Source organism: Apodemus sylvaticus, chromosome 8, assembly GCF_947179515.1.
Source record: "Apodemus sylvaticus chromosome 8, mApoSyl1.1, whole genome shotgun sequence".
In the NCBI taxonomy this organism is placed as follows: Eukaryota; Metazoa; Chordata; class Mammalia; order Rodentia; family Muridae; genus Apodemus; species Apodemus sylvaticus.
In genome coordinates, this window is record NC_067479.1 from 49219034 (window position 1) to 49291122 (window position 72089).

General features: G+C 40.8%; 1 protein-coding gene across 1 annotated transcript; it reads left to right on the plus strand.

Moving 5' to 3' along the window:
- Positions 1–17028: 17028 nt before the first annotated feature.
- On the plus strand, positions 17029–33459 carry Fam216b (family with sequence similarity 216 member B). Its single transcript, XM_052190254.1, is given in 6 exon segments — positions 17029–17127; positions 18796–18916; positions 21025–21192; positions 21195–21229; positions 32496–32675; positions 33253–33459. Coding segments are annotated over 6 exon segments (810 nt in total).
- The last annotated feature ends 38630 nt before the right edge of the window (positions 33460–72089 follow it).

Consider the following 72089-nt stretch of genomic DNA (forward strand, 5'->3'; position numbering starts at 1 on the left):
GTCACTACCCACAGGTTGAAAACTACTGTTTCAGTAGGTATGTCCTGATGACTTGGCGCAAGGCCATTACAGGCATGGTCTTCAAGGGATTTGTTGGGATTGTGACAACTTCCTTTTTCCTTATTTGATTCCTAGCTGGCATGAAGTGAACAATGAACTTCCTCTGTGACATATCCCCAGCATAGCAGACTCTCTAATCACAGGTCCAAAGCAACAGAGCCAAAAACAACCCTCTGAGGCCTTGAGCCAAAGTACACTTTTTTCTCTTGTGAGTTAGCTTGGTTGTGGTGGTGGTGGAAACATAACACTTAACTAGCACATTCACCAATTCCAGAGTCTCTTTGGGTGTGTGATCAATGTGATTTCACACCGATGACTCAGACAGCATTTCCTGTGGATCTAGAAAAAGATCTGAATGGTTAGTGTATTCCCCCAGGGTCTTCCCTGGGGCCCTACTGATGGACACAAAGCTTCTGTCCCTTTAGGATGCTTCTATTTCTTTCTATTTCTCTCTCGTCACATGGGGGTCAAGGAAATATAAAAGTGACACTCTTATATCACAGGAAACAAAGCAATCACTATTTTAGAATGCTCATTTTAGAACTAAAATTAGGAAGGACCACAGATACTGGAGTAAGGTTGCCTGGGTTCACATCTCAGTTCTACCACTGTGAAACTGTAGATCAAGGTATACCACAGAATAGCACAGGCTAGGCATCCTCCACAACATTTATTTCTCATAGTTCTAGAAGCCAAAACAGCACAAGTTCAACGTACTAGCAAGCCAAATTCCAGGTAAGGACTTTTCCTTCTTACAAAAGCCAGCTTCCTTCTTACTAAGTCCTCATTTATTGCGGGGGGGGGGGGGGGGGGTACAGATTTGTCCCTATTTATTTATTTATTTATTTATGTAAGGGCCTTGATCCCAAAATGGCCCTACCCATATGATTTGATGTAAATCTATCATTAGAGTTGGGATTTCACCTCATGACTTTGAGGAGAGCATAAACATTAATTCTACAAGATGTAGTGTGTTTAAATTCCTTTATTTGTTACAGGCACATGAAGATATTGCTATCATGTACCTCATAGTATTGTCAGGAGGCTTCAATGAGCTCCTTCACATAAAGTGCCCAGAATGATGTGTGGTGAATCATAGACATGAATGAGTGACCAGATTCATAGTGGGTAACAACATTTTGGATGCTGAATTGCATGATGATAGATGAACAATGTCTGAAGAGGTCTGTGGAACAGTAGGGCATAATACCTGATACATATTATTTATACATTATGATCTCTATAAATCTGAGAATAATAGATGTATAGGGTCAGTGTCTCAATACAAGTCTTAAATATTCGGCATAACATTTATATCAAGTGGTCTATTTTTCTTAAGACTTCTTAAAATGGGGAATGTTCCTTCCTGAGTTTGTTCATTCCTTCAGCAAACTTTAGCTCTATATCTTCTACTTATTAATATTAATTTTTAAGTACATAAAGAGTAAGCCTAGTGCTTCTAAGATGTATTAAACCTTTTTAATATTTTTCAGCATTTTGCCCATGTGAAACCTCTTAGACTGATGCTCTTTCACTAAATTGATAGTTCTCGCACAAATGACTGCTCACTCTGTGATTGACAGTTCTATTTTAGCTCCACAGTGCAGTGTAATCTGTTCTGTGGGCAAGCACAACACTTCAGATAAAGCATACTAAGGTAATCCCAGTCTCTCCCTTCTTTTACAAACTATACTTCTGGTACAATCTATGTGCACCAAAATTCCTTCCTGTAGCAGCCTCACTAGCTCATTTTGAATTTCCTTCCTGTGTGTCTAAATCCTGAAATACTGTGTTGCCTTTTTATAGTTATCCATTAATTCATTAAATTCTACTCCATTACATACAGTCATTGTTATAACCAGTCAAGGCCTCTTTCTGTCTTAATTCTGTCACCTACTATATTTTCCACCCCATCTAGATAGCTGTCATATAAAAAATGTAATAAACGTGTCTGTGATGTCTTCATTTGGGTCTTTGTCAAAACTGGAGAAGACCTGGGCATGTCACCAAAGCCTATTCACATTGATCTGTTAGTTATTCAGAAACTTTTTTGTGTAAAATTTAAGCAAGGTTTAGGGATAATTACAGAAGGGAGGATGAAAGATTTTAAAAGTTAGAGAACCAGGAAGTTTGCTGTGAGGTTGTGCTTTCCAGACATGTCAGAGAAACTGCACTCATGATATCTTATCAACATGGCAGCCTAAATATGACCTAAGCAAGGATAACACCAAAAAACATGCTGACATGGAAGGCAAAGATATAAGGAGGCCTAAACCCTAGACAAAGACCTACAGGAAACTAAGGAATACTGGGAGCAGGAGAAACAGTCTTCCCCAGGGAAGAGCACACCAATTGGTTATCCAAAACCAAGGGGTCAGCTCTGAAAATATCTATACAAGTAGCATTATTTAAACTTTGCATTTCCTGTTAAAGGTTTTCCAAGTTGTGTTGATAATCCAGTGTCATCTACGTGACAGTATTTTAATCCAATTTGCTTCTTTGAAAATCGAATATGCTTGGAGGGTTTTTCCATGGCTCCAGACTTCACTCCATAAAACACTGTGGATTTGTATATGCCTGGATGGGTTTAGGGCAGGCATCTCTTTTCAAAATCATAGCTGAGAGTTATTACAGAACCGATACCTTCCTTTATTCAATGAAGCTCCATTGCAGGTATGAACAGAACATGTCCCAAGGACACAGAGAATCAGCATGCATGAAACCCGCCAGTGGACAATGGCCAGGCAGGAGGGATAATTTTCTATTACAGGAAAATTTGTGTTACTGGAATTCCATTTTAGCTTCAGAAACCAAAGGGAGAAATTACAAACTTCAGGCAACTGTGGATTTTAGTCCTGATACTGTAATTGAAGACCTGTGGGACTGAGTTTGTTTGTAGAGAAGCATTACTAGTGCATGATGAAAAAATGCTTTAAAAAAAAAATCTTATGAGGCACTCGGGGAGCTGGGGACCTGGTTCAGTGGTAAAAATATTTGGCATGTAAGGCTTCAGACCAGAATTTGGACCCCTAGAAACCCACTGAAGTGCCAGGTAGGTGTGGTGGGCCACCTGTGATACCCATCTTAGAAATAAGTAGAGGATCCAAAACTCAAGCTAGTTAGCAAGACTGACCTTCACTGTGAGGTCTGGGTTTGGCTGGGACATGCGTGAGATAGAAAAGCAATGGAGAATGATTGTTTATTAGCCTTAGACCTCTGCATGGACACTCCTCCTATGTGTGTATACACACACACACACACACACACACACACACACATAACATACATACATACATGCCAACGTGGACACACTACTTACAGATGAAAAATGAAAACAGAAAAAAAAAGTCATATGGACTGGGTAAATGACTTGGTGGGTAAAGTGCTTGCTAAGAAAGTACGAGAAATTCAGTTACATTTCAGAATCCACATTAAATAAAAGCCCAGCATGGTGTTGTAATCCCAGTGCTTGGGAACCAGGGGCAAGATCCCAGATAGTCTAATTTGCTTGGCTAGGTATGGGCCAGTGACAGAATATTTGAAATCGAAACCAAACTAAACCAAACCAAACCAAACCAAAACAAACCAAAACAAAACAAAACAAAACAAAGCAAAACAAAACAAAACAAAACAAAATGGATACCTTGACGGGAAAATCATCCCATGCTATCCTTTTACCCCCTGCACTATCTCTCTCTGTGTCTTTGTTTCTCTGTCTTTCTCTCTCTCTGTCTCTCTGTCTCTCTCTCTCTCTCTTTCTCTCTCTCTCTGTCTCTCTCTCTCACACACACACATACACACACATGCACACACACATGTACATGCACACACTTGTACATATGAACATGCATATACACACAGATACTTTCTATTTTTATTTAATATAATCAGTTGAGGTCAGACTCTTACTATGTAGCTCAGGCTGGTCTCAAATTTTAGATCCTTCCTTCTACCACAGCTTTCCAAGTTCTGGGGTTACAGGTGAGTGCAACCACACTTGTCTTTCCTTAGTATTTTGAAAGGTAGCCTGGTTTTGAATTTAAAGTTGGCTAAGGGATAAATGTAATCTGGCTTTCTCTGATAATTTTTATTACCTCTTCCTTTGAGTATAGACACAAATTTAAACTTTCTCAATTTTTTTCCAGTTGTATTCTTCTGTAAATCATTTGTCCCTAAACATTGGAATCTATTTTCCCCAAACTCTTTAGTGTGTATCTGGCCATATGTGGTTTTGTTTGGCTGATAATCACTGTTTCTCTTTCTAAAAATCATTATTGCAGCCAAAAAGGAGATTACTAACGCCTATTTAATCTTCTTACTTGGAAGGCCTGTGGCATCAATATATACAAGAGCTTCGGTCTTGGGTCTTGGAAAGCTAGGAGTTCTGTGAAGAAGACCAAGGGGGAAAACAGCAGAGGAATAATGTGTTGTGAAGGACATTGCCTTTGTGAAAGGAACCTCAGACAGGACACCCAGGGGTGGGGCACAGTGTGGGGTAGAAGCTCCTTCGTCATCTCTGTTATGGTGTGTTGTGGTCCTGAATCCATGCATGGCCGAGGGGGGATGTCTGTGTCTGCTCACCATCTTCATGGAGACATCTGTAGCTGAAGGCATCCTGAATAGAAAAAAAGGGGAGCCAGATATAAGCAGATAATTTCCTGATAAGAAGTATCCTCATGGTTGGTCCAGATGGCAATTATGTCTCTGATATGCTACCACACTCTGTCCTGTTCTAGCTGGTTGCTCCAGCAATTAAAATTTAACTTCATTTCGGATTGCAATTCTTCTTCCTTAATTAGTATTTCCCATGAGGCCTCATTTGCCCTCCTAGTCCATAGGAATGCTTGATTGCCATTGTTCTAAGAAATTCGATAGGGGTATTACCAATATCTTAATCCTGTGAATTATTGCTTTACCAGTGCTTTAAGCATGCGAAGGGATACATCTGATAAAACAAAAGTCCGAAATGACCTAAATTTACTTACAAAGGAGCAGAGAATGGAAGGAAGGAGAGATGAATGTGGCTAAGGAGTAATAAGCAACAGGTCAGACTACACAGTCACTTACCATCCCAGCACTCCAGGGCCTGAGGCAAGACCATCATGAGTTGCCTCATCTGAGGGAGGTAGGATATGTAGCATTCAGCAAAGAAACTTCCTCCAGGCCATTTAAAGCAAGAGTGGACACAATCATGCCCTATGCACTCTCTTCGATGTCTTCTGTCTATCCTTGTCTATTGTCTGTCTCTAACAAATGACTTTATGTCTACTGAGCAGTACATAAAACATAGTGTGGGAAAAGAAGGGATTTCTTTCTACAGACATTTTAAATGGAGTTTTACAGAAGAAAAAGTTGCTTTGTTGACCCATACTGACTCAGGTCAGCACTCAAAACTGCACACAGGTGTTATTAACTTATATTCTTTTTATTAGATATATTCTTTATTTACATTTCAAATGATTTCCCCTTTCCTGGTTCCCTCCTCCCCAAAAGTCCCATAAGCTCTCTTCTTTCCTCTTGTTCCCCAATCAACCCCCTCCTGCTTCCCTGTCCTGGTATTCCCCTACACTACTGCATTGAGCCTTTCCTGGACCAGAGGCCTCTCCTTCCTTCTTCTTGGACTTCATTTGATATTTGACTAAGGATGTTGAACATTTCTTTAGGTGCTTCTCAAGCCATTGAGATATTCCTCAGGTGAAAATTCTTTGTTTAGCTCTGTACCCCATTTTTTTTTTTTTTTTTTTTTTTTTTTTTTTTTTTTTTTTTTTTTTAGGATTTGAAGACAGATTATTTTATTTTATTTTTTTGTGTGTTTATTTTTTATTCGATATATTTTTTATTTACATTTCAAATGATTTCCCCTTTTCTAGCCCCCCCCCACTCCCAGAAAGTCCCATAAGCTCCTTTCTCTCCCCCTGTCCTCCCACCCACCCCTTCCCACTTCCCCATTCTGGTTTTGCTGAATACTGCTTCACTGAGTCTTTCCAGAACAAGGGGCTACTTGTTCTGTACCCCATTTTTAATAGGGTTATTTGGCTCTCTGGAGTCTAACTTCTAGAGTTCTTTGTATATATTGGATATTAGCCCTCTGTTGGATGCAGAGTTGGTAAAGATCTTTTCCCAATTTGTTGGGTGTCATTTTGTCCGACTGACAGTGTCTTTTGCCTTAGAGAAACTTTGTAATTTTATGAGGTCCCATTTGTCAATTCTTGATCTTAGAGCATAAGCTATTGGTATTCTGTTCAGAAACTTTTCCCCTGTGCCCATGTGTTCAAGGCTCTTCCCAAGTTTATTTTCTATCAGTTTCAGTGTGTCTGGTTTTATGTGGAGATTCTTGATCCACTTGGACTTGAGCTTAGTACAAGAAGATAAGAATGGATAGATTTGCATTCTTCTGCATGCTGACCTCCAGTGAACCAGCACCAATTGTTGAAAAGGCTATCTTTTTTCCACTGGATGGTTTTAAGAAATTTGGGAAATAACACCCTTCACAATAGCCACAAACAATATAAAGTATCTTGGTATGATTCTAACCAAACAAGTGAAAGATCTGTACAACAAGAACTTCAAGTCTTTGAAAAAGAAATTGAAGACCTCAGAAGATGGAAAAATCTTCCATGCTCATGGATTGGCAGGATTAATATAGAAAAAATGGCCATCTTGCCAAAAGTAATATACAGATTCAGTGCAATCCCCATCAAAATCCCAACTCAATTCTTCATAGAGTTAGAAAGAGCAATTCTCAAATTCATCTAGAATAACAAAAAACCCCAGGATAGCTAAAACTGTTCTCAACAGTAAAAGAACTTCTGGGGGAATCAGTATCCCGGACCTCAAGGAATACTGCAGAGCAATAATGTTAAAAACTGCATGGTATTTGTACAGTGACAGGCAGGTAGATCAATGGAATGGAATTGAAGACTCAGAAATGAACTCACACACCTATGGTCACTAGATCTTTGACAAAGGAGTTGCGTTGTTTTCTTAAAGATGGGATAAATTTAAAGAAGCTGAGTACAAAGTAGGGAAATAGATTGAATACAAAGTTTTAGACGGTCCCAACGTCTGTTATTAGTTTAGTTACAAGGTCCAGCAAAAAATTTAGTTTCTGAAGGCAGGAGGTATTGGTAGAAAAATTAATTACCACAAAGGAGGCCCTGTCTCCAGAATAAAAGCAAAGGAAGCAAAGCTAAGGTAGCCATCCAAACAACAAACCTTAACCCAAATCCTATCTTGAGATCCTGGGAGACACTCGCTGTGCACAGCTCCCAGACAATCCAGAGGCAATGTTCCTCTGTGTAAACTGCCCTCTTAGGGTAAAGATATCCCTGCTTCCCATAAGCCAATGATCTTCTCTAGCCAGTGTAGCTTTCAGGAACAGTTTCTGCTGACCGCTTCAGATTTACATGACAACACCCTTGACTTTCTAGACCCAGCAGACATTTTGCTGACTGCTACCATGTCCTGTTCCAGGGCCACAGCAGGAGAGCTCATGGGAGCAAGTCTTCTTTCAGCCTCTGAAACAGCTCAATAAAACCTTTTTTGTTAAGCTTTTTTGTTGAGTTTGGGATGAGCATATCCTTTCAAATGGTAGTCAATATTGTCTTCGCTATAAAAATTCTGCTTGCAATTAATTTTATTCTATTTGAAAAGTTTTGTTAGAAACTACTGTTTATTTTTGATTGATTTTGTTTTTTTGTTCTGTCCTAGACTGGGCCTATCAAGCATCTCATTATTCTTAAATGTTAAGACACTGTCTAAAAGGTTTAGAGCTCATTATTGGAAACCATCTGCCAGTCAGTCATCTCCTACTTTCTCTTTCAAAGTTTCACTGTTTAATGACATAGGCAAACGTTGGACACATTTTGAAATTTTAAAGCCTGTTGTCTGATCTCTTGGATCCTAGACCATGTTGCCTTCTTGCAGTATTGCTGATGTAAGTTACACAGGCTCTACTCTCTTCCAGGCTCACCATTACCCTACTTTTTCCATGGCAGTAGGAAAACTGCAAGTGCATTTCCCAGAATTCCTTGCAAGGTAGCATCCAGGGGAGACATGACGTGGATTTCTGGGGAAAACACCTAGCTGTCATTGTCTCACCCCCTCTGACTTCTGCTTTATCTGTGTTAGTAGCAGTACCAACAGTAGGGACAAAAGTGGTGGTAGCAACAGTCATATTAGCAATTACGGCAGGAACATTGAAGCAAGAATATGGGGTGACTATAGAAGAAGTGTGGGCCAAGCCATGCTTTCTTTGCATTCAAGGTAGTTGAGTGTAATACCTTAGTAATGACTATGTAATCTCTAGGATGACCTTGTTTTATTCCAGCTACTACTAGTACTTCTGAAACTCACTGCCTAAGATAAACACCTTCCTTATCAAACATCTGCATCTGTCGGTATGTCCCTGCTTGGGCAGATGCTGCAGCACACTGTAATGAATGAACATGGGTGTGCAACATCAGCTGATGCTGTGTGTCCTGGGAGGCATCATATTCTGTAAAAACATCCAAAGACTCAGCGGGCAATCTCAGCTTTATCTCCCAGGAGAGAATAAGCAGGCTCTCGGATCCTGTGTTAGGCCCCGTGTTCTCCGTTGGCATTTATTGATCTTGTCTGTGCCGTGCTTATTTCCAGAAGGAATGTATTCAAATTATTGACAAGAGTTGCAAACCTCTATTTCTGTTGAGTGCTTTCTTCTTTAAGGCTTGTGATTCAACACTCTTATCTCCCTGAGCCTTTTTTTCCCTTCAGCTGAAGAATTTTCAATCCGTGTTTTCTTTTGGCATCTCTGCTTTCATTTTTTCCTCAAGCTCTTTCTCTTTGTAGATAAACTGTATTCAGTGGGATTTTTTTCAACCCTTCCCTTCTTAGGTAACGATTTTTAATTAATTTTTAGTAGGTGTATATAATAAGTTTATGACATTTCATACATGTGTATTATTGTAATTCATTCCCCTCCCTTGCCCTCTCTTGTCACCCTTACCCTCTTGCCAGTGCTGTCTCTTCCTGCAAATTGTTCTTTTTATTTTTATCTTTCATATATATGAATATATATATCCAAGCTTCATATATATATATATATATATATATACACACATACATACATATACATGTGTGCACACGTACACACACACACATATCCAAGCTTTATATGTGAGGAAAAGCATGGGTGCTTGCTTTTCTTTATTCTTTCTCAGTGTCCTCTCTTCCTCCCTACATCTTCTAATCCATCATCATACATATGTATACACACACACACACACACACACACACACACACACACACACATATATATATATATATATATATTCTGGGTATGAAAAACCGTGACACTCATATTTCTAAGTCTGTCTCATTTTGCTTACTATATTCTCAAGTTTTGCCTATTTTCCTGCAAAATGAAATACTTTCAGTCTTCTTTTTGACTGAAAATAATTCATTGAATATATGTACATTTTAAAAATCCATTCATCTGTTCATCTATATGTGGGTTGGTTCTGGGCCTTGCCTGTGTAAATACTGCTTCAGACAACAGAGGCAAGAATGGGAGTCAGTCAAAAACTAGTGTATGAGAAAGACATTTTAAAAATCTGGTAAACTGGTAAGTATACTAAATATTTACCCTTATAATCATAGATATGTGTAGTTCTCATGATTCATCACAAAAACACTTCTTTTTCAGCAGATGGAGACCTTTACAGAAATCCACAGCAGAAAACAACTGACCATGGGGTGCCAGGCACCAGCTGATACATCTACAACACAAAACCTAGCACCTGGCTCAGGTGATGTCAAAGGGACCCCCAAAAGACAAGAGCTAGAGGACCAGGAAGACTGCTGCAAGAGTGTATGTTCTCAATATGACAGGAAAGCTACGCTTCTGAAATTCTGAATCAACCACAGCAGTTGACATGTCAGGGTGGATGATAGAATCTCATGGGGACCCAACCCCAGATGAGGGGCTACAGTCTTGTAGTGGAATGTATTTATTTTTATCTTAATTTTAAAAAACTTTACTGGATACATGAGTCTTGGTTGGCAATTATTTCCTTTCAGTTCTTGAAATCGAGCAGTCTATACTTTGCTATGAGCTATGCTGGCTTTGGGTTGTGATTTCATTCATTCTTGAGTTCTTTCTTTTGGAGGTGAGTTGGTATTTTTCCCCTCACAGGCTTTAATACCATTTATTTGCTTTGTAGCTTTTGACATCTTGACTGGAATATACTACAGAGATTCTTTTTTTTTTTTTTTAGATAGGAACTGTTGGGGTTATCAATTATTCTTTTATTCAAATGTTCATTTTCATCCTTAGTTGGGGATAATTATTTTTTTATGTCTTATGATTTTAGTTTTTACCTGAAATATATTACCTACCCTATGGATCCTTAGGTTTGGTCTCCGGATTGTGTTCCCAAATTACCAAAAGCTGTGGTAATTAAAAATAAAACTCTAAGTGTTTCCAAAAATTAAAATAAAAAAAGACAAAAATAAATACATAGAGTACTTTGGCTTCTTCCTGTTTCTGGCGTTCTCCATTTCGCTTGATTATCCCTACTGTGATTTCTAAACCTGAGCCACTGAAGTTTTCATTTCAAACATTGCTTTTAAATATATAGCATTTTAATTAACTCTGAGATTTTCATACATGCATACAATGTATTTTGGTCATATTTACCCAAATTCTAACTGCTCCCAGATATATTCTCTAACCCCTGGCCTCCTCCCAGCTTCATGTCCTGTTTTTAATAATCCAAAGTCTTTGTGTTGCTCATATACTGCTGCTGCATGTGAGGCTATCTACTGGGGCATAGTTAACTTACCAGTGGGTGAACCTCAACGAAAACAGACTCTCCCTACCTCAGACACCATCTCCTGTCAAGAGTTCCTCAGCTAGGTGTGAGGCTCATGAGCGCCTCTCCCCTTCATACTGAGATGCCGCCTTGTTTTATCTTGCGCAGATATTGAGCAAACAGCCACTGTGAGTTCATGAGTATGTTGCTCTATTCTGTCCTGTTAAGTTCAAAAGACATTGTTTCACACATGTCCTCCCTGGGTTTTGCTTTCTGGCTCTTGCAGTGTTTCTGCCTCCTGTTCCATGGTGGCCCTGAGCCTTAAAGGATGTCCCATTTATGTCTGAGCATGCCACAGACTCGTCCTCTGCACTTCGATAAGTTGTGAGTTTCCATATTAACCACCATCCACTGCACAAAGAAGCTTTTCTAATGAATTCTGAGAACAACACTAGTCTATGGTTACAGAGAAAGGAATTTAGAGAGGTGATTTGATCCTGTGTTCATTTAAGCAAATAATATTAATAGACTCCACTCTGGGGTGTATGAGTTCCCTAGCCATGAGTCCTTGGCTGGATGTACAGTACAAGATGGAGATTTCCTCCCACAGAGTGGTCTTAAGTCCAATTAGAAAGTAGTTGACTGCTTCCATAGCATTCATGCTGTTACTGTACCCATGTGACTATCTTGCTGTCAGTCACTATTATAGCTTGACAGCTTCACAGCTTGATAAGGCTATCCCTAGCCTCTAAAGGTACTCAAATCTAAAGAGTCAGTGCTAGGATTCACATAGGCGTTAGAAGATGCCAGGCTCTTCTTTCTGCATTTGGGTTGCCTCACTTGGTCTAGTGTTTTTCACTCCCATCCTGCAACTTTCTCGTTTCATTTTCTTTAAAATGGAATAAAATTTAATCATGTATGTATGTATATTATGTTGATTTGAATGGGGAATGTTCCCCATAGTCTCATTATTTGAACACTTGGTCCCCAGTTGGTGGCGCTCTATTGAACTTTTAGAGAGTGGAACCTTGCTGGAGGAAGTATTCCACTGGTGTCTTTGAGTGTATAGTCTTGGTCTTCTTTGTGTTGTCTATGATTTCTGTGTGAGAAATATGATTAGCCAGGCATTTGCTTCTGTGGCCATGTCTTCCTGGCCTGTGGCCATGTCTTCCCTGCCTTGATGATTTCTGTCCTTTCTCCCTTAAGTTGTTTACATTAGAGTGTTCTATCTCAGCAGAAGGGACATAAATGATACTAGTTTGATGTTTTCGTTATCAATCATCAGGTGATGGACATCTAGGCTGCTTCTGTGTCTTTGCTATTTTGAGTAGAGCAGTATGAACATGGACGAGCATCTGTGGTAGCAAGTAGGGTCCAGGCATTTTCCCAGGGGTGTTGGGGCTGGCTTACATAGTAGATCTCTATCTAAATGTTTAGAAGATAACATACTGCTCTTCATAGAGGTTGTACCACTGGTGAGTTCTAACAATAATGTGTGAGGCTCCCCCTTAAATTCTCAATAGCATCTGTTGCTTTCATTTTAGCTATTCCAATGTGGGTGAGATGCATTTTCAAGTTCTCTATTCGATTTTTTTCTTACTGAGTATCTTACTCATGGTATCAAGTTTCCATGGAATGGGTTCCCATCTATGTTTTTCCTCTCCTCTCAGGGTCCTGAATTGATTTTTTTTTTTTTTGCTTCTTCTGACTGGTTCACTTCATTTGATTGTTCGCATACACTTTGCAGTCACTGATAGCATTTATAAATTCTGAGTCTGTCATTCTGAGTCTGTCATCCAGGGTTTCGTCCATTCTAGTGTCCTTGCCTTTTCTAATTACAAATTTTTAGAAGAATAATTTTTTCTTGATTTTTTTCATCATTTTTGTCCTTTCTGTGTTATGGTTTATGCATCTGTTGGGGTGGATATCTTCTCTGGTTTTGTGAGACTCTTCAGTCTTTACTTGAGGGCCCAATATCCAGATCCATTTACCATGAACATAATAAGTTGTCATAAAAGCAATAATACCAGACAAAAATCAGGTATAGAAATATACTTAAAACCAACTATAACCAAATTTTAAACCACCAATAGAAAAGTGAACAGCAAAACTAATGAAGAGCTTTATTCTGCTGAAATGGTACTTTGCCTAGTGTGGTCAAGGATCAGCTGCTCAAAGGTTTAATCATTTCTTTGTGTCTCTGGAGCTGCTTCTGAGCACAGTTAGTTTTGCAACCTGTGGGTCAGGCAGGTTCCCACTCAGATTTTCTAGCTTGTACATATTTGGATTGATAATGATTAAGTCAAGGGGTAACTCCTAAAGATATTGAGGTGTGGGAGAGGCCAATGGAGCACTGAGGTCTGCTGCTGAAGGACCACACAATGCTTCCCAATCTTGCTCAGTGTTAATAGTGCTACAGGATAAAGGAGTGCAGTGGTGTCCACTGGGCCTGAGAACTTCATGGTAAAGAGGAAGCTATTCAGTTCCAAGGCCTCTTTGACTTCTGGTTGGAGCTATCAATCTCCATTGAATTACCTGTTTCTGGCCAAATAAATAAAAAAAAAAATAGGGCCACCAGCCTTTGTAGTCTGTGCCTCCTGCTATTTGAGCTTTCTACTCATTTCCATATAAAGTTCTCATCATATCTGTCATTGTTTCACCAAGTCACCACAATATTTTTATGCCTCCTTACTAGCTCAGTCTTAAGCAATATGTTTTGTTCCCTGTCATGATGATTTGGGGATAGCCCCAGAGTATAGAGAGTGCCACAGTGGACTTTTCCAGAGCTGAATTGTGACACGCACAACTCTGTCATGAAAATCCCCAGAAGGATTTAGAACTTGTGAGAACTGAAAACTTGCTCTGTGTGTCAGACTGACTCTCTCCAGACATCCATGAAGAGACACAAGCATGTGTGTGTGTGTGTGTGTGTGTGTGTGTGTGTGTAGGGTGTGTATGTGTGTGTCTCCCTCATGCCATACAGTGTGCTTGTGAAAATCAGAAGAATACTTAGGAGAGCTGGTTCTCACCAGGGTGGGACTTAAGTATGAAATTCAGGTTGTCAGGACTAGGCAGCAAGCATCTTTACCCAGTGAGCCATCTCACCAGCCCTGTGGTTGGCTGGCTTACGCTGTGGAAGAGTCTTTCACTCGCTTCCTCTCACTGGGGAGCCTGGTAGACTGGCTCCTCATTTTTTGCTGCTCAGCTTTTGTGTTTCTCCAAGCTTTTCAGCTGTCTCTGGATTCTTTTGGGCTTTCTCATACCCTTCTCAGTTTTCTCTCTTTATATAAGGTCCATTTCACATCTGACTTCTCACGATCCTAGCATTACATGGAGACTGCTTCTAATCTTCCATCTTGGTACACACTTTTCAAAGCCCCAGAAAGGGTACTCTTGAGAAATAATTTCATCACAGTAAGGCAAGTCAGCAAGGGCAATATATCTTTTGCCACATATGTAGCTTCTAACCAACATGGATATAGGTAATGCCTACTCTCCCCAAGAAATATGAAGGGGGCATTACATTAAACTACAAAGTAATTCTGTATGTTATCACAGTTAAATTCCTGACTTTATGTATGTAGGAATCATTACTTCACCATTTTGAGCAAGGGGATGAATGTTGCTGACTTCATATTTGGGGAATGCTCATAGAGTGGCCCTGTTGCATGAATAGATTTCTTTACCTTTAATTCTTAGAATCTATCTACAAGAACTTTTCTGCAATGTCTCAATATAATGCAAATATGATAGGCTTAGAAGTTGATCCTTCATTAGGCATGGAACTTGGAACAACAACAAAACCCCTTCAACTGTGCTCTTGAATGTCTCCCAGAAACAGAAAGACATGCAGCCAAGTTTCCCCAGGTCTTTGTCCCATCTTCTGGTGTTGCTTGGATATAGTTTATCAACATACCGAGTTTCTGCCACTACTGCATGACTAGAGAATCCTGCAAGAACACTGCCTTGGATATGGATGTTAGCTTTTAAAACAAGGAACCACATTACAAGGTAAGTTGTGTTTAAGTAAATCTGTCTTCTGGTTTTAGATCTCTGTTAACTTGTAGGCTTTCAGCATGTATTCTCCGGGCATTTTAATCAACTCTTATCCTTGTAGACCACTTGGATGGGTAAGATGGATTTCTTCAGCAACAGCCCAAGAAAAAATATACGTGAGCTGTGTGCTCACTTGCCATAAGAAACATCATCAGTCATCTTCTCTAGCACTCTTTGAAGACAGAAGGAATCCTAGCTTTGAAGAATAGTTATTCTTTGCTCCACAGACCTGAAAAATGGGAGGAGGGATATTGAAATGATTTGAGCAAAGGAAAGAGTATATGTTTCAATCAGAGAGAATATGCAGAGAGTATGTCTTGATTGGCATGGATCCCTGGGCACCCACTAAAGAAAAGCAGTATTAAATAAAATATTCATAGCTTCATTTATGAGCTTATATTATGGAAACAGAACACAAAGAGATGCTGACAGATGTTTCTCCAACACATTTCAGCTGCAGAAGATCCCCCAGGGTCAGGTCTCATATCTTAGCCAATCAGAATCTTCAATTGTGTTGAGGTTTTTGTTGTTGTTGTTTGTTTGTTTGTTTGTTTTTGAGACAGGGTCTCTTTACGTAGTCCCAGAACTCTATGTAGACCAGGCTGGCCTCGAAGTCACAGAGATCTACCTGCCTCTGCCTCTCAAGGGCTGGGATGAAAGGCATGTGCCACCATGCCCAGCTATTGAAATATTTTAAAGAGTATATATGTGATGAACCTGTGTGTGTGTGTGTGTGTGTGTGTGTGTGTGTGTGTGTGTGCATAATGAGCATTTGATAGGGGAGTATAGAATGAGAAGGAGCGGGCACAAACTGAGTTTTAAACACACAATCTCAGTGAATGAAACGATGAAGTGGGCATTATGACTACCATCATGAAGATGACAGGCAGGGGGCGGGGAGGGGATAACAAGTGAAGAAACCCGGGTTTCTTGGTTTTAAAGCCACATGACCACTATTCCAGGTTCTCTTTTCTGGTTAGCCTGCAATCTAGGCATTGGTAATAGTCTGCTATATCTAGAGAGTTTGTTGCTACACTTGATCGGTTGTGTTCTTTCTGTCATTTGTAGTTTGCACTGCTAGTATGGACAGAGAGGGAAATGATTCGTTTCTGTTTGCCTCTGTAAGCCTTATCAACACACCCATTTCTTTCAGTGTGTTAGGTTTTCCTCATGGGATACACCTTAATGTATCATGGGATTAAACCCTAATTCTCTGAGAAAGGAAGTGACCCTGCAGGGAAGCCTATTGTTCCTTCCATTGTCAGGCAGGGAGAAAAACATGACTGAGCACAATGGTTTATTTTGTAGCATGGTGTGGTGTGTTAAAACCAAAGCTCTAAATGTGCAAGAAAGGGATACACTTGTGTCTGCTAGCAAATGGAATTTAGGAAATATTTAATGATCTAGGAAGGTTCATGAGATATCTGTATCATGATTACTTTTTCCTAAAATCAAATAAAATACCAGCTAAATCAATGGAAACTAATCAAATGCCAACAAAATACATTTAAGGATGGATAATCTCTTTTTTGGATAATCTCTTTTAAGAGTTATTTATTTATATATGAATGCTCTATTTGCATGTGTGCCTGCATGACAGGAAAAGACATCAGAACTCATTATAGATGGTTATGAGAGACTATATGGTTGCAGGGAATTGAATTCAGGACCTCTGCAAGAGCAGCCACTGCTGTTAACCACAGGATAATCTCTCCAGCACTGGATAATCTTATCATCTTCTCTAATTTGAAAAATTTCAAACTCCTAAAGACATAGGCATTTTTTAGAGTCATATAACAGCACTATTAAAAATTATAAATAATTTTATATTCTCTGTAAAAGAAGTAACTTATGTAAACTGTAATGTCTCTACAAGCTACCCATGCAGGAAGGCAAGGGCTCTGGATGATTCCTTTGGCCACAGGGAGGGAGGATGGGAAAAGATGGGGAACTAGGAGATTGCAGAGATTACTTACTAGGAAATAAAAAATATTTTTCTTTGGACAAAATAGTTGCTAATCTGCTTACTAAATGCCTTAGGTCCATCTCCAAAGCTGGTTAAACAGAATGAAAACTGATACTGTGTTTGTTATCCTTTGAAGGTACAAGATAAAGAAAAATGCGGAGAGACTTGAAAAAGCAGTACAAGCACCAGAATGTTCCACAGATACCCCGCATTCAAGTCCCCGCAGTGGCTGCTGACAATTCATTACTGAAGGTGCGACGCCTTGTTCAGAGGGAAGGGCTTCCCTTCTTTCTTCAGAGGGTTGGGGACTTTGTGTACTGTTTGTGTGAGAGGTAGATGTTTGACCCGCATGTGTGACTGCTGAAGGAGTCAGTGAATGAGCACTGGCAGAGCCTCACCCTATGCTCCCTTGAAGGTCAGAGTCTGAGAAACTGTGTCTCCTTACAAGGCTGACCCACCACCATGGGGACTCACTAATTGGCAACATCAACAGCTCGGCTTCCTGCTTGATCTGTCAGCTTCTTTCCCACCGAGCTAATTCACATAAAAACATTCACATAAAAACTCTCTTTAAAAAAATCATTTGTCTTGCATCTCTTTCAAGAAAGATAGGGGACAAAGTCAGAACATGAGGAGTGTAACCTGATACTTCTCCGTATGTGTAAAGTTTTGCACAGGTGAGGAAGTAGGCATAGTTTTTCTTGATAAAATAAAAACTACAACTCTTTTTTATCTGATGTAAGGGAAATTCTCATGGCACTAGAGAGCTTTGCACTTGAGGTGGGCTAGCAATTTTCTTATTATCTTGTCTCTGCAATCATGCGAAAGGCTTAATTAGTTACTCAGGAATGAAAGTCATTTTCTTCCTCAAATATATTCTAATACAGAAACAGAGTGAACTGATGTCTTACATTGTGAGTCTCTTGGCCTTACTAGTTTTACTCTGTGTTTACTTCTAATATAAAATTTAAGGGCTCTAGATCAAAAAGAAAAAAGAAAATAACAAACAAAACAAAACAAATTTGTCTCACAGACTTCTGATTTTAGTCCCCCACAAAATGTTTAACAAGTAAATGTCACCTTTACCTACATTTATATGTAATAGTTTAAGTGCAGTTTTCCCCACATGGTTTTTAGTTGGCTTTGAAATTTGTGTTGTTTTCGTACTTTGTATGCAAGACAAAGTTATTTTAACTTGATATTTCTAGGATGTGATGCTGTTACCATAGTTTCTCCTCATTTATTTTTGAGACAGGGTTTCATGCAGCCCAGGCCCAGTCTTTGTCTTACAGTGTAGTTGAGGATGACTTTGAACTTCTGATCTTTCTACCTCCCCATTCCCAGACCTCTCTTAGTAGGAGGATCTTACTGTGTAGCCCTGCTGGCATGGAACTCACTGATAGACAAGGTGGGCCTTGAACTTGTGTCCCTTTAACCTGTGCCTCCTATGTGCCACCACTCCTGATTTCCTGTTTCCATAGCACTCATTTACTGCCAAGGTGGATATCATTGCCCATTTGAGCATCTATCTCCATTCCTTACTGGAACTTTCCACTGAACATCTCAGCTGTCTGGAATCCTCCAAACTTCAGACCCTGAATACATTCCCAACATATTTTTCTCAATTAAGGACCAATAAAATCCATATATATCCCAGAAGCCTTATATCTCCCCCAGGATAAAATTATTATCTATATAAACTAGCACCATTTCCTTCACTGCTTTCAGCATCATCATGCAAGAAGAATATTGTTTACACAAATGGTGAAAGGGAATTTCCTGATTATTCATGTCTCATGTGCTTTAAAAATAGCTGTAACCTTAAGAGAAGCATCTTATTCCTATGGACACTCATTTTGAATGTATTGCACACTTTTAATTACGTAGGGATTTATCAAAGTCACCTCTTGGTTCTGACAGGACCTAAATCAAGGGCAGCGGCGCTACTTGTACAGCATCATGAGGATTTATGACTCCAGGCCCCAGTGGAAGGCCCTGCAGACCCGTTACATTCACAGCCTCGGGTACCAACAGCATCTGGGTGAGTTTAACTACCTTACTAGAACCAGGCATATCAGTAGGTGACTTATTCATTACAGCCAGAAGTCACATCTCCAGATAAATAATTCTAGAAGAATGGCCTCTGCCGACCTATTTTATCAACATGGTTGGCTAACCAAGTTTAAAAATGATTATCCCTGACAATAGACAGTGAAGTTTTATAGGTGAATTAAGAGGGTTTAAAGAAATTAGAGTATTGATTCTTATAAAATGTTAACAACTCTCTGAGATTTATATGAACTTGATCTAGTAGATCAATATCCTTGGACTTAGAAAGCCAACATAAGCTCAAATGATGACTCCCCTCCTTACTGTTTATGTAAGATCAAAGATAGTTTTCTCCCGACAATAATAACTACATTGTTTGAGCATTTGGCATAGTCCATACATCCAGCCAAGAACATTATGTACAATATCTCACTCTCTTCCTACTTTATAGTTTTGGAACCAGAACCACAGATGAATCATGTAATTTGGTGAAGAGCACTCAGCCAGTCATTGTCAATGAGGACTTCAGGCAAGAGATGGCTTCTCTAAGGACCATAGCGTCTATCTGCTCATACTTAGCTCTTTCTCCTTTTCTACCAAATCCATTTATATTTTACAAAACACAGATGACACCATGGTTTCAAGAGACATGAGCAGACCATAAGCATCAGCTTCCTGAAGGCCTCATTGACACTAAGTCCTTTATCTTACAAGAACATCTCTAGTTGGCTCGCCCCTTCAACTGCACAATTCTCCCAACTCAGGTAGAAAACTGAAACCCAGATGAGTCAAATAACTTGACCAGGGTCATACAACTAGCAAACAAGGACCAGGGACTTGGTGACTACTGAAGATTATCTTCTTCGATGTGATGGAAGCATCATCTTGTGTCTCTATTTTCAGAGATAAATACCAAAGAAGGCAATAAGCTTAAAAGAAGACGCATTTACTAGTGTTCATAAAAGCTAACTGCCATCTTACTAAAATGCAGATTTACCAGGCCTTGCTTGCTAGGTTTCTAATTCAGAAGGTCTTTGAAGAGAGTAGAATTCTAAATTATAATGGGCATTTCTTTAAACACATAGATCCAGGGAATCCAGTGGGTACTGTAAAGACTGTACTTTAAAAAAAAAAAAAACACTGAAAGAAACCATATATGTCTGTTTAATCAGATATTATCCTTCTCTGCATTAAAGGAATTTTGCTAAGACAAGTTACAGGGAAGGTCTACTCAAAGTTCAAGTTTCTTTCCAATCTTCTTTGACATACAAGTTGATGACTATAGTTGTTTTGTTAGTTAGCTCTTCTCATTCATGTGACAGAAAATCTGCCAGAAATAGCTTGGTTAGGAAGGACTTAAGTTGGCTCACGGTCACCAGAGGTATCAGTCCTTCATGACAGGAAAGGGGTGATAGAAGACAGCTTTTCTCATCCTGGCATCCAGGAGGAAGAGAGCTGGGAGTGTGGGTACTCAGTTGGCTTTCTCCTGCTTTCCTTTCCTTTTCTTCTAGCTCTGCAGTCCATGGCATGGGGCCAAACACATTCAGGATGAGTCTCCCCCAGTTCATCTTCTCTAGAAATACCTGCACATCCATACCCACGAGATGTGCCTCAACAATCTTTAGATTATTTATGAGGTCATTCAGATTGACAGCAAGGATTAACCATCATGTTCATTGAAGGAAAAATAAGGCAAACCAAGAAATAAACACTCCCTGGCCTCAAAGATAGTATAACCAGGACATGCAAACCACAGAAGTAGAACTTTTGTACACCTCTGTGAATGGTTTTTTTGTTTTGTTTTGTTTTGCTTTTTTGTAAAAATTTTTGGACTGAAGAGATGACTCTATGATTAAGAACACTTGCTGCCCTTGCAAGGAACTTGAGTTGAGTTCCTAGCACTCAGGTTGGCTCATAGCCACCTGGAAAGGCAGATCTAGGAGTTCTATCACCCTCTTTCTGGCCTCTAGGAACAGTAGGCATACATGTGGTGCATATCCACATACTCAGGCAAAACTTTCACACGCATAAAACAGAACTAAATAGATCTTTCAATGACAAACACTGACACTGAATCCTTTTCATCCCTCCCCTTCCCAGGTTATATCACTCAACAGGAGGCCTTGTCCTGTGCTGCTATACTTAGACATTCAACCATGCGAGCCTCAGCCACGGTCACTCCTCAAAGGACTATTCTCCCCAAAGTCTTCAGCCATGCAAAGAAGTGTCAACCAGCAAAATCTGAATGGAGAGTCAGATCCAGAGCCCCCCACACAGCATGTTAAGCACCAAGACCTTAGACAATGTACAGTCTCTGAAACGGGCAGAGACTGTGTGTTCCTGGCATTTTAGTAGGTGCTTGGTATATGTTTGCTGAATGACAATGAATAAAAGAATACTAATGCAGACTCTAGACCTAGACATAATCCCTAGCTATTGAGCAGACAATAAGCATGGTTGAGCACAAATAATCTGTAAAATAAATGGGCTTTCAAAGCTTTCAAAGTAAAAGCTTCTGTATAGTTCCAGTCTCCCAGAGAAATCTGCAGAACAGCCGGAAGGGACGAGGGGCAGCACCTCTAGCCCTGGGTGACCACTGCCCATTACACATCTGAAACATGCATGAACCCACACAGTCAATACAGATTATAGAGGTTTCTGGAGTCACAGTGTTAGTGGAAAGTGGCATTTGCTTCTTCCTATCCCCATCCCAACCAAGTAGAGCATTTACTTTGGTCCTGCAGTTTCTGGTTCTAGCCTGAGTCAATCACTTTGTGTCATTTTGAAATTTGTGCCTATCAGCCTATTACTGCCAGGGTGAGCTTATACAGTTGCAATTGGCCTTGACACGGGTAAGATAAGTCACGCACACACCTGCCCCTGGCAGTCACAAACACTCTCAGCAGAACAGAAAACAGCCCCAAAGAATTGATCTCCTGTCTTAGCTCTGAAGATTTTAAGAACCCATACAAGACCATGCAAATGAGGAAATAATGAGATAACTGCCAGGCAAGGCCTCTCTGCAGATGGCACAGAGTCACATTAGTTATGTTCACTAGTGACTTTCTTCATCAGGGATTCTCTTGTGTGTGCCAAACATTAGTTATCCCATACAGCCAAGTTAAAAAACTGGCCACTTCCTTATCTGTGAAAAACAAAAAACAAAAAAACATCATTCGTGTTAGCCAGTGACTGTCACCACATGAAGAAAACGGTTGGGATAGAACTTAGTCGACAAGAAAGATGGAACATTCATCTGAAAGGAAGATGTTACAACATTACCAGACCCCTTTCCGGCCGAACCCAGAAAGAACCAAAATCCCTCAAACCCTCATTGGTGATGGTTGTCTTCTCTCTACATTCATTAACATAAAAGTTATAGAATCTGTCAAAAGCTTCTGAAGATCCTCATCGTAGAGTTTACGATTCTACCTGACTTTTCTTTGGGTGGAGGGAAGGGCCATGGCTGTGTCCATCAGGAAGTCTTGGGAAAGCAGGACTCACCTTTGACCAGATGGAGACTTTCCTGCCTCGGCTCATGTCCATCATCAACAGGGGAGACTAAGGGACCATTTACTCAACACGAAGAATCCTCTTGTCAACAGCAGCTCCTGCACTGACTCAAATGCTCCAGGTAGACCACACTGTTAAACTAGGGGTTGTTAGGCAAGCTTTATAAAAAAATCTCAAATACAATCAAGGTGAACTGTGTGAGGTAACTCTCATGATAGAGAACGACGTGGGGGTGGGGGGGAGGGGTGGGAGTGGGGGGAGGGCATCCCTAACAGTCTATGCTAACCTTCCCGCATTTCCGTACAAGCCTTTTATCTCCGTGAACTGCTGACATGTACTTTATCTTGGACTGCTTTTATAATCCGATTGGCCTAGGTCCCTGCTGAGTGAGCATTAGTTCCTAGTACAGGATAACAAGAATAACAAGTAGGTAGGGTCTGTGCTGTAACCTTGCATCAAAAAAAAAAAAAAAAAAAAAAAAACCTCAGACACATTTGTTTCCACATAAGAATTTGCAGTCCTCTGGAAAGGAGAATGTCATAGGCACGTAAGAAGGACAAATGGATTTGATAGATGTAAATCAGCGTGAAGCCCTTCTTTCTAGTTCCCCCTTCTGAGAAGATAATGCCCCCATAGCTAGAGTTCCACACTTGAAACTTGGCAGGATGTGGTAGGTTAGCAAGTTAAAAAAAAGATGCTCACTGAAAAGGACTCTGAGAAAGATAATCAGGGAGGTGGAAAGGACACATGAAGGTTTTAGGTAGCTCTGACGCTTTGATGGTTTGGAGACCATGATGCTGTGGTTCACAGTGAACACCATCAGCACAAGTAGATGAGGGGCCATTTCACCTAAAATTGATAGCACCTGACTGTGGTAGTCAATCGATAATGCTTGTTGAACAATATATAAGTTTTCAAAGAGTCTGCAGTCAGACTGGCTTCTAGCATTGTAATGTATTTCAAGGGTCCCAGGAAGGCTACCTTACTGGTGAGGCCTGGTAGTGGTCAGCAAGGGGCAAGAGATCAGGTCATCCCAGGCACAGGTGATAGACAGTGATGTGGAGTTTCATGTGGAGACTATGGGAGCTATGAGAGGAATCAACTGCAGGGGGATTGATGTGACTCCAAGAGACCCCAGGCAGTTCTTTCAAAAAGGTGGTCATATAAAATAAAATAAAATAAAATAAAATAAAATAAAATAAAATAAAATAAAATAAAATAAAATAAAATAAAATAAAATAAAATAAAATAAAGCAGTCTTAAGGTGGTAATTCTAGGCCATTTGCACCAGGGAGTCAGAAGACTCCACAGCCTTTGGTGCACAGTCTACCAGGAGTGAGTGATCGCCCAGCAGTGCTTTCACTTCTGAGCTCAGAGGAGTAAGGACACAGGATTACAGGCTCACAGGAGAAACAAACTCCAGCCAGAGACAATACCAACTAGCACCAGAGATAACCAGATGGCGAAAGGCAAGCACAAGAACTCTACCAACAGAAACCAAGGCCACATGGCAACATCAGAACCCAGTTATCCTACCACAACAAGTCCCAGATACCCCAAAACCTGGGAAATCAAGAGTCAGATTTAAAATCATATCTCATGATGCTGATAGAGGGCTTTAAGAAGGACATAAATAACTACCTTAAAGAAATACAGGAGAACATCGGTCAACAAGTAAAAGCCCTTAAAGAGTAAACACAAAAATCCCTTAAAGAAATACAGGAGAATATTTGTCAACAGGCAGAAGCCCTTAAAGATGAAACACAAAAATCCCTTAAATAAATATAGGAAAACACAATCAAGTGAAGGAGCTGAGCGGAAACCATCCAGGCTCTAAAAGTGGAAGTAGAAACAATAAAGAAATCACAAAATGAGTTATCCCTGGAGATAGAAAACCTTGGAAAGAATTCAGGAGTCATAGATTCAAGCATCAAAAATAGAATTCAAGAGATAGAAAAAAGAACCTCAGGTGCTGAAGATACCATAGAAAACATTGACTCAACAGTCAAAGAAAATGCAAAATGCATAAAACTGATAACCCAAAACATTCAGGAACTCTAGGACACAATGAGAAGACCAAACCTAAGCATTATAGGTATAGACAAGAGTGAAAATTTCCAACTTAAAGGGCTAGTGAATGTCTTCAACAAAATTATAGAAGAAAACTTACCTAACCTAGAGAAAGATGTCCATGAACATATATGAAGCCTTCAGAATTCCAAACAGACTGGAGCAGAACAGAAATTCCTCCTGGTACATAATAATCAAAACACCAAATTCACTAATCAAAGAAAGAATATTAAAAGCAGTAAGGGAAAAAGGGCAAGTAACTTATAAAGGCAGACCTATCAGAATCACAGCAGACTTCTCACCAGAAATGATGAAAGCTAGTAGATCCTGAGCAGACCTCATACAGACCCTAAGAACACAAATGCCAGCCCAGGCTACTATACCCAGCAAAACTCTCAATCATCATAGATGGAGAAACCAAGATATTCCATGATAAAACCAAATTTACACAATATCTGTCCACAAATCCAGCCCTACAAAGGATAATTGATGGAAAATGCCAACACAAAGAGGGAAACTACAGCCTAGTAAAAGCAAGAAAGTAATCTTACAACAAACCCAAAAGAAGATACCCACACAAACATAAAAAAAACATCAAAAATAACAGGAAGCAACAATCATTATTCCTTAATATCTCTTAACAATAGACTCAACTCCTCTATAAAACAAACATATACTAACAGAAATATTTCTCATGTAAATCTTCAATTTTATCAGAAAATATTTGTAATTCCCCTTTTAATTAATTTAGTAATGGTTTTATGTCTACCATTTTATCTGAATTATTTTTCATGATAATCTTCAATTTTAATATGTCTTTCTATATATTTCCTCTATTTTATCAGAAATGTTTTCAATGTAAATCTTTGATTTTATCACAAATGTTTCTAATTCCGCCTTCAATTAATTTAGAAAGAGTTTTTATATCTACCATTTTATATGTTAATTTTTCCATGAAATAGTCAATTTTAACGTATTTGTCTTTATATTTCTAGAATTATACCAGAAATATTTTCCATGTAAATCTTCAATTTTATCTGAAAATGTTAATAATTCCCCCTTAATCAACTTAGAATTATCTTTATGCCTATCAGTTTATCTGTATAATTTCCATGACAACTTTAACATGTTTTTCTATATATTTCTTCAATTTTATCAGAAATATTTTCCATATGAATCTTCAAATTGATCAGAAATTGTTTATAATTCCACTTTCAATCAACTTAGGAATACTTTTATGCCTACCATTATTATATCTATATAAAGTTTTCCATGATAATCTTCAATTCTAACATGGTTTTCTACATTTTTCTACAATTTCATCAGAAATATTTTCCACATAAATGTTCAACTCTCATAAAATGTTTCTATTTCATATTTCAATTAATTTAGCATCATTTTTATGTGTACCACTTTACTCTTTAATTTTCTATGAAATTGTCAATTTTAATGTGTTTTTCTATGTATCTTTTATTTTATCTGAAATATTTTCCATATAAATCTTTAATTTTATCATAAACTGTTTTTACTTCCCTTTTCAATAAAAAAATTTTAAAAAGGCAGTAATTCTAATATTTCCTTGTATCTTGTGGTTGGTGGCTATTTTGAAAATATTCAAGTATTCTTAGACAATTGTGTATTCTTTAATGGATGACTGTGCAAACAAATCTTTATGCCCACAAAAACCAAGTTGTTTACTTATTGTTTACTTACTAATTGTTTTGAAATAAAAGTACCAATCCCTGAATAGCTCAATGGCTTCTTGTTTTTTTTTTTGATATTATCATATTCTCTCTCTCTCTCTCTCTCTCTCTCTCTCTCTCTCTCTCTCTCTCTCTGTGTGTGTGTGTGTGTGTGTGTATGTGTGTATATGTTTCTCTCCATGACAGCCACCATGAGGTGAGGTAGCTAGGGGACTCTCTCTAAAGCCAGAATGTACAACATGCTGTTTAGAATTACAGTCTCCAAAATTGTGAACTTTAAAAACAATATTTTTATGACGTCCCCAGTCTCTGATATTTCACTACAGCAACAGAGAACAGGCTCATCCAGCCTGTTACATGGCCAGCTCCAGTATACACAGTACCAACTGATGTGTCTCCAACAACTCTATGGCATATCCTTTTAGAAAAAGATTACTTATTTTTGTTTGCTGTGTTTGAGTGTTTTTCGTGTTTGTATAATGTATAATGCAAGGGTTCTTGGTGCCCAAGGAGGCCGGGGCAAGGCCCCAGATCCCCTGAAATTTCAGTTACAGGTAGTTGAGAGCTGCCTTGTGGTTCCCAGTCCTCTGGAAAAGCAGTATCGGCTCTTAACTGCTGAGCCATCTCTCTAGTCCCAATATTGTATGTTCTTGCATTCACATCCCAGACTTAAGCAACTACTCCAATGACCAAAAGCAGAACCTTGAATCATTTCGGTTTTATAAAATTATGTTCTACATGTGCATTCAGCTTTAGGTCAGTGAATCCTCATACACCCAGAATTACACACATGACAGAAGGCATCTACCTTCCCCAATCCCCCTCAGTCTCTCTGTAGTCAGTTCTCTCTGCCAAACTATGACCAGTGGGCATCACAGCCTTTACCACTGTAGTCTGGTCTTTTCTAGAGTCTTACATAAGTAGGTTTTTGTCTGGCTTCTCTTGACTAGTGTCACTCTTCTGTTAGGATTCAACATGTCACATACATCTGCATGTTATTCCTTTCCATTGCAGAGTAATGTTTGTCACAGAGATGTGCCACAATCCAAGCATTCACTCACCTGTTCATTAGTATTTGCATCGTTTCTAGTTTTGAACTCTGAACATAATCACTATAGATTTTGAATGTAAATTTTACTTGAACATTAAATGTTTGTCTTGGAAAGATACCTAGAAGTATAATCGGCTCATAGGTTATATCTGCATTGTATTGAAACATATGTGAGACTGACACGATGTTTTCCAGACTAGTTGTGCAATTTTGAATCCTAGAAATGTTATAGGGTTTTTGTATCCTAATGACAGCCACTGTCCAGCACCAGAGACACGGTCACCATTAGTGACAGTTTCTCTCTCAGTGACAAGTGTTAGGAAAGACGATCGTGAGAGGCCTGGAGATAGTGATGCTGATATTCCTGGAGATTTAAGGGAATAAGCAGCAAGGCTTAACAGTGCACCCTGAAAGGTAATCCTTCAGTATCAGCAGAGGAATGGGGGACAGGAGCAGCCCCTGCAGGAAGGACTGTCCCTGAATAAAGGCGTGGTGCAGCTTCATCGTGAGCTTATTAATTCTTCAGTTCCTTATTCACATTGTTCTCTAGGCTCGCAGTCCCCCAAGCCTGTAGTTATCTATCATTACATAGTAGATTGTCCCAAAAGTTGGTGACTTAAAACCTCATTATTTACTGTCTCACATTTTGATTGGGGGATAGGCACAGATTTGGGCCTGGTTTGGCTGGGCCTTCTGGTTAAGGCTCTCCCACAAGCCTGCAGCCAAGGGATGGGATGAAGCCATGATTTCTAAACATTTGTTTAGGGAAGGACCCTCTACAAAGCTCACTCTTATGATTGTGACAGAACTGTGTACCTTGAGATCTAGTACACTCATAGCCTGGGTTCTTAGGAACTAGAGACATTCCTCTCTTTCCAGTCACAGACATGTCAATAAGGTAGCTCAGAATTGTGACTTACTTCCTTGGGGATAAAAACGTATGTGTGAGGTGGAAGCCAGAGTCATTTATAACCTAGTCTATAACATTTGCTCTTTCTTCTTCTTATTGTTGTTGTTTTGTTTTGGGCATTAGAAATATGCCACCAGGTCCAAATTCTACACAAGTATAGAGTATTCCCCAAGGGCATGGCTGCTAGAAGGTGGAGCTCATTGGGGGCCATTTTGTGGGGTATGGGGAACAGCTGGCATGCACAAGGGTGCAAAAGGAAAGGAAACACTTATTCTTACACAGCCCAGAAAGGAACTCCAACTTGTCTTTCCATCCACATCCCGTCACCCCACTGCTGGCCACATATACACTTTAACTAACTTCTGATCACTCCGTGTAGTCAGAGTTAGCTCTCTGCAGGTAACCATTCTACACCGCAGGCTGTGTTCCTCCACAGCTCTTGTGGGCTTTGTTTTTAAACTCTCAGCACACTGTGGATGGGAAAGCGACACCCAGTAAACTGAAGACACTCAATAAGCAAGGCCTTATTCCTGTGTGATTAATACAGTTGGAATACTATTTGTCAGAATATCATCCATATACTAGACTTGGTGGCAAGCTGTAAAACACATATTCTTGTGTCCCTCCTTGATTCAATGAATCAGAATATAAGAGATAGCATCCCTGATATTTGTAAAGTAAAATATCCGTTCACATTTAAGGTATCACTCAAATTGTCATATGCCTTGGCCCAGAAGAGATACATTTCTCCCTGATAGATTTGATTTTTAAAATTTAGGGGTAAGAGCTGCAGGTGGTAGAGACTTTGAGGGACAAGTAATGGAAATACCTTCCTGATAACCTTCAATATCCTATATGAATAAACTGCTTATTATTGTGACTCAAAAGCCAGGGTGTGTTGCAGTACAGGACAGGTTCTGTTAAAACACTCTTTTCCCTATAGCTGGCAATACTAACTATGCAATATAGTTCCTCCAAAAAGAACCTTTGTCTCATTTCTCAGAATTTGTCCCTATTTGTGATGAAGGCCAGAGAAAAACATGCAAGAGTTCTGCACCTTTCCAATTAAAATGAGCTCCTAATTGCATCAGTGCTTATAGAAGAAACCCTTTTATCTGCCTCATTGACCTGGCTTTCCTCCCTAAACCAGTCCATTGCCTGAAGTGTAATCAATTCCTTCTTTGGAAATCAATCCCTATCTACCTCTGGGGGATGCTCGTGTGTTCTTCTCCACATTAGAGCTAACAGAGTGTGCCAATTACACAATGGACTCAGTCTGGCCAGAAGAGGAAGCGTTTGTGGGTACTGAAAACCACAGTTCAGATAGATCAGAGCACTCACCAAACTAACTGTACAGGGGCTGACCTCTTGAACAACTTCCTGGCTCATGAAGCTCAGTAGATATAAGGGCACCTAAGACCTGTCTAAAATGAAAGTTCTAAAGAAAGAAATGTCTTCCTTTAATTTTTAAAATTACATGTGTGTGTGGGGGGGGGGGCGGGGGCACAGGCCATATATGTGAGTACTGGTTCTCAGGGTTGGTAGAAATGCCTTTTACCCAGTAAACCATCACAACAGCTCATACTTTTTAAAAAGCAGTCCATGAAGACAGTAAGGATGCTTTAACTGCTATCATTAAATGTTAAGGATGGTTAGCAGGTGGATAGATAAAAACTGTGTGATACATACACACAACACAATTTTACTCAGCCATAAAGAAAAATGGATCGGAATGGAAAATATTAAGTGAGGTAACACGTTTTCTCATCTGCAACTCCTACCTTCTAAATGTTTCTCCTGTGTATTTATATGGGAGGAAGTATATGGAGGCTCGGAAGCCAGAGAATAAGCCATAAACATGGGAGTGGGGAGGTCTGAAGAGAGCAGGCAATAGAAAGGAAAGGATGTAAGGTATTTACTGAAGGTGGATGGGTATGAACAGGGATGGGGAAAGAGAGACAGGAGCAGGGCAGGGAACAGGCTACTAACTTAGTATGTGACCGAACGCGATAAGGAAAGCTGCTACTTTGTATGCTAATTGAAATGAAATGAAATAAAATAAAATAAAAGTCAAAGATGTTCCAGAAGTATATCTTTCTATATAAAAATACCCCCATAAATATATGTTTTAAATGAATCGATGAGCTGTGATCTGTGTGGCATTGTGTAAGAAAAGCAAAGACCGGAAGGCAAAGTCCCATATATTCAGAGGGTCTGTAGGAGGGGCATCCATGATTAGGAAGGGCAAGAGGGAATGGGAGAGGCGGTAAAAGGAAGAATATAACCCAGAGAGGAGGAGCAGAGGGGAGAACGTGTGCAGTGTGGAACACTGGAGGATCTGGAAGGTCTGGAGGGAGAACCTGTGGCAACAAGGGAGCACCTGTGGTAGCAGGAAGGCGAGCCAGACAACGCTTTAAGGGCTGCCGATCATCAGGATCCCGCTGCTGGGTTTAGGAACGTTGTCCCGTTCAGGGAGGGCAGCAACTTGGACTCTGGCAGTATGTCTTAGTGAGTGTTCTATTGCTGTGGAGAGACAGCGTGACCGCGACAACCCTTACAGAGGAAAGCATCTGATTGGGATTGGCTTACAGTTTGAGAGATTTAGTCCGTTTTTGCCATGGCGAGAACGGTGACACGACACAGGAAGACATAGTGCTGGAGAAGGGGCTGAGAGTTCTACATCTGGATCCACAGGCCACAGGAAGGGGGAGGGGGGAGAGAGAGCGCGAAAGGTAGGGGGAGGGGCAAGGGGGAGGGGGAAGAGGCGAGAGAACACTATTGGGCCTGCAAAACCCACCTGTGATGACACATAGCCTCTAGCAAGGCCACACCTCCTCGTCTCTCTCAGGTAGCTTTCAGACTAAGCACTCAGATGAGCCTATGGGGGCCATTCTTATCCAAACAACCATAGTGGTGGGACAGAAATGTGGGGCACAGTTCATGTTAATGTGTTCAATCACTGGGTGTCCTACTTTCTGCTTTCTAGAAACTCCCATTTGATCCCACTTTCTCTGCTCCGTTGTACTGAGCATTTCATGTCCACACTATGGAAGGCACAGGGAAAAGCTGATGTCCGCCAAACACAACGGTAGACCTTCATGATGGAATCCTGTCTGCATATTAAAATTGTAGAGCATATTGTTATCACAATGTATTCCATTACTCTGTTAGAACATATTATAATATATGGCCTTATGAACAACTGCTGCTACAGACTCGTGTAGCCAATCCATTGATAAGAGGAATTTGGAACCAAAAAAAAGTGGTTTCAGGTGACGAAACTGAGATGAGGAAAGGTGACGTTCCAGAGTCTGTGTGAAAGGAGACACCCATTTTAGAGACTGGATTTATTGCCACAAATACCGTCTCTTAAGACAGACCACTAGGTGCGTAACAGCTAAGAATCCATTAGAGCTGGGAAATTAAAGTCAGATCAAAACCTTTTAACAGGATGTCAACTGTTTCATTCGGAGAACAGCAGGAGCCTTTCCGTCAGACCTCTTCTTTTTAGCTAATGGTTTGAAGCCATGCTAATTTCAGTAAATGCAAGAATGATACGGATGAATATAGTCAGCACTTAGCACATGAGAAAATGAAGGATTTAAGACAGAAAACACACACACACACACATATATGTTTAAGAAAATCTAGCCCCTGTATAATTTATCAACCAACAGGGGGTTGAAAAGAACAGAAAAGGCTGATACCAAATACACATAAACAGGAGGTTTTTTGCAGAGAAAAGAAGAAAGTCAATTAAGGCAGGGGCCCTGCTGTTTATTGTGATAAATCATATTATTAGAACCCTACTTAACAAGGGATTCAATTGAAAACACGAAGGAAGCATAAATAAATCAGGATCCTAATTGACTGCCTTTGCTTCTGGATGCAAGAAAACAAGGCCACACCTCGCAGCTGTGACTGCAAAGCTGTAAACCAATGCTCTGCCGGGAAGCGTCCCAGGATGGGATGTTTAGGTACATGCCCCCAGTGTGCTTCCAGGAAGGATGAGTATGAGCTGAGCTCTGCTCGGAGTGAATTCTGATGGTTCCGACCAACTGCAAAAGGAGGGAGAGGCATAAACTCACCAAGATTGTCGGGCGCTGGAAGTGGGGAAAAGGGGGTGGGGGGAAAAGCCGCTTCCCCCACAGCTTGCCTGCACTGGACAGGCAGATGCGGGAAACTGTCGCGTGAGCTACTGTGGGACGGGCATTGGCCATGTGAGGCCACCAGACCCTGCTATGGGAGGTGGGAGCAGCGCAGTCCAGAGTCCCTAGGCCTTACAGAGGCCAGGAAGACAGGTTCTAGCTCTTGGGCATTGCAGGATGACACTGAATACTGTGGAAGAGCTAAGAACGAGTCGGGGGTACCAGGGCAGCAGCAGCCCTGGGCCGAAGGGAAAAGGGCAGGGGTGGTGGTGGTGGTGGTGGTGAAGCCAGCTGGAGTGTCCGGCCAGGCGAGAGTGTCCTTGGTCTGCTCTGGCAGCTGCTGGGGGCTGGCCTTGGTGGGTATCATGGTTGGAACGCGGAGAGGCCTCCCTGGCAGGAGATTAGATGTGGCTTTTTAGGGAAAGGCCTATTCCATTGCTCCAGCACTGCGAGTCCAGATGAAAGAAGGCAGTCCATGGTTTTAGAGCTTTGTTGTAGAAAAGTAGAGAAAACAAGAAGGTAGAGAAGTAGAGGCCGGCCATGGCCATGTGGAGAGGGGAGGAAAGGAATGGGTAGAGAGGGGGTAGCAAGAGGACAGAAGACAAGAAAGTAAGAGAGAGAGAGAGGAGAGAGGGCAAACAGCCCTTTTTATAGTGGGGCCAGCCTACCTGGCTGCTGCCAGGTGACTGTGGGAGTGCAGTCTAGCCAGAATACTAGGGGTTTGGGGCATGGCCCTAATGACTGATGGTCACAGAATTATGGAGAGCTGAAGTCTCATGTCAGGAGCCTAAGTGTCTGGGAGTGAGCATGGACAAACAGACCTTCTGTCCCTTGTAGAACTCTCTACTGGGTCACAGGGTTTAAACCTAGCTCAGCCAGAACAGACTGCCTCTCACAGTCCAACACAAGACAGCTTCACGTGTTTTCTTCTAGCTCATCTACTGGATATTTATTGGTGCTGGGAACCGAGTCGCTCTGTGGTTGTTGCTGAAGTCTTTATATGGAAAGAGATGCCCCCATGTGGCTTCCTGCTGCTCCTGGCCTTATTTGTTTGGAGAGTCCTGGCTGCCGGGTGTGAGGCTGCCCTTTGAGATCCTTTACCTCAAAGCCTTCATCCCCATCTTGGCAGTGGAAGAATAAAACAGTTGCAGGAGGCTGCAGGGGAATGAGGTATAAATCCTGAGCCCTGACACAGGTGTTGACAGTTGCATGGATATGTGAGATTTGATCAGAGCTAAGCTTTACACAGTGTTTGTGAAGCTAATTATGGAAGTATTTCTTCTGTGTGTTTTCTTCCATCTTGCTCGTAGTTAGAGGAATTTCTCCAACCATGGGAGCGCAGATAAGCGTGGAATCTGGTTATTATCTATGATTAGGTCACATTCTAGCTATGGTACTAAGAAGCTATACAATTGCACATAAGAGAAACCAGAGCTGTGCCTCAGTTTCTCATCTGAAAACAGGGACCATCCTAGCTCTTCATAGAGCATTGGTCGGAGAAATTCCTCTAACTATCAGTGCCTGGCAGTGTGCACGTTCCTGAGTGTTATCTATTTCAACTTATTTTTGATACTGCGAAAATTGTGGCTTGACAAGTGGCTTCAGAACAACTAATATCCATTATTTTTAGTGTTTGACCATTTACATGGCCCTTTAGTAAGTCTCACATGTCATTAATAGGTAAGTTTGTAATATTTCCTTGAGTTGCTCCGACCCCGTGGTCCCTTACTAGCTAAATAACATCTATTGTTGTTTGGACTGAAACACACATGTACACTACTAAGGTGGCCAAGAATCTGAGACTTGATATGCCATGGGTCTATGGGAAAACCAAACACTACTAAAGGCGCACAGCAATAAAATGACTGCCACCGACATGCTGCTATACCCATAGGTCAAAGCCTCACTCTGCTCACATCACAGAGCTTCCTTTTGCGACAGATGGGAACTAACACAGAGACCCACAACTGGATGATGTGAAGAGTGAAAGGCTTTGGTTCACTCAACCCTACGTGGGATGTTGTCATCAAAGCACTTGAGGCTCAGAGATCTTTGTAGAGGAGGAGGTAGGAGAGTTATAAGAGCGAAAAGTGGTGAATGATGCCAAGGAAACAGCTCATCCAGATACAACAGGAATTGTACACATGCAATGTTGGGTGAAAAAATAATTAATGGAGATTAATTAAAGGTAAGTTTGGCTAAATGAGTTTATAGATAATAATTCCAGAAAAAAAGTTTTTCCCAGGCTATTGACATCTCTCAAAACTTATTATATTTAATAAGGTTCACTATCAAAGAAGATCAATGTGGGTAATTGAAAAAATGGGGAACTCTTCACACCAATTATAAAATGATGGGAAATTGGGTCTTGTGCAACAGTAACACATGTAGTGCCATGAAAATTACAACCATATCACAGAATGGCAGAGATTGAGCATAGCAAGTCAGATCAGATTTTATATACATATATATATTAAACTGGTAAGTTATTTCAAGTAAAACTATATATATATATATATATATATATATATGCAAAAGGTTAATAAGCATTGTTTTACTTGAAATAACTTACCAGTGTATTTTCTAATCTTTATTGCTTTTAAGTCTCAGACTTCAAGATTCTAGTAGCAGCCCTAGAAGCAATGAGCAAGGTGATTCTGTTACTTATCGACAACTTGTCCCCTATAACCAACATGCTGATTCCTGCAATTGTGGATAGCAATCTGAATCCCAAGTATCCAGTCGTCTGTGCCACTGCCACAGATGTTGTTCTTGTGCCGAGTCAGCATGTAGGTAAGCAATCTTAAATTGGTTCTCAAATTCTTTTGATTCTACTTTCATGTTTTCTGATGCTATGTATTTTTATATGTTGAAATAAGTAATATTTTTCATTTAATAGTCTATCCTAAATTTTTCATGAATTATTTTAGTGATAAATTATTTAAATTGACTATTTTTCATTGAGTTATTACATTTTATACTCATATTCAGGAAATTAAAATGGATTATGCAGTCTTCTTGCCACCATTTGCACCAGAGAGCCAGGAGGCTCCATAGCTTTCTATGCACAGCCTGCCAGGAAAGAGTGATCTCCCAGCAGTGCTTTCACTTCTGAGCACAGAGGTGAGGATCTCCACCTTCTCTCTGGAGGGGACCAGCTAGGAACACACAGGGCATAAGATCAGTGGAGCATCTGGGACAAAAATCTTCCCGCCCCCATTTGCACCTGGGAGCCAGGAAACCCCTCAGCCTTCTGTGCATAGCCCACCAGGAGAGAGTGATCTCCCAGCAGTGCTTTCACTTCTGAGCTCAGAGAAATAAGGACACAGGATTACAGGCCCACAGGAGGAACAAATTCCAGTCAGAGACAATACCAACTAGCACCAGAGATAACCAAATGTCGAAAGGCGAGCACAAAACCCTACCAACAGAAACCAAGGCCACATGGCAACATCAGAACCCAGTTCTCCCACCACAGCAAGTCCTGGATACCCCAACATAACGGAAAAGCAAGAGTTAGATTTAAAATCGTATCTCGTGATGCTAATCAGGGCTTCAAAAAAGACTTAAATAACTCCCTTAAAGAAATACAGGAGAGCATCGGTCAACAGGTAAAAGCCCTTAAAGAGGAAACACAAAAATCCCTTAAAGAATTACAGGAAAACACTATCAAGTGAAGGAACTGAACAAAACCATCCAGGATCTAAAAGTGGAAGTAGAAACAATAAAGAAGTCACAAAATAAGACATTTCTTATTAATAAGATAGAAAACCTTGGAAAGAATTCAGGAGTCATAGATGCAAGCTCCAACAACAGAATACAGGAGATAGAAGAAAGAACCTCAGGTGCTGAAGATACCATAGAAAACATTGACTCAACAGTCAAAGAAAATGCAAAATGCACAAAGCTGGTAACTCAAAACATTCAGGAACTCCAGGACACAATGAGAAGACCAAACCTAAGGATTATAGGTATAGACAAGAGTGAAGATTTCCAACTTAAAGGGCTAGTGAATATCTTCAACAAAATTATAAAAGAAAACTTACCTAACCTAGAGAAAGAGATGTCCATGAACATATAAGAAGCCTTCAGAACTCCAAACAGACTGGACCAGAACAGAAACTCCTCCCAGTACATAATAATCAAAACACGAAATTCACTAAACAAAGAATATTAAAAGCAGTAAGGGAAATAGGGCAAGTAACTTATAAAGGCAGACCTATCAGAATCACAGCAGACTTTTCACCAGAGATGATGAAAGCTAGAAGATCTTGAGCAGACCTCATACGAACCCTAAGAGAACACAAATGCCAGCCCAGGCTACTATACCCAGCAAAACTCTCAATCATCATAGATGGAGAAACCAAGATATTCCATGATAAAACCAAATTTACACAATATCTGTCCACAAATCCAGCCCTACAAAAGATAATTGATGGAAAATGCCAACACAAGGAGGGAAGCTACAGCCTAGAAAAAGCAAGAAAGTAATCTTTCAACAAACCCAAAAGAAGATATCCTCACAAACATAAAAATAACATCAAAAATAGCAGGAAGCAACAATCACTATTCCTTAATATCTCTTAACAACAACAAACTCAACTGCCCCAATAAAAGGCATAGACTAACAGAAATATTTCTCATGTAAATCTTCAATTTTATCAGAAAATGTTTGTAATTCCCCTTTTAATTAATTTAGTAATGTTTTTATGTCTACCATTTTATCTGAATTATTTTTCATAAACTTCAATTTTAATATGCCTTTCTATATATTTCCTCTATTTTATCAGAAATGTTTTCAATGTAAATCTTTGATTTTATCACAAATGTTTTTAATTCCACCTTCAATTAATTTAGAGCTTTTATATCTACTATTTTATATGTAAAATTTTCCATGAAATAATCAATTTTAACGTGTTTGTCTATATATTTCTTGAATTTACCAGAAATATTTTCCATGTAGATCTTCACTTTTTTCTGAAAATGTTTATAATTCCACCTTCAATCAACTTAGAATTATCTTTATGCCTATCATTTTATCTGTATAATTTCCATGATAATCTTAATTTTAGCATGCTTTTTATATATTTCTTCAATTTTATCAGAAATATTTTCCATGTAAATCTTCAAGTTTATCAGAAAATGTTTATAATTCCACTTTCAATCAACCTAGGAATACTTTTATGCCTTATTACATCTATATAAAATTTTCCATGATAATCTTCAATTCTAACATGTTTAAAATTTTTAACATCTAAAATTTTTCTACAATTTTATCAGAAATATTTTCCATGTAAATCTTCAATTCTATCATAAAATGTTTCTATTTCATATTTCAATTAATTTAGAAATGTTGTACATGTCTACCACTTTACTTTTTAATTATCCAGGAAAATCGTCAATTTTAGTGTGTCTTTCTATGTATCTCTTCTATTTTATCTGAAATATTTTCCATGTAAATTTTTAACTTTATCATAAAGTGTTTTTACTTCCCTTTTCAATAAAAAAATGGATTATGGATTAAAATGTTAAATATAACTAATGCTTTCGGGAGGTAACATCGAAACTTTTTCGGGACATTAGAACTTAATATCCTGAAAACTGAATATATGTATATGTATATTTAATATATATGCATATATATATGCATGTGTATGTGAATACACACACACACACATACATACATTCCACTTATAGAAAATTCAAAATGCCAACATTTATGGATGCCTATGACTGTCATAAAAGTGAAGATTATGTCTTCTGTTGTACGAGGAGACTACAGCCAGGAAGAGATGTGTGTATGAATAGGGGATAGTTCTACAAATCTGCCAATCATATCTTGGTCAACAAAGTGGATATTTTTTAAGTGTTTACTCATATTCATGATATTTTGCAATGCAATATATTTATGTCATGTCATTTTCATTTTTGTATATTATAGTCTGCCAAAAAGGCCTTAAACTCATGGCAGGTATAAATTTGGAAAGTTTCAACAAATGAAAAGAACAATTTTATGAGTGCTGCTCTTAGGAACTCTGCATGGACCAAAAAAAAAAAAAAAAAAAAAAAAAAAGAAGCTTGCCGGGCGGTGGTGGCACACGCCTGTAATCCCAGCACTCTGGGAGGCAAAGGCAAGTGGATTGGTGAGTTTGAGGCCAGCCTGGTCTACAGAGTGAGTTCCAGGACAGCCAGGGCTATACAGAGAAACCCTGTCTCAAAAAACCAAAATCCAAAAAACCAAAAAAAAAAAAAAAAAAAGGAACTCTGCATGGCCATGCACCCACCCCTCCCTGCAGGGGTCCACTTATTTCCTCCAATCCTCTGTCCCCTTTCGCATCTCAGCTCCTAATGTCTCCCAGTCATCAAAGGTTGATGGATAATTAGGAACAAATGCAGGTCACTGCACTAAAGACATTGCTTAGAAGTAGGCACTGAAACCCAGAAAGAGAAACACTCTGAGATAGAGATGCTCTTTGTGAGAAGAGATGCGTCCTGATTTAGAGTCTGCCATTCCTCTATTTCTGGCTCTAGTACTACTCAGCTAAGCTTTTAGCAGAGATAGGTAAGAGTCCTAGATGATAATGGCCCCGTGAAAGTCCATTCCCATGTTCCAGATAACGGCTCACAGAAACACCACTCCATTAATCTATTTGTAAGATTTACAATCTGGAAAGCTTTTCCTAGCCTACACCTAATGATGTGGAAAATCCTGCCCTCTTAAGGTTGACCTCTTTAAGAAATCACTTAAGTGTACAAATATAAAAAAAGAAAGTTAAACAAAGTTCATAAAATAAGAGGTGAAAACTCTTCTTTTTATGAACTCTGTCTGATCCAGGCTGTCCTCCATGGCAGCCAGAAGGCATCCTGGGGACCTTGGGGTGCATCAGGAGCTTACAGGCTCAGGTAAAGTGGCAATTGCACACACTTCCACCCTAACCCTCAGAAAAGACAAAGACATAGCAGTCCAATGAAATTAATTATATTTTTATCATGAGATTATTAGAAAAGTTGTCTGCAGCCTGTCACTGGAAACTCTCAGGTCCCAGGACCTAGGCCCACTAGATTTTCCTAAATCACAGATGTTTTGTCCTATAACAAAACATGTTATAAGACATCTTACATGCAATCCAGGCAACTGCCACATTCTGTGCAGTACTTAAAATGAACTTCTGGGCAAAAAGTGAAGTCTGCTGTTAACCTAGACAGTCCTCAGCTTGATCTTGCATCTCCTATTCATCTTGTAATGTTTCCATGGACTTTGGTATTTATCTGTTTTGATTTTGTAATTTACATTTCCAAAGTAACTACCCAGCCCCCAAACTGAAGCACCTTAGTTAGGTTCTTCTAACTAAGGTGCTCTAATGCCACCTCAGAATTTCCCAAGCAACTGGCTTGCTACACCTCCAACTAGCTTAGCAGAGCCACTAAGATTTGCAACAAGCCCTTGAAAGGCATATCGATCTCCCCAAACTTAGTCTCTATCTATCCACTTCTCTGTCGTGATTCAGTGTCAATGCGGTTACACAGGTCAAACCTCAGAGGCCATCCCTGATTCTACCTTCTCTCTAGAAAGCTCTTTCCCATTCCAACAGTTCATATCACGTTGATCTGGGAAGAATCTCTTGACTCCACCCCATGGTACTCTGCCAAGCTTGACACACACTTCAGCCACCATACCTCCTGCCAAACACGTAATGTTCCTGACTTTTATGGCTTTTGTCTGTCCATGCTCACGGCACAGCAATGCCACTGTTGGGATCTCTAACTTTTCATAGCTGATACTGCCACTGCTTGGCTGAAAAATTCTAATCAAGGGGTCCTCACTGCTTACAAGAAAAACAAAATTCTTCAGGATGACTCATAAATCTCTTATAACTGAACAGTAAGGTCTTCATCTCTCTTTTTGCGTGTCTGTGGCCACCCAACCACGACAAACTCTCCTATTTCCCATTTATGCACATGTTGACACCTCTGCATCTTGGTCACTTAGGGATACTTTTGCCTGTTCTCAAGACCCAGGACAGGTCTTGGCTCACATGTTTCTTGATATCCAAGAAAAATTAGGTATTTTCTCCATTGTGACCATTGGAGAAATCACAGTGGTATCTTAAAATTACTTCCTTATAGATCCACATAGATACCAACCTCCCTTTCTTCAAGCTGTGTGCCCCATGTCCTGGAATAGAATGAATTCAGTTAAATAAATTGCTAACAAATGGTAGATGAAAGGATTTTATTTAGTGGGCTAGGTATCAGCTGTAGAGGACTGCATTTTTTAATCAAAAGGCTAACGCAGATGCCAGTATAGAGTAGCCTATTGGTGAAATCTGGCTTTTAGCCTATTTTGAGAAGTAGCATTTTCCATTCATATCTATTAGCTTACATGTTGTTTAGCTAAATATGGCAGAAAATACAAAACATGCATAGCCTAAAATATTAACTATTTATCCTGCATAAAGAAAGTTTATTTATTTATTTATTTATTTTTTTACTCTTGGACTGACTACTATTACCCATAGTAATGGACTTCAGAGTGTCTTACTCTAGCACAATATCTATGACACCAAGATTTATCTTCTAAGTTTTTTCTTTTTTCATTCATTGCTTCCCTCAAAGACCATCACACCCAACGTCGCATACCCTAATGTGGGTCAGCCTTTAAACTCTGTGTAGTCTATATGTACCTATTGAAATTTGAGCAATGTTTAAGCACAGAGACTATTAATTGCCCCTTGGTTTATACTATTTTCTATCTTTAACACACTCCCTGACCAGCTTCTCTTGCAGCTAGGTGCATCCATCTGATGCCAGACACAGATGTGAACAGCGATGTGCACATTTCAGTTTCTCCTCTTACAGGAAGCCTCTGTGCTCTTGCTTCTTCTTCCCTTCCTCATTGGACTATGGAGGGCTTTGGCCAACTCTAACCACACTGATACCAATGGGAACAAGGAAGTGTGGGTGGCTTTGTTGGCATTATGGAGCATGGCTATCCAGCAGGACTTCCTTCAACCCACTCTTCCATTTGTCCCGTAGCATCTTGGACATTGTTGAAGCAACAACACAGCAACCTAACATGTTTTATTCCTGCCCTCTCTGTTGCTTGCTTTTTCTTTAGTATTTAGGTTTCTACCCCAAGAACCAGTTGTCAGCTGATGTGAGTTAGCAAATGGCCCAGCTTCATAGCTTTATTTTCAACAATGTTCTCTTAACCCTTTCTCTAAAATCACATTCTTCTTTAAAGTCTTTATTTGTTTTCTATCCCTGGCCTTTCCTGTCTATTATAGAACAGAACAGAACAGAAAAGAAATGAAAGGAAAAAAAGAAAATTCAGTAATTACACTCTTCTAATGCTGTCATTACTCTCACTTTTAAAATTATTTCCCAGATTTCCAAGAGGGAACTTAACAGACGAGGACAAAATACTTCACAGGAGATAGGAAAATGGAAGTAGTGTTGGCATAGGGACTTCCGGTTATGAATACAGATAATAATTTTGGCAGTCTTATGATAGGATGGTATGAATTGAGACTCTGGAATAAGAGGCTAGAGAAATGACTCAGTGGCTAAGAGCACTTGTCCTTGCAGAGGACCTAGATTGGATTCCCAACACCCATATGATGGCGAACAACTCTTAGTGATTCCAGAGATGTGACATTCTCTTTCGGTGTCCACAGGTACCAGGCATGAATGTGGGTGTACAGACTCACATGCAAAGCAAACACTAATACACATAAAGTATTTTTTTAATTCTAAACAAAATCTGGACTATGATGAACAGAGTGAGTGACTTTTGATTTGATTGCTATGGTTAAAGTCCCTGAGCCCTAGGTGCCTGGGGAAATATTTAGGAGGCAGAAAATAGATTGAATTGGATAGTTTGGACTGGAAATCAGAAAATGAGTTAGGAACTGGGGCTGGTCTCCTGTGATGCAGCAGTAGGTGAGAGCAGGGGAGGATTAGTTACCAGAAAAACAAGGGAAGAAACTCATGGCAGATTGAGTATAAGTGCTCTGGAATTTTCTCTCTTCCTCACAAGAATATTTTCCTCCATATTTGGCCCTCTGCATTCCTTGGCTATTGTAGAGGGTGCACAGAATTTAAAGAAGGAGATGAAATAAGTGAATTATTTCCAGAGCACAGCACAGTAAAATATATGCAAATGAAATCACAAGTATGCAAATGAGAGAACCTGGATGAAATGCCACTTCTTAAATAAAATGGTTAACATGCTTTCCAAAGGGCATGTCAGGAGCATGCTGATGAATCTAATCCTCTGCTAACACGAATAGCTTCAGACTGGGGTCACTTCAATGAGCATTTTGGCTTGATAAACTTGAGCCTCTTTTACTTTCTCTGCAATCTCCATCCAAGTTCTGCATGGCTTCCAGCCTCAATGGTTATTAAATCAATCTAAGGAAGCAGAAGCCTTTCTCCATCTAACTAGCATGATGCAAAGCATCCCTCTTCTTTTGTCTCTCTGCAAAGGTTGTGATCCTCTGTAGAACTGATATTGGCATCCTCGTGAGTAAAACAAAAAGAAACTTTGACTTCAGTTCTGAGCAGCAAGCGTCCCACTTGAGAAGAAAACCACCATGGATTCACTGCAGAAGGTGCAGACCATACACTGAAAGACTTCTTGAGCTCTATGTTCCAGCCACAGGTGGTTCAAGTATCACCATAAGCTGGGTGCCAAAAGGTTTAGGGCAAAAAGCTCAAATACTGTAAACAACCTCAGACTTCTTTCAATGTCTAAGAACATCCAAATGTCTCTGTGTGTTATAGATGCAAAGTTAAACTTTACGATCATTTTCAAATCTCTCTCTCAAGCTCACCCAGCCATTGACACTTTAGTACAAAGTTGTCATCTACAATGTTATCAGTCAAAAAACACACAATCAGATTACAAAAAATAATCATGCATGTGCACACACACAGAGAGAACATATTTTAAGTAAGGTGATGTTTTGTTAGGTTTCATGAAGAGTTAACCTTGATCATATCAGAAGTTAGACATACATTGATGAGTAGCTAAAGACCTGACTCCCCTTTTCTCCCTCCCACCAATTCTCACCCAAACTCAGCCCATGCCTTCCACTAGCAGCCAACTTATTTGGAAACATTCCCTCCCTGTCTGTTCTAGAATCCACCCATTATTCCTATTCTCCATTCCAGCTGGAGTGAGGACGGACTCTCTAGGTCTTTCTGCACTGACTTTCCTTAATCTATTTTTAATCTTTGGCTGAATCTTTGGTATCTATAAATGGTGGGTGCCACCTGTTTACTCCACAGGATTGTTCTAGCAACTACACACCACATTGCATATAAAAGCACTTTCAAATGTGTTAAATCATTTCAAGTGGCAAATCAGCATTATTTTTAGGCCTGGAATCTTCTTCTGTCTTAAGGGCCTTTCCCTCCTAGGAAGGAGAGCTCCTCTGCCTTCTGCTGTCATGGGGCACGTGGGAGGAGGCTTCTGACTGAGTGCTATGCCTTCTTCAGGGAGTGTTCCTCCCTTCCCTTCTTTTCAGAGCTCAGATTTTGGGAAGTTAATCCTCTTTTCTATCTATCCTCACTCTCCATAAAACTACTGTTCTCTTTGGAGAACACTGTGGTTAGCCAGCTAATCTAACACAGCCAACCCCCGAGTGCTAGCCAAGATCACAGTGTGTGAATCATGACACTAAAATCGAATTCTTGCTCTATGCTCCCCAGAGCCATTCTGTCTCTTTTGCTTCCAGACTTCCTGGCTTTGTGTCTAGGTTTGGCCCTGGACCCACTGCATGTAAATCCCAGCTTACTTAACCACCGTAGATGTCCATTTTCTTATCTGTAAAAGAAAGATGGCAGAAAAACAGGCCCTTTAGTCTTCTTTTAAAGGTTCATTTCATAACACCGGCAGACTTCTTAGCAGAGTGGTTAACAAAATGTCACCAGTGCTTCTCATTGTTACTTAACATACCCTTGACCTGTCTCTTCTTGGTGTATATATTCTTGGGACAGGCTCACCTGTACACAGCTCCCAGAAGCACTTACGTGTGACAATATACCACTTGTTAATGCTATCCCAGACTTTTCTGCCCAACCGTAGGTTTGTATGTTTAGTTCCTGTCTGGATATGCCCTTTGAGTGCACAGATTCATCTCGGATGTGGCAGAGTCATAATGGAACTCATCTGCTTCCTCCCTGAGGCTATTTCACCTCTGTGTCTCTTGCATCAGTGATGGACAGGGGCACTTGAGTCATAAACCTGACCCTTTTCTTTTACCCTCATAACTTTGTAATCTCACTCTGCAATCGAATCGGTCACTCTACCCTGCTTCTCTGAGAGGTCTTCAAAGTCACTACTGGTTCTGACTTTTTGAAAAATTAGCTGCTTTGTTCTTCTTTGATTCTTGGCATTAATTTTGTGTTGTTGGTTTGATTTTGTTTGGTTTGGGCTTTTGGGTTTGTTTTTTGAGACAGGGTTTCTCTGTGTAGACCTGGCTGTCTGGGAACTTGGTCTGTAGACCATGCTGGCCTTGAACTCAGAGATCCACCTACTTCTGTCTCCCAAGTGCTGGGATTAAAGGTATGTGCCACCACTGCCCAGCTATAATTGTTTATTTTCTCACCCCCTAACATTTTATGGCTGAGATGAAGACCTCACTCCCTTACCCTTGTTCTCAACTTATCAAGTCTTATCCCAATGCTGTATTCTATCATAGCCTGTTATAACTATATTACATTACATTTAATATAAACAAATCTCATCATGGCCTAGATGTCTCTGTGGCTCCCTAACCTTTACACCACCCTTATCCACTTCCATAGCCCTTATGGCATAGCTTGCTCCCGCAATCGAGTCAAGTCTCTAAATGAGCTCACCTGCATACTTACGCCTTTGCAAACATGACCAGTGATTTCTGGCTATCCTTCAGTAACCTGGGGTGACTGGAAACTGGTTATACTTGCAAATAGTGGCATGTTTATGCTTTCACTGATAAAACTTAAATTTCCACTAGATTTTATTAAAATACCCCAGAATTTATTGCACGTCCCTGCAGTCTTCCATATAATACATTCATAGCTGAAAATATTCTGGGTGGCTCAGTTTCATCATTCTAAGCACTGGTTACAGCTTGGCCAGGAGCCAGTGATGTCATCCTTGGGCTTGGGAGCCACTGAGATTTGTAAGGTAATGCTAGAGTTGTTTCCCCCAAAAAGTATATGGTGAAATTCTCATCCCCAAATGATTTTAGGGAGTGAGAAAGTGAAAGAGTACTCTAAATCATGAGGGCTCTGCTCACATAAATGGGATGAATATTCTCATGACATAAGCCTGGGGGAATATATTAATTTCCTTCTACCATAGTACATGAAAACAGACAGGCATGAACTAGAAGTCAGGACTTCTCCAGCCCTCAAGTCTGCTATGGTTTTCTTATGCATGCTTCCCTGTAGCTCTCAGGCTAACCTCATATTTCTGTTATTCATAATCTGTCTGTTAGTTTTTTATGGCTGCTGGATTTTGTACTAGAATAGCTTTCTGTTAAAAGTCATTTATGACATTCAGCATCATTTTCCTTGCTACATAGTAGTCCTTTCACCTGTTAGCTCTGCCCTGTTGTCTCTGGATCTGTAGCTATTCAGCCCTAATGGCTTGGTCTTCTTCTAGTTCCTTGTCCATGTCTCTCTCCCCTAACTCTGCTGTCTGTCACCCTCCCCACTCATCCTGGTGTCCTGACACCTTCATGGGTACTGAGAGTGCTTCCTGATATCTGCCTGAGTGAGGTGTTGACCATACACTCTTCTGCTCTTCTGACTTCCTCATTTGTCTTATCATTCTGTCTTTATATCTCTATGGCTTCCCATCTTTAACTTCTCAGCTTGGCAGTGTTCTGGAGTTGGTTTGGAGGCACTGAGCAGATATCTCATAACGTCCATGTGATCCATGTGATATCTTTCTAGTTCTATTGACTATGGTTGTTAGCCATAGAGGAGACTGTGGGTAGAATTCCTAGAGAATTCTAATCCAGAGCATCTGAGGAATGCACTTAAGCCCTACCCTTTAATCCTGTGCGCATTAGAAAGCATCAAGCCTAAGGTTTTGGAAAAATAACAAGCACTGTTGGAGTCTGAGATTCCCAAAGATCACCCTGAGTCTCTATAACTTAATACTCCTTGAGTAAATTAGTTAACTTTTCTGTTGCTCTACATAAACGCCATGACCGAGGCAGATTGTTTAAGGAAGGGTTTATTTGAACTTACAGTTTCAGGAAGTGTGGCAATAGGCAGGCTGGGGCCTAGAGCAGGAAGCAGAGAGATCATATTCTCAACCTCAAGGGAGCAGAGAGAGAAAACTGAAGGTAGGGTAAGAACATCTCAGAGTTCTTACTCTGAGTAAGAGTGAGTCTAAGAGGAGTCTCAGAGCCAGTCCCCACTGCACACTTTCCCAGCAATCATCACCCCCTAAACCCTCCCCAAACAGCACCACCAACTGGGGACTGAGTGCTCAGTTGCCCAAGCCCACAAGGGGATTTTCTCACTCAGCCTGCTGCACTTAGCAACCTCACTCCAAGCTCTTTTGGTTTCCCCTGAAAACAAGGAGAAGCAGAAACATGGACTTCTGATTGCCCCAGAGCTCTGAGCCTAAGTTTGCCAGATCCACTGTGTGAAATGCTAATTTTTATTAGAAGTAACTACAGTTTTAAAATATAGATAATTCACACTACTGAATGGAACACGTGAACATAAATAGATTTCTGAAATCCAATAGGCTTCGTAAGCAACAGTCCTGACATAGAATATGGCCAAGGAAACAGAACTGCTTCTAGAAATGAAGATGCTAAAGAAAAGAATTTGGGCAGAAGAGTGTGATCATGGCGCTCAGTAGGCTGAGGCAAGAAGACCGTGAGATCAAGGTCAGCTAGGGCTTCATAGCAAGGAACCGTCAAAAAGGAAAGGGAAGAAAGCTGCAGCGATTGTTACTCCACGAGCAGATGTGGTACCCAGTCCCTGAGCTCAGATCCTAGAAACCATAAAGATGCATGAGCACCTGTAAGCCCAGCTCTCTTGCTTTGCCTTGGGCTTTCAGAAACATGCTAGACCAGGATTGGCAAGGAAGAAAAGAATTCCCAAAAGCTCCTGTGTGACCTAGCCAGACCTAGGTAGCAGAAAACCAGTACAGAGACTGTCTCAACAAAGATGAAGTCTGAAGACTGACATCCAAGGTTGTCCTCTGACCTCTGACCTCTGTGCTCTGACATTCTGAAGTGGCATGATGCTTTTTCATTCACAACCCCATATGACCCTCAACAAATACACTGAGGAGATTGGATTGGTATGGTGGGTGGATGGTACAGCAGAGACAAGACAGGCTAAAGGAAAGGTTGTTGGCTATTGATAGCTGAGGGGGAGCCACCCTCGTTGGTGACATGGTGAGCAGAGAGCCTCACACAAGTTTGTCACACTCCGATGATGGGTCTGTAAGGGAATCTGTTGCCAACCCTAGTCTAGCACGTTTCTGAAAGCGCAAAAGCAAAACAGACCCATACAACTGGGTTCAAGTGGATGAAGATGTAGACAAAGAGCAATTCCCAGATAAAAACAGAGAGAAAAACAACTAAACTGCCGGGTTTTGTAGCCTTCCAGTGCTCTGGGTCACCGTCTTCAAACCGGTAACCTGGATGCGCTTGGCAAAGCGTTTCTACACTTTCCCCTTCTCGGGTCTTCCAGCATGAGACATAAAAGCCAGTGAGTGTGGGCTGTCCCCCCAGGCCCAGCTTGCCTCAAACTGACCTGTCTGGTACCCAGACTCAGCAGCTGTACTAAGGTTCTCCCCAGAAGCCTTTCATGCCTTTCTCAGATCCAGACTCTGGAAGACCAATGAGCAAACATTTCATAGTTTTGTGAAAGCAAGATTAAGTAATTATCTTAAGGCCGTTTTCATCACCAACTAAACAAAGTTTTATTTTTCTACTAATAAACATAAATCATAGCACATGATAAAGATTGACCTGCCTACATGTGAGCCTCCCCTCCTTATAGAATTAGATCACCTCCGAGGACTCCAGTAGAAGGCAGGAGCAGCGGGGGTTCACTCTGCATAGCTCTGACCTCTGAACAAGCTCATGCTATGCTTCTTTGAAGATGCAACAGCTGCCTCAGGGCCAGTGGGCCATGAATAATGCCCTCAGCCCTTGAGCATGAGTGGGATGGTGGGTGGTGGGGGGAAGGCTCGGGAGCCAGGGCAGCCCCTGGAAGGTGCTTCCTCAGCGAAGCTGACAGTGTTGTCTTCTCGGGTGGCTAGCCAGCTCAGCCAGCCCCATCAGAGTTTATTACCCTTCTTTGAATCCCTTCCAACCATTTGATGTCCTTGAGGTTAAAATGCTGAAAACTGCATTTAATATATCTAGCATTCCATCCAAAATACCTTTAAGAATTTATAATATAGAGAAACTTAAAGTATCACCAAATACAAAGAACTGTTGTCATCATCATTATTATCAATCAATCAATCAATCAACTTGAAGATTTTTGATAAAATTGGAATTTCACTTTTGAGACTAATAGTTCTATTCCCTAAAATAAATTATGAAAACAAGTCAGCTTATTAGAGAGTATAATTAAGATAGTAGTTCTAAGCCATCTGCCTGATATACACTATCAAAATCACCATTACCACCAGCACCAGTACCAGCACCACCACCAGCAGCAGCAGCAGCAGCAGCACCACCACCACCAGCAGCAGCAGCAGCAGCACCAGCATCACCACCACCACCACTACCACCAGCACCGGCACCACCACCACTACCACTACCATCAGCACCACCACCACCACCACCACCACCACTACCTCTACTACTACAACCATCATCATCACCATCATCATCACTTTTTGGCACGGGTTCTTCTTTTGGATATTCGTTAATTCTGTGGCGTGTACTTGACGAGAGGTCACATGAAGCTTCTCCTCTGCCCCTCTATCACACTCCTGACGCCATGCTACTTTCTGCTTACAGGTAGCCTGGGAATGCTTCAGGGAGCCAGAGGCTCAGCAAGTCCGACTTTGTGAATTCAGTAAGTCAATGTGATTTATGTTCCCACTGAGGGCACACGGTTCTAAAACAGACACATGCTCTAGAATTCTATGTCTCAACACCCTGCCACTTCTTGGTGGGTAGCTGTGGGATTAGTCAGATAAGCTAAAGCCAGGAAATTCCAGGATATTAAGTCCTTTCCTAGAGAGGCTCAAAGGTGGCATTTTAAGAGCAGGAAAGATCTTTTCTATCTTTCTTTTTTGAGACATGTTAAGAAACATGACAAAGGAATGCCTAAACAAAAGGCACACAGAGCTGATGAACTACCCACAAATGTATATAGATGCACACAGATTCATATATGTGCACATGCATGCACATTTTTTCTTTCTTTATATATATATATATGTTTTAATTTTCTATATTGTTTGTTTACATTCCCAGTTCCCCCCACCATATGTCCCATAAGTCCTCTCCATCCATTTTCCAATCATTCCCCCTCCCTTTTCTCTCTCCTAGTACTCCCCTACAATGCTGGATCAAGCCTTTCCAGGATCAGAGCCCTCTTCTTCCTTTTTCATGGTAATCGTTTGATATGCTAATTGTCTTCAGTATTCACAGCTTCTGGGCTAATTAACATCCACTTATCAATGATTGCATTCCATGTGTCTTCTTTTGTGATTGGGTTACCTTGCTTAGAATGATATTTTCCAGTTCCAACCATTTGCCTAAAATATTCATGAATTCGTTGTTTTTAATTGCTGAGTAGTATTCCATTCTGTAAATACACCACATTTTCTGTATCCATTCCTCCACTGAGGGCCATCTGGGTTCTGGGAGAAGATCTTCACCAACCCTATATCCGATAGAGGGCTAATATCCAATATATACAAAGAACTCAAGAAGTTAGACCCCAGGGAACCAAATAACCCTATTAAAAAATGGAGTCCAGATCTAAACAACAAATTTTCACCTGAAGAAATTGGATGGCCTTAAGAAGCACCTTAAGAAAGGCTCAACATCATTAGTCATTAGGGAAATGCAAATCAAAACAACCCTGAGATTTCACCTCATACCAGTCAGAATGGCTAAGGTTAAAAACTCAGGAAATAGCAGGTGTTGATGAGGATGTGGAGAAAGAGGAACACTCCTCCACTGCTGGTGAGATTGTAAGATAGTACAATCACTATCAGTCTGGCGGTTCCTCAGAAAACTGGACATGACACTTCCAGAGGACCCTGCTGTACATCTCCTGGGCATATACCCAAAGGATTCCCCGACATGCAATAAAGACACATGCTCCATTATGTTCATAGCAGCCTTATTTATAATAGCCAGAAGCTGGAAAGAACCCAGATGTCCCTCAATGGAGGCATGCACATTTTTACAGTCAGATTCACACCTGCCTTATTCACACTGGTGCCCAAATATCTGGGGGATTGGCATCTGGAAGCTTTCCTCTAGCCTTTGTGTTCATGCCCCTCACACCTTTGTTACAGCGATGGTTTATTTTCCAAAGATAGTAAACATGGCCCCGACCATGCTAGTGCATGCCTCACATGCTCCGTCCTGTCTTCAGTCTGTCATTCTGAACACGACTCACTCGCTCCATCTGAAAGCTCCAGTGGTCTTTCAATGTCGCTTTCATGCACATACATACATACAAAATACATTCATGAATGCATGTATACATACGGGCACACACGCTGAATATTTGCTAAATGCCTCATGCATAAACACCTGCATGCATGCTTGACTCTACTTCCCTTTCCTCTTTGATGACAGCATCCAGTGCCTTCTGTACAATGATCGTCTAAGTAGCTCTTCCTTCCCACTCTGCCCTAAGAGCACCACCCTAACTAGGAAAAATATGCTCTCTTCCTTCCTTCCTTCCTTCCTTCCTTCCTTCCTTCCTTCCTTCCTTCCTTCCTTCCTTCCTTATGTTCAGTTTGTTCTTATTCATCAAATAGAGTCTGGAGAACAGGTAAATAAAACCAAGTGAGTGGACAAACAGAATGAGTCTGTTCTTGATCTTGCCCTTAGGTCCATGGTCACCCTATACGTTTATCTTCCCTGAAGCCCCCACCATGAAGTCTGAAGTTGAGGCTGGTGGGTGCAGGATTTGATTCCCTCGTTCCCTAAGCAGCATGCAACGCTATAGCCGAACCATCTGCATCCCACTCGGGTAGGGAGAAATGACCTACGTGGGCAGTTACTCTTTGCCTGTGACTTTTGTTGCACCGTGTGGCTCATTTGATCAAGTCTAGACACATTATTTCATGTGCTGTGGAGTCTCAGTTCCTGTAACACAGCCCCCTTTAATCATTAGTCTTTCTGGCAGAATTTGATAGGGGTCATATAAAATCTTTTTCTTCGTCTGCTAATGGCAATTTACAGACACTTACTATGAGCAATGTGCATGGAAAAGACCAGCAACCCTCCCTCCCCACCCCGCAGCTCCCGATCCAGCCCTGGAACAACGTCAAAGCCCGGAACCCAGCCTGATACTTTCATCCGTGATATGTGAGCCTCATCTGTGGTTGGCTGCCTCATCAATTTTCCTTTGGGAGTTAAAATGGACTCAGAGGAAGATATGGCATTAATTACGGGGAAATTGGTTGCAATATGCCTGAGGTAAAGCCATTCTGATGAGAATCTGAGATGGAGAGGAAGCCAAATTATAAAAGGGTGATTTACTGGAAAAAGAAAATGTGTGCATTACCATCAGTGTTTAGTAAAGAAAAGGGAACCAGTAAACCAGAAAGACGGTGGGGTGACTGCAAGAGTAAAACACCCAGGATCTCAAAAAAGATTTATTGTTATGCTGTGTGCATTATATTTCCCCAGATGCACATGGCATTTTCCAAGAGTGTGCATCAATTAAAAGGCAAGTAAGCATTAATAATGGTTGGCAGGGTCCCTATTTCTTTCTAGATTGAAATATATTTCACTAAGGAGCATCTAGGGATCCCAAAGTTAAAATGCATTTGCCAGCTATGGTATGTACTATTGTTACAATCTTCTTATTATGATATCACATTTTTCCCTAATGACTTCAAGTTTTTCCCTAGTTAATGTCTCACGTTTTTAAAAATTATTTATTTATTTATTTGTTTGTTTGTTTGTTTGTTTGTTTGTTTATTGGTGCCAAATCTTGATGAGGCAAATCGTAGATGCAAAGTCATAAGCAGAAACGACAACCCTTAATTTGAGAAAAGTAAGACAAAAGAAGCTTAAGGTAGTTTACTTTCTTTTTTTAAAAAAGCCACAGTTTTTCCTCATTGGGTATAACAGAATGAGCTATCAAAAAAAAAAGGCTATGTATGCTAGCAAATGCCAGTATTTGTGGTACTCCGGGAGCTAAGGAAGGAGGATCCTGATTTTCAAAACACCAATCTGAGCTAAATACTGAGTGTAAGGCCAGTATGGGGAAGAAGAGAGAGAGAGAGAGAGAGAGAGAGAGAGAGAGAGAGAGAGAGAGAGAGAGAGAGAGAGAGAGAGAGAGAGAGAGAGAGAGAGGAATAGGAAGGGACAGCCGGACTTACAGTTACCGCTCTCCCTCACTGTTCCGCCAAGGGTTGCTGTGATGCCTTACCCTATGCTCACTGGGAAGCTGAGGGGTTTCCCATCCTGGTTGCTTGGCAGCTGAGTAGCTTCAACCTTGGCCTCTTGCCTCAGCTCTCTCTTCACTGTAAGAGCATTTGCCATCCCTCCTCTTGAGAATTAAGTTTGATTTCTGTGTTAGAAGGTGTGCTGGGACTACCAAAAGTAGATTCGATGGATTCTTCTAGATCCTAGAGGAGCGTGAAGAGTCCTGGGTCCAGCTGTCAGGATGGGGTTGGGAGATGGTGAGTGTTCTTAGTTGACAGACCGATACCTAATGCTAGAACTCTGCCCTTGGTGGACACACAGGTAGTTGGGGATGGGAAGGGGGATATACGGGTGCCTCTGTGTTTGCTGGTAGTCAACCAGTGCCTGAACAACAGTATTTGTAGAAAAAAAATCTTTCCATTGTGTACAAAGATTCTTTTTTTTTTAAATATTTTTATTTTCTATATTCTTTGTTTACATTCCAAATGATTTCCCCTTTCCCAGATTCCCCCTTCCCCATATGTCCCATAAACCCTCTCTCCATCCCTTCTCCAATCACCTCCCTCCTTTTTCTCTGTCCTTATATTCCCCTCCAATGCTAGATCAATCCTTTCCAGGATCAGGACCCTCTCCATACTTCTTCATGGGAGTCATTTGTTATGCAATTTGTACCTTGGGTATTCAGGGCTTCTGGGCTAATTAATATCCACTTATCAGAGATTGCATTCCATGTGTATTCGTTTGTGATTGGGTTACCTCACTTAGGATGATAGTTTCCAGATCAAACCATTTGCCTAAAAATTTTGTGAATTCATTGTTTCTAATTGCTGAGTAGTATTCCATTGTGTAAATATACCACATTTTCTGTATCCATTCCTCCTTTGAGGGACATCTGGGTTCTTTCCAGCTTTTGGCTATTATAAATAAGGCTGCTATGAACATAATGGAGTATGTGTCTTTATTGCATGCCGGGGAATCCTTTGGGTATATGCCCAGGAGAGGTATAGCAGGGTCCTCCATGTACAAACATTCTTTATATGGTAACATGGAAATAAGAAAATATCGATTGTGTGAGCACAGCCACTGTGGACCCTGAATCCACCACCATGCTGGGGTGTGTGTTTTGTTTCTAAAGGCAGGGTTTCTTTGTGTAGCTGTGGCTGTCCTGGAATTCACTCTGTAGGCTGGCCGTGAACTCAGAACTCAGAGATCTACCTGCCTCTGCCTTCTGAGTGCAAGGATAGCATGCCCTCTCCCTAGCCAGCAGAGACTTGAAGCACCAGGATAGGGGGATACTCAGGGGCCCCCCACCTGCTCAGAGGAGAAGGGGAAGGGATATGTGGGAAAGGCTGTGGGAGGGGGCAGTAAGCAGGATGTAAAGTGAATAAGTTAAAACATAAAAAAATGTTTTAAAAAAACTTTATTTTGAACAATGAAAAAAAGGTGTGCACCACTACACCAGAAAGTGTGTGTGTGTGTGTGTGTGTGTGTGTGTGTGTGTGTCTGTGCCCCTCATAAACATGGAATCCTTAAGATGAACCCACATAACTGACTTGGGATAGATTTTCCATCAAGTAGGTATGTGTATACTAAGAGCGGATTAAATGTGATTGAGAACAGCTCAAGAATGCAGCCTATATCACTGTCTACTATGGTGAATTATAACTAATACTCACTGACACTATTACGCACACATTTGGCATCAAACCCCTCCCTCTGGTGATTTAAAATGTGTCCGTTTGTTCACAGAGAGCTCAGCTACTGAGGCTGTCAGCATTGCCGCCATGGTCTTTCTCCTCGACAGCCTTCATGTATGGTGTTTGTCTATATCTTGCTTGTGAGGTCTTGTAAGCCTTTATTGACATTCCAGGTTGGAAGAAAGAAAACAGTCAAGGAGGAAGGATGGCGTGTACAAAAAAAACCAAAGATGCGGAACCATTTCTGGAACCTGTGGCTTCCGATTTCATTAGCCAGTGCTCGCTCTGTCACATGCTCCTGCCTCTGGTATGCGCTGATGAACCCAGCATCTCTAGCTGGGAGCATTGCCATACTGAAGGGCTCAGTGAATGCATTAATTACCTAGAAAGAAGAAAGGAGGGATTGAAGTAAAGCGGTCAATAGTGCCTGCCACACATGCTTTCCCCAACATCTGTATCGGATGTTTATCTGTGTAAGAAAATACACATCTTGTTTAAGGTGAACCATATAAACAAGTATGAAATCTTAATTTTAAAATATGAAAGTCAGGTCTCCTTGCTCAAAGAGCTTATAAATAACTCTCTTAAGTAGTATTTCTAAACATAACTTAATTTGTATAATGTTTTAATATGCAAACATTAATATTTTAAATGCAAACATTTTCATCTCAAGAAAACTACTGTTGTTTATTTTTAGTTCTTTCACTTTTGATATATAATATCAAAATAATTACACATATATGTGATATGTCCTGTGACAATTGTGTATGTGTATACATGCATAATGATCAGATGAGGACCATCAGCATATCCACATTCTTAAGCACACAGTAGTTCCTTGGTTGTAAACCTTCCAATTCTTCACTTTCAGTTTTTCATATGATATATACCTCTTGTGCTTTCTCCATATGTAATTGTATTATAAATATGTGTGTAATATATATATGTATATATACATATATATATATATGTATACTTATAATCACCCCTCTGTACTATGAAATATTAGAACTTGCTTCTCTTGTGTAAAGTCTCCTTTGGTACCTGCTATCAACTTACAGTCTAACCCTACTCCTTACCCTTCTTACCATTCAGTGACCACTTTTCTCTTCTGGTTCTATGAGAATGGCTTTTAGGCTTCTACATGTGAGCGAGTGAATGAAGACACACAGTTTTCGTCTGATACTCCCCCCTCCCCCGATATATATTCTGTTGCCACCAAGGAGAGAATTTCATTTCTTTTATCACACACACACACACACACACACACACGAGGGAGAGAGACAGAGAGACAGAGAGACAGAGAGACAGAGAGAGGAGAGAGACAGAGAGACAGAGAGAGACAAAGAAAGGCAAACAGTGGGGGAATATTTTCATTATCTATTTTTCTATTGATAGCTTCTTCAATTACTTCCAAGTTTGGCTATTGTAAATAGCTCTATAGTAAGTAAGTGACTGCAAGTCTCTCTCTCTCTCTCTCTCTCTCTCTCTCTCTCTCTCTCTCTCTCTCTCTCTCTCTCCCACCCTCCCTCCCCCTCCATCTCCTCCACCCTTTCTATCTCTCTCAGAAAGTGTCTATGTAGCTCTAACTGTTAGAGAACTTGTTTTATAGACCAGGTTGCCTCAAACTCAGAGAATTCTGCCTGCCTCTGACTCCTAGGTTCTGAGATTAAAGGCATGCGTCACCATGTACTACCTGAAATATCTCTTGGTGCTTTTTGTTTTTTATTTTGTTCTGTTTTGTGTTTTGTTTTGTTTGTTTTTTAATGTTACAGAGAGTTCTAAGAGTTAGCTAAATCTTTCTGGTTTCTGTCTGCACCCAGAGCTGATCCTGTGGTTCAGAGCTCCATACCCAAATACAGTCAGGAAAGAGCTCATCTCCCAGAGTGCTGACACACTTGTGAGCACAGGTAAGATAACCACTTCTGCTCAAATTCCTGGCCCAAGAGGGACCCGCCTAGAGCCATCAGGACACAGGAACCAAAGAACAGCCTGGGACAGGTTCTCAAGTTTCCGTCTGCACCCCAGAGCTGACCCTGTGCCATAGTCCTCCATACCCAAATTCCTCCCAGGAGAGTACTGGTCTCCCAGAAGTACTAACACACAGGCTTATAGGAGGGGCAAGCCACAGTCAGAACCAGCAAGACCAGCTAACACCAGAGATAACCAGATGGTGAGAAGCAAGGGCAAGAACATAAACAACAGAAATCAAGGTTACTTGGAATCATCAGAAAACAGTTCTCCTACCACAGCGAGTCCTGAATACCCTAGCACACCAAAAAAGCAAGGCTCTGATTTAAAGTCACATCTCATGATGATGATAGCGAACTTTAAGAAGGACATTAATAACTTCCTTAAATAAATACAGGCAAACACAGGTAAACAGCAAGAAACCCTTAACAAGGAAACAAAAAAACCTCTTAAAGAATTACAGGAAAACATAACCAAACAGGTGGAGGAATTGAACAAAACCATCCAGGAGTTAAACATGGAAACGGAAACAATAAAGAAATCACAAAGGGAGACAACCCTGGAGATAGAAAACCTAGGAAAGAGATCAGGAGTCATAGATGCAACCATCAACAACAGACTACAAGAGCTAGAAGAGAGAATCTCAAGTGCAGAAGATACCATAGAAAACATTGACACAACAGTCAAAGAAAATGCAAAAGTAAAAAGCTCCTAACCCAAAACATCCAGGAAATCCAGGACACAATGAAAAAAACCAAACCTAAGGATAATAGGTGTAGAAGAGAGTCAAGATTTCTAAATTAAAAGGCTAGTAAATATCTTCAACAAAATTATAGAAGAAAAGTTCCCTAACCTAAATAAAGAGATGCCCATGAACTTACAAAAAGCTACAAAACTCTAAATAGAATGGACCAGAGAAGAAATTCATCCCATCCCATAATCAAAACACTAAATGCATAAAACAAAGAAAGAATGTTAAAAGCAGCAAGGGAAAAGTTCAAGTAACATATAAAGACAGACCTATCAGAATTCACCAGACTTCTCACCAGAGACTATGAAAGTCAGAAGATCCTGAGCAGATGTCATACAGACCCTAAGAGAACACAAATGCCAGCCCAGGCTACTATGCCCAGCAAAACTCTCAATTACCATAGATGGAGAAACCAAATATTCCATGATAAAACCAAATTTACACAATATCTCTCCACAAATCCAGCCCTACAAAGGATAATAGATGGAAAATTCTAATACAAGGAGGGAAACTACACCCTAGAAAAAGCAAGAAAATAATCTTCTTTCAACAAACCCAAAAACAGATAGCCATACAAACATAATCTGTCTAATGAGGAAATTGTCATAATTTCCTTTCATAGAGGACTTCATAAGATTTTTTTTTCTACCTCTATCATGTTTAATGTTCTAAATAGATTTTTAAAACTGGTTGAGTGCATATTACTTTCAGCTTTAGAAGATATGTGTATTTAAGAGGCATTTAACTATTTTAAATTATTTTGATAATTTAAAAAATGTCAATACTGAGTTGCATATTTTAAAATAAATTTTATTATTTTAGTAAAAAAGTATAAAAATAAAAAAGAGTCATCTAAATCAATTCCTTTTGTATAAGGTTAATAAATTGAGAACCATAGAAATGTTAATCTTTTCAATTATGTATAGCTATACAATAGCAAAATCCAAGACTGAAAGCCTTGAAGTGATGAATGCTAATTTCAAGATTATCTTTGCACTTTGAACGTTGAGTCTTCAATTTTTAATATGGTTTGATTTCTAGCACCTTTGACATGCTACTCATAGTATTTAACAAATATACTTATTTAGCAGATATATACAACTTCTATCTGGAAATAATTAAAAGATAATCTCTTACAGGTTTGAAACACTGCAATATAATAACTACATGGAACAAAGACCAGTTACTCATCTTTCTAAGTAGCTATGATAGCAGTGAAACAGTTGTTTAATAGTAACAACTTGAGGGTAGTCTAGGTACTGCACATAAGGTATATAACCTAAAGGCTGGCACTCAATAAATGTTAAATAATGGTTCTAGCTATTGTCATCATCATGATCAACACTACCACCACATCATCATCTCCTCAGAAAGGTACCAAAGCCAATGGTCATCACACACCACAAAGACATAAAGATTGGAATCATAAGAGCAAATGCATGTTTGACTTACTCAAATAACTGACGATGGAGAATTAAATAGCAAGTTATGGGAGGACCTGAAAATTTTGCTAGACGAGTCTGCTTTCTCTTGTTCCAGGGGGTGTTGGCTGCCATTAAAAAAAATGTACCCAGGAAGCTGAGGCTAGGAGTAGAGCTTCCTACAGCCTGTGAGATAGAATGACAAACACTGGAGGGGACTGCCTGAGGAAGGAGATCTATACACACACAAAGGAATGTGGTTCAGGAGTAAGGATGGTTGTGAGTAAACTGGGTCTCACCAGCAAGTGGTAGACGCCAGAGTAGAGTCATCTTTCAGTTGATTGGAAGGGCCCAGGGTACCTAAAGCCACTGGTCTATGCCAGAAGCACACTACAGTGTTGTCTTGAGAAAAGTAACATTGTGCTAGGCTCTAAGTCATTTCTACAGTCTCCTTGTACATGAAGAGTAGCATTCAATGAAAAGAATCTGGCACACAAAACCACACCAATGTCAATCAAAGTCGTGAGAGATGCTATGGAACCAAAGCAGACAGTAGAAATTGCCTGTTCAAGGTCTGTGAAGAACTGTGTTGGGGTGTAAAGTGAATAAATAAATTAATTAATGAAGAAACATATTAATAGGAGATAATAAGACAGTTATCAAGCATTTTCCGAGTTAACTTACTATGTTCAAAGAAACTGAGAATTTGTTAGGAAACTGAAGCTAGGAAAAAATTCCCAGATCTAAACAATAACAAAAATCACCATAAAGGAAGTTCACCCAATATACTGGTTCAACAGAAGACTAGACATGGCTTAAAGAGGTATTATTGGGGATCTGGGTGGATGGCTCAGCAGTTAAAAGCACATGTTGCTCATCGGAGGACCAGAACTCAGTTCCAAGCACCCCCATGCAGCAGCTTACAAACATGTAACTCTAGCTCCAGAGAATCTGACACTCTCCTCTGGCCTCTGTAGGCATGTGCATGCATGTGTCCACAAACATTCACACAAATATATGCACACACACACACACACACACACACACATACACACACACACACACATACACTAAAGTAAAGTAATTAGTGTATTAGGGAATGGGTCAAGGAATTAACTTACTATGCAGGCAAATATTCAGACACACTGACTTTGAGTGGTCAGAGAAGACAGTGGCCAGAAGTGCCAGTCTCAGCTAGGATTACTATTGCTATGACTCACACCATAACCAAAAAAAAAAAAAATTGGAGAGGAAAGGGTTTGCTTCATCTTACATTTCCACATCACAGTTCATCACTAAATGAAGCCAAGACAGGAACCCAAGCAGGGCAGGGACCTGGGAGCAGGAGCTGATGAGGGGTGATGAGGAGCTGATGCAGAGGCCATGAGGGGTGCTGATTACTGGCTTGCTCCTCATGACTTGCTCAGCCTGCTTTCTCATACAACTCTGGACTACAAGCCCACAGTACCATCCACAATGGACTGGGCCCTCCGCGTGTGCGCATTAACCATTAATCAGGAAAATGTACTACAGCCTTGCCCACAGGCTGAGCTGGTTCAAACATTTTCTCAGTTGAAGTTCTCTCTTCCAAAATAACTCTAGCTTGTTTCAAGTGGGCATAAAAACTAGTTGGAATAGCCACTAAAACCATATCTTTAAACTCTTACAAAGTAAAAAAACAAAACCAAAAACCAAAATCCAAAAACCAAAAAACCAAGAGCCTTCCAATTGCCATTTGTACCAGGAAGACAGGTGGCTCCACAGTCTGCTGTGCACAGCCCACCGAGAGAGTGATTTCCCAGCAGCACTTTCACTTCTGGGCTCAGAGATTAGATCTCCACTTTCTCTCCAACAACTATCCAGAGAGGAACGGTTGGGAGCGCACAGGGCATACACTCAGTGGAGCAGCTGGGACAGGATCCGTCCAGTCGCAATCTGCATCCGGAAGTCAAGTGGCTCCACAGCCATCTGCACACAGACCCTGCCAGAAGAGAGTTGGTCTCGCAAAAGTGCTGACACAGGCTTACAGTCCCACAGGAGGGACAAGTTCCAGAGACAGCAGGACCAACTAACACCAGAGATAACCAGATAGCAAAAGGCACGCACAAGAACCCTACCAACAGAAACCAAGGCTACTTGGCAACATCAGAACCCAGTTCTCCCACCACACCAAGTCATGGATATCCCAACACACTGGAAAAGCAAGAGCTGGATTTAAAATCGCATCTCATGATGCTGATAGAGGACTTTAAGAAGAACATAAATAACTCCCTTAAAGAAATACAGGAGAACATGGGTAAATGGGTAGAAACCCTTAAAGAATTACAGAAAAACACAACCAAACGGTGAAGGAACTGAACAAAAACCATCCAGGATGTAAAATTGGAAGAGAACGTGGGGAAGACCCTTGAGCACATGGGCACAGGGGAAAACTTCCTGAAGAGAACACTATTGGTTTATGCTCTAAGATCAAAAATTGAAAAATGAGCCGGGTGGTGGTGGCGGCACACGCCTGTAATCCCAGCACTCTAGGAGGCAGAGACAGGCAGATTTCTGAGTTCAAGGCCAGCCTGGTCTACAGAGTGAGTTCCAGGACATCCAGGGCTATACAGAGAAACCCTGTCTCGAAAAACCCAAATCCAAAAAAAAAAAATTGACAAATGGGACCTCATAAAATTACAAAGCTTCTGTAAGGCAAAAGACACTGCCAACAGGGCAAAATGGCAACCAACAAATTAGGAAAAGATCTTTACCAATCCTACATCTGATAGAGGGTTAATATCCAATAAATACAAAGAACTCAAGAAGTTATACTCCAGAGAACCAAGCAACCCTATTAAAAATGGGGTACAGAGCTAAACAAAGAATTCTCAACTGAGGAATACCAAATGGGTGAGAAGCACCTAAAGAAATGTTCACCATCCTTAGTCATCAGGGAAATGCAAATCAAAACAACTTTGAGATCCCACCTCACACCAGTGAGAATGGCTAAGATTAAAAACTCAAGTGACAGAAGATGCTGGAGAGGATGTGGAGAAAGAGCAACACCCCTCCATTGCTGGTGAGATTGCAAGCTGGTACAAGCATTCTGAAAATCAGTTTGGCAGTACATCATAAAATTGAATATAGTATTACTGGAAGACCCAGATATACCACTCTTGGGCATATACCCTGAAGGTGCTCCAACATGTAATAAGAACACATGCTCCACTATGTTCATAGCAGTCTTAATTATAATAACCAGAAGCTGGAAAGAACCCAGATGTCCTTCAACAGGAATAGATACAGAAAATGTGGTACATTTATATAATGGAATACTACTCAGCTATTAAAAACAATGAATTCATGAAATTCTTAGGCAAATAGATGGAACTAGAAACTATCATCCTGAGTGAGGTAACCCAATCACAAAAGAATACATATGGAATTCACTCACTGATAAGTGGATATTAGCCCAGAAGCTCGGAATACCCAAGATACAATTCACAGACCAAATGAAGCTCAAGAAGAAGGAAGACCAAAGTATGGACACTTTGGTACTTCTTAGAAGGGGGAACAAAATACCCATGGGAGGAAATACAGCGACAAAGTGTGGAGCAGAGCCTGAAGGAAAGGCCACCCAGGAACTGCCCCACCTGGGGATCCATCCCATATACAGTCACCAAACCCAGACACTATTGTGGATGCCAACAAGTGCTTGCTGGCAGGAGCCTGATATAGCTGTCTCCTGAGAGGCTCTGCCAGTACCTGACAAATACAGAGGAGGATGCTCTCAGCCAACCATTGGACTGAGCGCAAAGTCCCCAATGGAGGAGCTGAGAAAGGAGCCAAGGAGCTGAAGGAGTTTGCAGTCCCATAGGAGGAACAACAATATGAACCAACTGGTAGCCCCAGAGCTCCCAGGGACTAAACTACCAACCACAGAGTACACAAGGAGGGACCCATGGCTCCAGTTGCATATATAGCAGAGGATGTCCCTTGTCGGACATCAATGGGAGGAGGGGTTGTTGGACCTGTGAAGGCTCAATGCCACAGGGTAGGGAAATGCCAGGTCAGGGAAGCAGGAGTCGGCGGGTTAGAGAGCAGGGGGAGGATTTTCGGAGGGGAAAGGAGGAAAGGGGATAGCATTTGAAATTTAAATAAAGAAAATATCTAATAAAAAAGTAAACAAAACAAAACAAAAACCCAAAACCCTACTAACTATGAAGAAACAAACCTACTGTGAGTTAAACAACTATACTCCATATCGTGGAATAATCAAATAATGTGTGTGTGTGTGTGTGTGTGTGTTTAAAATATCTAAGGAAATAAAAGCTAAAGAAAGTCTAAGAGTGGTGGTGTGTGCCTTTAACCCTGGCACTCAGGAAGCAGAAGCAGGTAACTTGGGGGGACAGGAGTTTGAGGCCAGTCCATAGTACATAATAAGGTGCAGGCCACTCACAACTACACACACACACATACACATGCACACATACATACACACACGAACACCCACACCCACACCGACCCCCCCCCCCCACACACACAAACATACAACACATTCCTTTCAGGCTGCCTGTGTTCATGTTCTATTATGACCTCTAATTTGAAGATTGTAGGGGGATCAAAGGAGCTAGACAGATCCTTGATAGACAGACCGTCAGGGAAAGGGTTACAGATAAATAAGGAAGACAGCAAGCAACCACATGCATCCTCGCCCTCCTGACCTGAGACAGAGGCTGGCTGGGTGGGCGTTTCCTCCTACATCAGTTCTGGCTCACTGTCCTCCCTCTCCCTAAAATGATTTTTTCCTTGCTCGTCCAGGCTGGTCTGACATCAAGGCCAATTCTGAACACGCGTCCTTGAAACTTTGAGCCTGTAAGTTTGCCTTTTCATCTAAGGTGATCAACTCAAAATTAGGGGACAGGGACCTGGCATATGCCACCAAACCCACTTAAAACATCCAGGTCTGCTCACTTTCTGCTCTGCACCTTTGTCTAGGAAGGAAAAACTTTCTCTTTCTTATTTATTTTTCTTGCTTTCAGCTCCAAGCCTGGAAAGTGCAGAGCTAGCTAAGTAAGATGATATAAAGGTGGTGTAACAAGATGATAAAGCTAGCAGAAAATACAGAGGTTGAGGTTACTCTTCCCCACCCGTCTTCAGAGCACTGCTGGTTAGGGAATTGGGAATCTCAAACTTTTAAGTTCAGAGTTTTTATTATTAAACTATTCACACCTTTAAATTGATGAACTGAGGCCCATTCTTGTGACTTGAAGTGTTGGAGGAAGAACATTTTATAATCTAGAAGTTACTGCAAAATCTATTTGGCTGAAGAAGCACACTGGGCTGGTGTGAAGGGGCCACAGGAGAGAGCATGAAGTTCCTTTATAGTGCACCCGGCTGAGTTCATCTCTTCCTCTGTGGCGGTTATACCTGCCCAGAGCACTATGAGGAATGATGGATAAAGCCGTCTGGGCTGTTTACAGAAGCACAAAAACAAAGGATAAAAATCTTGACTTTCTCATGATGACCAGCTAACAGAACCCCTGCCTTCATTACCATTTAAATGTAAACTCCTACCTGGAAAAGAATCTCCTATTTCAGAAAGGTTTTTCCATCATCCCTCTTAAGAGAGACACTCATCCAGCTCCTGTACATCAGAAAGAGATTGTTGGGCACCTGTCAGTCAAAATGTTGTCGCCATAGCAACTGAAGAGCGAAGGCAGCTCTCCTGAAGTGAATCGCGTGGGAGCTAAAAGACTTAACTTCCTGTTGCTCTCGGCTAAATTTCCCCGAGGAAGCTATGCCATCTACAAAACAGTAGTAGATCTATAATCTCTGCAGCAGCTAAGGAGGAGACACTTAAAATCCTTTAACCCAACTGGGGTTAACCAACTATGTTAACCAGATCATGCCTAAAAGTTGCGTGGTAATGGCAGCTGCCTTCTGGGTCTTTTGTTTTGACAGTTTTAAACGTTGTTTTCCAGGGGCTGGAGAAATGGCTCAGTAATTAAGAATACTTCCTGCGCAATCAAGAGGACCAAAGTTCTAATTCCAGGACCCGTGTCTGGCAGCTCACAAATGCTTATAATTCCAGCCCTGAAGGACCTGACACCCTGTTCTGGACTCTGTCTGCACCCCCACACACTGCACACATACACTCCCACAGAGAGACAAACAATCACAAATAAAACAATATTTAAAAGAAGAGTTTTCTCAAATGTCTCCATTGTTCATTAATTCTCTTCCATGTTCATTTTTCGCCCCCCTCCCCCCACTGCCCTGCCTCCCCGTCTCCATTTTCTCCCTCTTGGAGTATCAGTTTATTTAAATCCATCCATTAGCTTCCCTGTGTTCTAGGACAGCATAATATGTGGTTTATATAGCAGCATCCTAAGGTCCAGAAATGATCTCCTGCTAGAGAGTTTATTCTATTTTTGCCTTGTTACATTTTTTAAACGTCCCTATTCAAAACCAGCTGCTGTGTTACCATAACCCAGTCTCCCGTTCCTACTGTCTGCACCGCAATCCATGCCGTGTATCTATCACCCCATAATGACAAGCAAAGCAGGTTTTCCCCACGTTTTCATCAAAAGTCTATGATGGAAATCTTCATCTATCACCGTATTAGCCTGTGCAATGGGGTCTCCGGGGCATGTTCTTCAAGGGAAAATGCTGGGCTGGGAGTCACGTGTATCCCGGCTGGATCTACAAGCTGAGTGGGCCCCGGCTATTGCCCTTCAGGGCAGCGACATCGATCACCCGCCCACCAGCAATTCTCTGGCTTCTCTCCTCTCCACAGCCCACAGCTTTCACAACTTTTGTTTCACGTGAAAAATAACTATCTCTTCCAAACTCCAGTTTTCTGATTACTTGTAAATTTGAGCATCTTTTCATATATTTTCTAGAGTCTTAGGTAAAAAGCCAATTCCTTTTGTCCATTTTCCTTTTGGGGTGTTCTGGCTTTTCATATTTCTTTATCCAGTTCTAGCTATTGAACTTTTGGTGCTTTATACACTGCCCGGTTTTTTTCCCTTTGGCTTCTCTTTTGTTTGCTTCCATCACTGAACAGATACCTAAAATTTTAAGTAATCAAAGCCATTGTCTTTGCTTAACGGTTCATTTTGTCTTTGTTGCTTTATTTGAAAAAATCCTCTTGCTTCTGTACTATAAATAAATTTTGCAATGTTGTCTTGAATTTACTGACTTTTTTTAAATGTTTAAGATGACAATTTACTTGGAGCACAGTTCTGCATATGATGTGCATAGCAGTACAATTTTTAATCTTTTCTTTTTTTTTTTAAGACTTATTTATTTATTATATACAAGTACACTGTAGCTGTCTTGAGACACACCAGAAGAGGGCATCAGATCTCATTACGGATGGTTGTGAGCCACCATGTGGTTGCTGGGATTTGAACTCAGGGCCTCTGGAAGAGCAGTCGGTGCTCTTCACCACTGAGCCATCTCTCCAGCCCCACAGCAGTACAATTTTTAAAATCCACTTCTTTCCTGCAAATTAATAGACGAATAGGAAGAAATAGGAGATGCCACATGCACAGTGGCACACATACTCAGGGTTGTTCAGGAATGGACGTAATCAGAAATACGGAAGGTTGTAGGTTTATATGCCTATAGGATTTGCTGAAGATACAGAGGTAGAAGGGTCATGAATTGGAGGCTCGCCTAGGCTATACCTTTAGGGGATAGAGAGATGGCTCACGAGTTCAGAGCAATTGCTTTTCTTGCAGAAGGCCAGTTTTGGTGCCTGGCACCAATGTGGCTGCTCACAACCATCTGTGCTCCAGTGACAGGGGACTTGGTACACTCTTCTGGCTTCAGCAGGCACTACACATATGACCCACTTAAATAAATGGGAAGCATCCATACAATTAAAATAAAAAAAAACTAAAGTCTTTAAAAATACATGCAAAGCCTAGATTTAAAAGTTTACTAAAGGATGCAAAAATAAACAAAATTTCAATAAAAATGTAAAGCAGGTCAAAACAAAATTATATTTTAAAATTCTTGACAAATTAAGAAACATGCTCAACACTGTGACAATTCACTATTAATGATGTTACTATTCTCCAAAATAAATCTCAATCCAAATCCAATCAAAACCCCAAGTAATACTTCAAATGAAATTTAAATTGATTACATGAATACTTACTTGGGAGAAAAACCGTAAATGTATCCCTCAAGAACTGATGCAAAAAAGTTCTTGCCACACTGAATATCAAGTATACTGTGAAAAGTTTCAGCAAATTCAGTATCATAGTGATGTAGTAGAATGACATGAAATGACGCTCACATACTTAATGCCACCGTGAATGATAAGTAAAATTTAGATTTTTAAATAACATAACCCAAATATATAATTTGACACATTATAAGAAAAACTTGGTTATGTTTTATTTATAGATATAAAATTAAATCTCAAAAGACAGGTATGTTGGAATAAAACAAAGTATAAAAACTCTAGTAGGTGGCTGTTCTAAAATTATAGCAATAAAGTGTGGAAGGTCGCCACGGACCCAGGTGCTATACAGCAATAAATTGACAAATTTTATTAAACAAAGTATTTGCAAGTTTTGTCACCTGAAATTTCAGTGGTATCTCTGTACAACTGGTATTAAACTAGGAAGGAGAATTATTCAGTATGAACCCAGTGGGAAGGGTATTCTGTGTTCCACAGTCTTCAAAAGTATTTTTACTTTCTCATTGCCAACACTACAAAAGCACAAAGATCTTCACTGCAGAGTCAAGGAAAGAATACAATATATCCTTAGGAAGCAGCTGGTGAATGAATGAATGGATCTAGACCAAGCCTTCCTATTGAAAATTAGATTTTTTTCATCACTTGCCTCTACCTGTGTTACTGGGGTTCTAGGACAGAGAACTGACTATGAGCATCTCAACACACAAGACTGGGTCACCTGACATCTCAGCGGCACAGAGGTAAACGGTATTGAACTAGGAATGAGAACTATTCAGTATGAGCACACTGGGAAAGACCACAAGGATTTCTGTCTTACGTCCTTTCAGTACTGACAGCAGCATTAGGATTCTATGGACCACACAGAGGAGGAAGGGAAGTGAGCATCATGGCACACATATGGTTGAGCGGTGTTAGTTAAACCATTGCCTGGTTAATCGTGCTCTCAGATACAACCCTGCTCTGTCCTTCTGACATCAAGAAAATCATTATTGCCTGAATGGGAAAAGGGTTTTAGTTCCCATCATAAGATAATGGCCCGTGCTTGAGGGTCAGCCCCAGTTCCCAAGATGCAGCAATTTGTGTGAAATGCTTGCTGCCCTTAGCTTTGTGAAAATCCCTTATTTACTCTTACATTAGTGCCTTCAGCCTTCGAGTGGGAAGAAACGAAGAGAGAGGTTGAATAAGATTTAGAACTATTCAGCTTCATGATGCACATGCCTCAAATGAGTGAATTGTCTCAACCAGCGTTTAAGGTTGCAAAGGAGATAGACATCTTATCAAAGCGGAGATGTGAAGCTTTGGCTTGTGTTCAGTTCTTCGTCTGGCATCTCAGACCCAAGAATGGATGGAGTCAGTGATACTAGCAAAAGGTATGAATCATGAGGCAGAAGGAAAGGGATCAAAGGTTCAAGGTCAGCCTGGTCAGATCATGTTAAGATCCTATCTCAAGATGAAACACAAAATAACAACAGTGAAACCTTAAATTCTGCCCATAGCACATGAACCCATTCTCGCCTGTCTCTCCCTGGTACTTCCCCCCTCCCATCTCCAAGCAGCCTTTCCGACAACTGTCTGCACCAAAGCTCAATTCTGGGCCCATTTCCTACAGGAATCTTCCCCCAAGCAAGACTTCTCCCAAATGACTTTGAAACTCTTTGCCTGAGCCATTCATTCGCTACTTTGGAACGTGCTACTGGAAATTGTTATCTTTTGATTAATATGCTTTGTCTCTCTAAGTAGGATGCCCATAATTTATCAGCTCCTGTGAGACTGGAACTACAGTTGTTAGCTCTCATACAATAATTACTTAGAGTGCTGAGACAATGCATTTGGAAGCAAAAACAACATTTGTTCCCAGTAGGTACGAATGACACATTCCTATTTCTATCTCCACTGCTTGCTGAACACAGGATCTGACAGGAAATCAGGAGGCAGAGGCCCTGGCTAGCATGATAATGAATCAACAACATGTCAATCAACAACATCTCCTGTCCCATCAAGTTGTCAGAGTTATACATTCACTTGTGGGACCAGCTCCATCGAGCCCAGCAGCTACCACAAAGGTAGCCTTTTTGTTTTTATTATTATCGATTCTGGCATGTTTAAGTTGGGAAGTAGGGGGAAATGGATTCGGAGGTCTTCCTGGATCCTTTGTGCTAAACTGAAAAGTCTCCTCCTATAATGGACCCCTTTCTGATCTTCAACATTGGGAGGAGAGTCAAACAGAATGCTATCATCTCATTCCATAGCATAACCATGCCTTCCATTCTACATTCAAAAGCCAAGGGGAGTGGGAAGAATATGCTTAACTTAGGACTCAAAATGACTAAAGGTGTTGCCTATTCAGAAAAAAGTAAGTATGCCCCATGCTGTTACTCACAGAAAACACCATACAAAGCCCTGTCAGCCTCTGCCTCCCAGATGAGGACTCCCCATCCCAATTCCATGCCACAGCACCCTTGTGAAGATTCTAATTTCCATTTTCTTGTTGGGGGGGTGGGCTTTCCATATATGTATGTTTGCATGTGTGTGGGCACACCTGTTTGTGTGGGCACTCTGTGGAGGAGTGCTCTGTGCGTATGCATGTTTGTGCACAGTGCATGTGATTATATGTGCATATGGGTACACACACATGTGGTGGCCTGAGATTGATATTGGGACTCATCTCTGAGAACTCTTTTACCTTATTCAGTGAAGCAGAGTCCCTCAATCAAAGCCAGAACTACCCAACATGGCTGTTCTCACTAGCCAGCTTGATTTGGGGGAAACCTCTTGTCTCTGCCTTCTGAGGCTGGAATGACAGGTAGACCAGCACACCCACTGGCATTTGCATTGCTTCTGGGGATAGAAATTCAGATCCTCAGGGCAAGAGCATAACCTCCAAGTCTTCTCTCCAGGTCCAATGCTCACATTCTATTTGCTGTCTACCGCCTTATTCGTCTGTCCGTAGCAAATGGAATATAATTTTCTCGAGACAAGGACATTTTATCCCCGCAATTTCAGTTCTTAAAAGACTACCCAGCAAAGAGGAGTCCTATAGTATTTAAGCTGAATAAAAACTCATGACTCCTTTTCACAAGAAGTATGCTGGAATCGACACATATTCAGTAGCCAAGAGAAACCTACAGACAGACAAAGACAGAGAAGAGGAAACGCAGAGACAGGAACGGGAAGGAGGGATGCTTCTACCTGCAAGAGAAAACTGTCAACCACTAGATATGGGAGCAGAAGACAATGATTTCAGCCTCAGGACACTGACTCTGGACTTCAGCCTCCAGGACTGTAGAAGAATGAGTTTCTGTTATTTTAAGCTACGACGTCTATGATATTTTGCTATGGAAACCACAGGAAACTAAGAAAGTAGGTGACTGGCCAGAACATCATAAGCTTGTCAATCACGATTCAAAGGCAGGTGCTCCGGTTTTAAAGCCTACACAGGTTTCCCTTTTCAAACAGTGAGGGATATTCAGAACACGGCCTAGTTTCTGGCCATGAGCCTTTAGAAGCCTCATTAGCTTGTTTCCATCCACAGTTGAATAGAATCGGGATTTTCACATCCCCCCTTAACATGTGATCACGTGACAGTCCCAAAACATATTGTATGAGTGTTACATCTTCCAGTGTTCTCAACTTGAGGAAATAAATGCAATTACTATTCCCATTACATAGGGAAAAAATAAAGGTAGAGAGAGGTTATATTATTTATTCAAGTCCCAACATACCTGAATTTGTGGCGTATATAACCACACATATATATAACTGTACTCACTCCTCCTCCCACTTTAGCTGCACAGCTTACATTTTCTTCATGTGTCTCATAAAGTATCTTGTCCAGTACAAGCGAGGCACGAGTCACCCAGAGCCCAAGCGATATTAAAGCACATGGGAAAGATAATAGAGTGAAATTATTCACTCATGCTCGACAAGCTAGGTGGAGGGTCAAGTTGATACAAAGTTAAAAGAAAAAAAAAATAGAATTGTGCTCCTCCTCTGCCTCTTAGTCCAGAAACTGATTTCAGAGCTGGGTGAGAGAGAAGGCTTGCAGACTGGATTGGAGAGCCATGGAGAGGCCTTTAAGCTTCGCCGCATACCCGGCACTGGGTTAACAGTCATCTCCTGCCACTCTTCAACTAATGGTAATCAGGAGTGAGGTTCCCTCTTACACACCTGACAAAGACAGTCACCTCCCTCCCTTTCAAATGACCTGTCACTCACCTAAGGAAGCCAAACAACTGAAAAAGATGGTGGAACCCTAACCACAGGGAAAAATAGGACAGAGGTATTATAAGAACTTCTAGGAATGAGCAGGCATCCTCTGGGCTTCCAGGGCTCTCTCCCCACCCCACCCCACCAACATGGAAACCAGCTATCAATGGTCAGAAAAGGATTGGCCCAATGGTCATAGTACACTGGCTTACGGATGTCAGCAGTCAGCAATCCGATATGACAGGTGACACTCACTTGCAGTGAGCATCTTCCAGGTCTCCACAATACTCAGAGGCATTGCCATTTGGTGCGCAGTTCTAGCAGGCACCTTCCCATGAGGGGTTGGGGTCATCCTGCTGGTATTCCTATCTCACCTCATTCTTTTCTCACAAATGACTCATTAGCAAGCTAATTGCAACCAAGAGTCGTATGTGTGAGCTAGCCTCACTTCCATTTGTCCTCCCAGCCACACAGGGTCTTGTCCGTTTAACCCAGTGCCAGGTCCAGCAACAGTTTAAGTGCTAGAGAGGGCAAAGAGCCAATTACCACACATAAGGCTTGATCTGCAGGGTGAGGAGGAACTAGCAAGGCTGACCTTTTAGACTTATGCTAATGTGCAGGTTGCCAGGATCCACTTAGCCAAAGACCTTTGTCTGAACCCCCTCACAAAAGGAACAGTGTCTCCTACTATACGTAAACAGATCTTTCTAGGGAATCAGACTCAAGATATTTATATATTTATTTCTAAAATACTGATTTTGGTTTCACTTAATGAGGCTATCTAGGGAACTTCAGAAATGGAGGAAATGGGAGATGCTAACATTATTGAGGTGCAAGCCCTAAGTGGCCTTTTGGTCAGAATAACATATTATATTCTTTTCAGAATTATGGTTTCACACCCAAATCATGCGC